Below are 72,089 nucleotides of genomic sequence, written 5' to 3' on the forward strand. Positions count from 1 at the left end.
TCGATTGGTGGAGACTCGACGTTCACAATCTAGGCTTTGAACCAAGGCTGATTTGGACCCCTACAACTGTTACACCACTGCTCCGTTGGTTATCAACCACGCGAACACAATTGACCTCGCCGAAAAGGCTTTCCTACAAGCGAATCGAGAACACAAGCAAGAACGGGATAAATGCAATCTAAAATTGCAAATAAATAAGAGGCTTATGATAATAAGAAGGAGTTCAAGTCTTTATTCAAAAGGACTAATCACCATAGGTGAACAAGATCTAGAACTAGGGCCCTGGTTCACAGCAAGCAGCCTTGGTGGTACAGTTGCAGCAAAACGATGTCTGTTTTATGAGGAAATAAAAAACTAAACAAAACCCAAACCCTAAGAAGAGCGGTGGCTGCTATTTATAGTCTTGGGCATCACCCCCTGGACGTGCCCCCTAATGGGCCCAAACAGATACATGGTCCAACGGACCAAAAGATGGTGTCGTAACACCCTGGCAGATTCTAGATGCTGACTTGTTTAGACGATTCCTGTTGATTCCGAAGGTATTTTAATGTGAGACCACATGGATTAGCTTTCTTATCAAATTAGCTTTCTAACCATATATAGATCATCGAAAACAGAGTCTGAATGCATTTTGGGTGACCAGTTTGAGGCAGACTGGTCCTAAAGGCCGAGGCAGACTCGAACTTGAGTTGCTTTGGGCCTCTACCTCGGGGATTCGAACCGAATTAGCCTCGGACCTCCTTCTTGACTTGGACACCCTTGCTGGCCTCCTACCCCTCCATACCATGCACCAAACATGGTCATATGCATGGGTGTTATGTCCTCATCAACCGGTCCCCTCAAACCGGGCAGCATCTCGCTTGGTGGCGACCAGACCACTCAACAGCGGAGAACCACGGTGCTCGAGTGGTCAGATGATGATAAAACTTTGGTCGCTCCTCCGCCGAGCACTGAAGCACCTCCACACAACACTCGCATGGAGGAACAAGCGAGGAGAGGTGAAGAAGTTCCCGAGCAGCAGGCAATGAGAGTCCCCAAGCAGTAGACAACGGGAGTCCCTGCACAACAGGCGGAGGGAGTCGTAGAGCGGCAGGCGGAATAGAGGCCAACAGTGGAGGAAATTGGACCTCCACCCCAGAGTATGGGAGTCAACCCCATGGCCATGCCTGGGTGCTCGAGTAGGTGTCGTCGGTTCAAGAAATTGTTCCGGCAGACCAAACAGTAAGTATACTTTCCTTGGAGTTACTTTGTTGTCATTTCTTAGCTTTTTTGCGCTTGACGAACTGATCTGATGTAGAGCAAAACATACAAAGGGTCTAACCCCACTAGTCTAGACTAACAAACCACTGAGGGCTGATCCCATAGTGGAAGCAACACCGGCAGCTACCGTCCCTGAATCCCCAAGTGGTCAGCAGCCGGAGGAGGAGTCAACCGCTGCTGCTGGCGATGTTGGCAATGACAAACGAGCAGCATTGGTGGTAGATGGATTGGTGGTAGTGCCTGAGGCAATGGTAGGAACCACCAGGTCATCGAGAGCAAAGGCTAGAGTTGCTTGCAATGTGTTGGAGTCTAGGGAGTAAAGCCGGTGGTGCTCGAGGGACAAACGGCGCCTCCTGAGGCATCATAGGGCATGGTCAGAGCTGCCATCCAGCCATGGAGCCCCCCAGTGGTGCCTCGAGCTAAGGCGGAAGAGGACAAGGTGGAGGAGATTGAGCATGCTGAACCTTGACCCCAAGTTGTCCAAATCCTCCGCAAGCGCCACAATGAAGTGGTGGTTATCGAGGAGGAAGATACCACCAGAGAGATGAGGAGATTGAAGACCACCCTCGCCGGAGTGATGAAACAAATCGAGGTCAGTACTGCATCTAGAGTGGTCATCTTTGATGTTGATGATCGAAGTTCATCATTATAATTGTGTATTTGCAAGGGATAACTCGGATTGCCAAGCAGCGGCATCAGCTGATAAAGAGGATGGAACCCCTTGCTAAAGAGAACAAAAAACTCAGAGAGGCGATGAACCTGATGGAGAGAAACATCCAGAGAGCCCAGCATGAGCGAGACCTTGCTGAGTCCAACGCGCGAGATCTAGAACACCAGAAGGGGGTCCTGGCCGAGCAGCTGGCGGTTGCATCTGAGCAGCTACGGTGCAAGTCTAAGGAGCTAGTGAGTGCCTCCACACAACTGGAATAGACTTCCGAGCAGCTCAGAAGCATATCCAAGAAGAAAGCAGGTACGGTATATCGACGAATGTGCTTTGTATTGCTAAATAGCTATATTTTTTGCAATGACTGTTGTGCTTGTAGAGCAAAACATAGAGCTCAGCTAGCTACGCTAAGCCCTCAAATAACTCTAAGAGGAAAAGGCAAAGGAGACAGGGCAAACAGATAAACTAGCTAAGGAATTGAACAGTAAGTATTCTCTGGTTAGAGTTAATGCTGAAGTAGTTTCCTTTCTTGATGAAACTGTGTAATGCTTGTAGACTACCATCAGAGGGTCAAAGCGCAATTCGATGTGCTGGAGCAAGACGCATGAACACAGAGGGACAAATTTGACGCCATAGTTGTTGGAGTCAAACCAATGCTCGACTGCGTCGACCTAGAGGTGGCTCCTCAAACCGATGGCAGGCTGCCGCACCCGGACATCATCATCGAAAGGTGCAAGATGGCGTGGGAGAGCTTCAAGAACTTCAATCGTGACACCGTTGTTACCGGCATTACTCATGCCCTTGTAGTAGTCTGGTCCCACTATCCATCCATTGACCTTCAGGCGATAGGGGGCGGATTCATCGAAGGGCCGAGCGAGGCGGAGACCCAGCAACTGGAGGATGAGGTGGAGGATGCAGAGAGAAAGCTGGCCGGCGACATTGATTTGTTTGGTGAGACGAGCGGCGATGGTGAAGCTCGGTGATATGCTCAGAGATGATCATCTGTAATTTCTGGACAATGTAGTAAGAATGCGTGATAGCGCAAAAACAGTTATGTATGTGATAAATGTTATAAGGTGCATGTGTATGCAGTTTGCTTGTAGTTTGGCGAAAAAATCTTCGCAGTTTTAACCATAACGCAATTATACGTTGTACATGTAGCGTCCAAGCAGTTGGTTTGCTACTGAACCCCATGGCCTTGTCTAGCCCATAGTCCATAACATCGAGCGTGGAGCCCGTGCATGTGTAGGAGGAATAGGCATGATCAAGGAACCATAGCCGACCATCTACAACGCAGAGCACGGAGCCCATGGCATGTGTAGGGAGGGATCGGAGACTGGGTCTTCTCCATAGAGAAAAGAGCGAAACGTGTGCTGCTCGGTGGTTATTGAAATAACTTAGAGATATAGGTAGTATAAGCAGCATCAAAGCAATTAGTTCTATGCTGAGCTCTCGGCCTTAGCTATCCCATAGTCCATAACATCGAGCGTGGAGTCCGTGGACATGTAGGAGGAACAGGCGTGATGAAGGAACCATAGCCGACCACCCATAACGCAGAGCGTAGAGCCCGTGGCACATGTAGGGAGAGATCGGGGACTAGGTCTTCTCCGAAGAGAACATAAAAGAAAGTATGCTGCTCACTAATCGACGAAATATCTTAGAGATTTGGAGTAAAGTGTTCGGCGATTTGGAGAAAACCGTTTGGCGATTTGGAGAAAACTTATTCGGCGATTTTGGGAGAAGACGTGCTCGGCGATTTAGAGAAATCGTTCAGCGATTTTGGCAAAAAGGTGTTCGGCGATAACGTTGGAGATTTAGAGAAACATGGTCGGCGCGGTTATGGCGATTTCAAATTGGAGTTTGCTATGGAGTAGCATAGAGCTTCGGCGACTGTAAGTGGGGGTTAAACCATAATGGAGAAAAAGTGGAGACAAGTTAAGGAGACCAAAACTTTATTCAATATAAAGTGGAGAGTACATATCTGTAGCGTTTCAAGGATAGAAATGTATAAGGTGCTCGATGTACCATAAATTGGGAACATTGATTCCGTCTAAGTCACATAGGCGATAAAACCCTGGTCCGGTGACCTCTTTGATGATATAAGGCCCTTCCCAAGGGGAGAAGGGCTTGTGCATCCTTTTAGTTTTTTGTTTTCTGTGGAGAACGAGGTCACCGATAGCAAATGAACGACCTTTAACGTTGCGGTTGTAGTACCTATGCAAGCCTTCTAGATATTGGGCTGTGCGGATGCAGGTGATTAGGTGTTCTTCCTCGGTCCTATTGATGTCCTCTGTCCGAACAGCTACGACCTGCTCTTCATCATAATTTTCCACCCTAGGTGCTCGGAAGGCAGTATCCACAAGTAGTATGGCTTCTGAGTCATAGACCAAGAAGTATGGAGACACACCGGTGCTACGACTAGCTTGAGTACGCAGTCCCTAGACTACAACTGGTAGCTCCTTGAGCCATCTGCCCGAGTGCTTTTCTTCTTTCTAATATAGTCTCTTTTTGATGGCATCAAGGATCATGCCATTCACCTATTTGACCTGGCCATTGTCTCTAGGATGAGCAACGGAGACGTATTTGATGGAGATGCAATGGTCTTCGTAGAAGTCCCAAAAGTGATGGCCAGTAAATGTAGTTCTAAGGTTGGTGATGATGCTGTTTGGGAGACTGAATCTATGGATGATGTCTTCAAAGAGCTGGACTGCTTTATTTGCAGTAGCCGAGACGAGCGATTTATACTCAATCCACTTGGAGAACTTATCAATAGCGACGTATACGTACTGAAAACCACCTGGCGCTGGCTTAAAAGGGCCAATCATGTCTAGTCCCCAGCATGCAAAGGGCTAGGAAGCTAGAATGGTCTACAGTTCTTGTGTCAGCACGTGTATTTGCTTGGTGAAAAATTGGCATCCTTCATAATGTTGGTCTTCTACATCAAAGATGGCCATAGGCCAGTAAAAACCAGCTCGAAAAGCTTTGTCGACCAGTGTTCTTGAAGCCTCGTGGTTGCCGCAGGAACTAGAGTGAATTTCGAGAAGTAACTTCACTCCGTCTTCTTAGATGATGCATTTTTGCAGAATCCCTTCCTTGGCACTTTTCCTCATCAAGTTGCCATCTACCAGCATGTAATGTTTGCTTCGATAGATTAGGCGTCCGGTTTCAGTCTTATCGGTGGGTACTTTGGCGCTGGTAAGGTACTTGATGAATTGTTCCCTCCAATCGGCGGCCGGTGAAGGTACCGCCAGTACTAGCTGCTCGGCGGGGGAAACTTCCTAAACTTCCTTATCTTCTTTAATGGATGGCGCCAGGAGATCTTGAATGAAGACCCCTGACATAATCGTGGCATGAGAAGAGCCCAACTTAGATAAATGGTTGGCAAGCTGATTCTGGTCGTGTACCATGTGGTGGTACTCAATGCCGTAGAATTTTCCTTCAAGCTTCCTGATTTTAGCGCAATATGCATCTATCTTCTCGCTGGAGCAAGACTAGTCTTTGTTAAGCTGGTTGATGACCAGCACGGAGTCCCTATATACCATGAGGCTTTTGACGCCGAGCTCAATGGCTATATGGAGTCCATGGAGACATGCTTCATATTTAGCGACGTTGTTGGAGGCCAAAAAGTGTATCCGGAGAACGTATCGGAGCTTATCCTTGGTCAGTATAATGAACAGAATGCCCACACCAGCACCATTGATGTTAAGGGCACCATCGAAGTACATCACCCAGTGCTCGGGGTAGGTGGCGGCGATGGGCTCTTGGATCTCGATCTACTTAGCGATGAAATCAACAAGTGCCTAAGACTTGATTGTAGGTCTGCTTCTGATTTCAATAGAGTAAGTGCCGAGCTTGATAGCCCACTTGATGATACGGCCATTGGTCTCTTTGTTGCGGAGGATGTCCCCTAGAGGGAACTCAGTGACCATAGCGATCTTGTAATACTCGAAGTAGTGGTGGAGCTTACGCGACGTGATCAGGACGGTGTATAGCAGCTTTTAGATCTAAGGATAATGAGTCTTAGGCTCGTTAAGAACCTCACTAATGAAATATACTGGACGTTGCACCTTATAAGTGTGCCTAGCTTCCTCACATTCGACCACAATTGTTGTGCTGATGACGTGAGAAGTAGCAGTGATATAGATCAAGAGAGTTTCGTCTGGCCATGGCGCTGTCATGGTCAAAGGCGTTGTTAGGAACAACTTAAGCTGCTCGAAAGCTGTGTTTGCCTCTCCTAACTAGGAAAAGCGCTCAGAGGCCTTGAGGAGTTTGAAGAAAGGTAGCCCTCTTTCACCGAGGCATGAGATGAAGCGGCTTAAGGCAGCCATGCAGCCTGTAAGCTTCTGTATATCCTTGACGCATGTTGTCCATTTCATGTTGGTGATGGTAGAGACCTTGTAAGGATTGGGTTCGATGCCACGAGCGCTGACAATGTAGCCCAGCAGTATTCCAGATGGAACTCCAAAGATGCACTTGAAGGGTTCAACTTCCATCGATACTTTTTTAGGTTGGCGAATGTTTCTTCGAGGTCAGCAATGAGATTGTCGACGGTTCTGGACTTGACGACCACATCATCGATGTAAGCTTCGATGTTGCGGCTGATTTGTTGATCATGGCACATCTAGATGGCCCTTTGATAGGTCGCCCCGGTGTTCTTGAGTCCAAAGGACATGGTGGTGTAGCAGTATGCATCGAAGGGCGTGATAAATGACATCTTGATCTGGTCTTCTTCCTTGAGAGAGATCTAGTGATAGCTGAAGTAACAGTCAAGGAAGGAGAGCAGTTCGTAGCCGGTGGTGGAGTCTACAACCTCGTCTATCCGAGGCAAACTAAAGGGGTCCTTAGGGCAGTGTTTGTTAAGATCAGTGTAATCAATGCATATTCTCCATTCTTTATTTTTTTGAATGAGAATAGGGTTTGCTAACCACTTAGGATGATATACTTCTTTTATAAATCCGGTAGCTAAGAGCCATTTTATTTCTATCCTAATAGTCTCCTTGTCTGGTGCGAATCAGCAAAGTTTCTGCTTGATTGGTTTGGTGGTTGGCGAGACATTCAAGGAGTGCTCGATCTTCTCTTATGGTACCCTCAGCATGTCTACAGGTTTCCAAGCAAACACGCCGACATTAGCATGTAGGAAGGAGAGGAGCATGCTTTCCTATTTGGGGTCAAGGTGAGCCCCAATCTTCATGGTCTTGGAGGGGTCTTTGAGGCCGAGGCTGACCTCCTTTATTTCCTTGGACTTGGCGAAGGCACGGGAGGCTCTAGCTCTGGGATCTCCATGTTGTCGGCGGACAACGCCTTGGCTTTGGTGACCACGTTGGCCATCTCGATGGAGAGGTCAGTGGCTTCGGCAAGGGCGAGACTCTCTATCTCACAGGCGTAGGGGATGGAAAGTTTGGCCCGTAGGGATAGAACTCCTATAGGCGAAGGCATCTTCAGCACCAGATACACATACTACAGTACAACCATGAACTTGACCAGAGCTAGTCAACCAAGTATGGGGTGGTAGGCGGTGTTGAAATCGGCGACGTATAAGTTGATGAGCTCGACGCGGTAGTTGCTTGCCATGCCGAACTGTACTGGTAGGGTGATCTCTCCAAGTGGTTTAGAGGCCCTATCAGGTACCACACCCCAAAAGGAGGAGTCGGAGGGTGTGAGATCTGCTAATCCGAGGCCCAGCTCCTTTAGGGCTCCGACGAAGAGAAGATTCAGAGCACTCCCACCGTCGACGAGCACTTTTCTAAAGAGCACCTTCTGGATGGTTGCATCGAGGACGAGGGGGAAACGCCCTGTGTAGGGAATGTCTACTCACTGGTCAGCCCTACTAAAGGTGATGGGGACTTCGGACCATGGGTGATAGCTGGGGTTAGCGACAGCGCCCTCCGTAGTGACGCTGGGCACCCACCGTGTGGTGAGCTTCTGCTCTCTTTTGCTCTCGGTGGAGGTAAGGCCCCCGATGATGGTGGCAACCACCTTGTCGTGGTCCTGGAAGGCATTGTCATTGCCTCTAGGTGGTTGGTGACCTCTAGCTCTGTCGTTGGCGTCGTCGTCCAACTTTTTATCCTAGAACTCCTTAGCCAAACTAAGGCAATTCTTCATCTTGTGCTTGGCGTTCTTATGGAGAGGGCACAAGCCATCGAGGATCTTCTTGTACTGTTTGTCATAGTTGCGCTTGGCATGAGGTTCATTGATGGCAGTGATGATGTGGTCTGGCCAGCGGCGATGATTCTGACCAATCTTGGGTCCTTTTGGTCGATCATGGCCGCTGTCACGATGATAATTGCGGTCATCATGGCGGCGGCCGTTGTGGCGGTGGTCATCGTAGCGGCGTGCTAGGCGATGAGTGCTCGCATCCTTAATGAAGCACATCTCGGCTTCCTCGATGTCCGCGTACTGGTTGGCGGTTGTGATCATTTTGTCGATCCCCGTGGGTGGCTTACGGTTGAACTTAGAGCGAAGCTCACGGTGATGGAGCCCTCGGATGAAGGCGGTGATGACCTTGGCTTCTATGATGTTTGGAATAGAATTCCTCATCTCAAAAAAGCATCAGATGTAGCTACGAAGGAGCTCAGATGGCTTCTGGTTGATGCGGTTGAGATCATGCTTAGTTCCTGATTGTGTACACGTAGCCATATAGTTGTTGGCGAAGACTTTTTTAGCTCATCCCAGGATCCAATGGATTCCGGGGCAAGGCTAGTAAACCAGTTCATGACGGTTGGTGTGAGCATGACAGGAAGATAGTTCACCATGACACTGGTGTCTCCCCCAACAGTGCGAACAGCAGTGGCGTAAGCCTACAACCACTGTGTTGGATTCATTCTCCCCTCGTAGGGCTCGACCCCAGTGATTTTGAAATCATAGGGCCACTGAAGTGTTCGGAGCGCCCTTGTGAATGCCAGGGGCCCCTCAGGGTTGTCGGCGCTATCATCTACAGCATTGCTACCAGTGATTGGCTCGAGGGCTAAGTCTTGGTTGCCGTACTCTTGCTCGTACTCCTGGCGGCGGCGTACTTTGTCCTCACGGCGATCGAAACGGTGTTCGTCGATACGTCGATGTGCATCTCAGATATTGTTGAGGTGCACTCGGATGTCCTGGTCGACCTCCTGGTCATGTTGATAGTGATGTTCGGCACGGTTGCCATAGCTCTACCCTAGAGGGGTTGCCTGTTGTCGCGGTGCTGGTCGATGAAGCGACTTTGGCGGCAATCGATTCTTGTGGCGACTGACCGACGAATCGAAGTCGTGAAGTATGAAGGTCTCTGATCTTGTTGAATCTCATTAACCTGGTAGTATGCCGCTTTAAGCCTAGCGACGACCTAGCAAGCTCGGGCGTCTATGGGAGGCGGGCGAGCTCATTGGCGGCCACTGCCAGATTGGCGCTTGGAGTCTTGAAGACATCGTGACTGTCAACGCGGAGAAACTCTTCATCAAGGTTGCGCTGGAGTGGCCTTCCTTGTGAGTCAAGCTACTGCTCGGCCATCACGAGGGCATTCTCATTTGCTCGGTGTTGTGCGTGGTTGACGTTTCAGTTCTCATGAGCGACACGTTCCTCCTCGGTTTTGCCATTTTGAGGAGGGCTGTCAATGCTAACGTTGAAGATCGCGCCTAAAACAACCCCAATTTCTGCGAAGGGAAATCCACATAGTTGAAGTGTAATAAGACCGTGGTAGATCATATTACCCAAATTCCAATCGAATATCACATCCATACAACGATAATATCAGAGTACAAATAGTGCGGAATTATATAAATTATTACATCGCCGCATTGGCGGAATCAAAAGTAGCATTCATTTAGAATAGCTTGATGATAAGATCGCCAAACTCGAGCGTAGGTATGAACCCCTCAACCGTCAAACTCCTCAGAGCTATACTCCTCAGCAGAACCTGTATGCCAAAATTTATCAGTATGATTTGTACTAGCCACTCCCAACCCTATGAGCATTGCTTTGTGGAAATTGGATGCAAGTTGGATATAGTCAAAAGGAACCTATAAGGCTGGGGTTTCCTATGTATTTTAGCATATCAAGTATATAATAGTATAGTCAAGTTTTAACACCATTCCTACACATATTCCACCCATTCCCTTTTTAGTGCCAGGTTTCGATCCTAGGATCGATATACCACCATCTCCACACCATCACCATACCATCGCTCAGTTGACAGGCCAACTCCCTCTCGGCACTGTCTCAAGGCCTGTAGCCCCTGGCTACGACCGAACACTCTCTTCCAGGGGGAGAAAAGAATGACTCATCTCATTATCTAGTTTAAGCAAAACCTAAGAAAGGTCCATAGCCGACAAGTCGGCACATGTATCGATCAATCAACCATACACTCTACAGAGATTTTACATAACCACAAGATCTATCTTCCTCGCTGACCATCATCAACTAGGCTGATTTCGGCCGCTTGCTAGCCTAGGATAATGCCACTCTATCATTCAGCCTTAGTACACCCCAAGTCTAATCTGGGGTGGTTGAAATAGTGAGTCATGAGCCAGGTCCACAAGGTCTCCATGAAGTCTCGGAAGGGTGTGGGGGAAATCCTCCGCACCCCGTACCTCCCTCGCACTATCTGCTATCAACCTAGCAGTAGTGGCAATATCCTACCAAGTAGTCCGGCCGTCCCGCACCATATAGGGCAAGTGGTACGTAAGGCTTCCCGGTGAATCTGAGTACAAGTAAGTCCTTAGGGTTGACCAAGCTAGAATGTCTTTATCAGGGTTTCCATTTACCGTGCCACTACAACACCTCCATCCCGGGCTCCTCCCATCATAGGTTCACACCTAGGACCACCTCATATACCATTTACCCACCATAGGTATCCATTCCAGGGGTGCCCAGGTAGCACCCCACGGCAAGACTTGCCCCAGGCTCATCGTATACTCCAACTTGGTCGACACAACCCTCACCCTTCACACACCCAAGTCACACATGCAGCACTCTCCCCGTAGTCCAGAATACACCATGCATTAATGTAGTATAAGCATAGTAGAAGTACAAGCAAAGGAAATATAGCAGTAAGTGTGTGTCTAACCTAATAACAGGGTATGTAGGGGTAAGGTTGTGCCAAGGTAAGGCCATCAAGAAAGCATACTACCATGCAAGTCCTATCATAGTATGATTATACCAGTAAAGTAAAGCAATAGCAGTTCTACATTAACCATGCGTAATAGGTGCTACGAGATTGGGTGGGATGTGGCACCTTCAGTGTAGTCATCTTCGTACTCCTCACGGTACTCATGATCCTCGTCGGTTTGGTGCTCTTCCGAGTCTACAAACGATCGCATTATAGTCGCGTTAGCGACATCTATAGAATAGCACAAAGGAGCAATGAAAATTCAAAAGAGCCAAATGCACTCAAACATGGGTTCATTGCGTAGGGCTCGATTTAAGATGAATTTTGGTCCTGGTTTCATATTTTTCTGAGGTCATATGAATTAGTTATGAATTTCCGAAGTTTAAATCTATTTCTGAAAATGGAAAAAGGCTAAATTAATCCGGGGCTGACACGTGTCATGCTGTGGTTGGTCCACGTGGCTTGCTGACATCAGCATGACATCAGCATCATGGTTTCGAGCTAACAGGTGGGGCCCAGCTGATGTCAGCATGATGTCAGCGTGACGTCATCAACATCAACCACACCGATGGGCGGGGCTAAGGTTATTGGGTCACTGACAGGTGGGTCCGGTCAAAGTCAACATTAGTCAACGTCAGTCAATGGTCAACAGTCTAGGTCACTGACATGTGGGGCCTAGGCTGCTGACGTCAGCAGCTGATGTCAGCGTGACATCAGCATGACGTCACCTCGGCTGCGCTAGCTTCTGACATGTGGGTCCCACGTGACGTCATCATGACGTCAGCATCTGACGTGTGGGTCTAGAGTGTCCGTGTCACTGACGTGTGGGCCAGGTCAATGGTCAACATGACCGGTCAATGGTCAATACGGGCCAGGTTCAAACTGGGCCTAGATTGGGCTGGATTTGGGCCGGTCTGGGCTGGGCCAGGCCGAACACATGGCAAGCTGTGGCGTTGCCACGTCACGTCCATGGGCTCTTACTGGGCCTCATGTTCAGGCTGTGGGCATGAGCGCAGCTCATGGTGGACCCATGTTCACGGTCCATGGACCGCAGACTGGTCTATGGTGGACCGAGTCCACCCTTCATCTCTTAGGCGTGGTCCATGTACATCGGGTGCACTCGCGGGTGACCGGCGAGGGAGAGGTCCCCTGTTTCTCCCGCGGCGGTGCTCTTGCTAGTAGTGAGCTTGCTGTGAGTCACTGCGGTGGTGCTGGTGTCCGATTGGGGAGGGGAAAAACTTCCCTGAGCCACAGCGACTGCGTCGGTGGGGTCAAAGTGGTGGCCAGAGCTCCCCAAGGTGCTAGCCACGGTGAGCGGCGGCTCGAGCTCCACCGGCGTGCGGGAATTGCGTGGGGCTGCGGCATAGGCCGGTTCTATGGTGCACGTGGGTGACACAACGCACCAGCGGGCATGTTGGGCAGGTCGAGGGGTCCTCCAGGGCCTCTGGTGGCTTTGGCCACGGTGGCGCCCTTCTGAGCACAACGGCGGCGTTGGTGAGGTGGCTACGGTCATGGTGAAACGTCTTGGCAGGGCGTGTATGCTTCTACGGATGCGTGGGGACACAGCGGGGATGTCCAGGCTCAAGGCGAGGCTATGGGTTCTCCTGTGGCTAGTAGGGGCTTCCCGACAGCCACGACGAACGGTGACGACGACGAGGCGCGCGGGTCACTACGGGGCTCCAGTGAGGTGGTCACGGTGTGGTCATGGGGTGTGCATGGGTGCATGTGTTCCTAGTAGCCGAAGACAAGGCGCTGGCCTATGCGCTCTCGGGGTGGAGCGCCATGGCCGACGGTGAGGTTCGGCGGCAGAGAGAGACCAGAAGGGGGGCTCACCGTGGGTGGCGTGGAAGAATGGATGGTGGTGCCGTGTTGATTCGAGGCCGTGAAGCTCTAGTAGCCGTGCAGTGCCGTGCTGAACTACGTCGATGACAAAACGTCGGCGTCGTCTTCGGCTCTGATGACCTCCTCCTCCACGACGGCTTTGGCGTTTTCTCCCCTTCCCCTTTCTTCCCCTTCTCCCCCTTCTCTCTTGGTTCGGATGTGCTGTGGACGGCCACCAAGTGGCGGTGGGCAACAGGACGAGTGCTAGGGCAACCGAGGGCCGAGCTTTATAGCCAAGCTCTGAGCTCCGCTAACAGACAGCAATCGAGCGGTGGTGGTGTGATCAGTGGCATCCAAGGGCTCGTGTGCGGTGGCGTAGGCGCAGTGCAAGGGTCGCGTGGGTGCGGCGCCAAGGAGACAGCGTCATGCCCCGGGCGTGACCCCCTGGCCCGCACTGTCGCCTTGGTTGGTCTCCGGTCATGCGGGCGTGGGTGAGGTAGAAGACGCTACTGTGCTGGTGAGTGGCTGTCGTGCGGGGTCTAGTGGGCAGCGGCTACGGGCAAAACAAAAAGGGGACGCGCGGGTGAGCAGCGCGCAGCTGACGCATGGGGCTAATGTGGCAGCGACTGCTGGTGGGGCTGACGGGTGCGCGGGCGTGGGCGGCCTAGTGGGTCGGCTTGCTGGGCCGCGTGCGGGCGCACACTGAGGCTGGCTGGCCGGCGCGGGCAGAGCAGGCCGAGCCTGTGAGGCCTTCTTCTTCCCTTTTTCTTTTCTTTTCTGTTTTCTATTTTCCTTTTCCTCTCCTTTGTTCGAATTCAAATTTTGGTTTTTGAAATGTTTGAGTTCAAGGCTAGTGTACCTCATCCATTGGATTATTAGGTGTGTGGTCCACAACACATTTATTTATATATATTAGGAACTCTATTTACTATTTTGTATACAATTATTCTTGGTCTTGACTAATAATTACTTTAAGGTTTACTTCTTTAAAGGTGTTGTTAGACATTACATAAAACAAATGGAAATCCAAATCTCTATTTAAGTTGACAATGTATGCTATGTTCCATTAATCAGTAAATAATCATGATAACAATGGCATGTCATGCTCATGAAATTGTCTAGTTGGGTTACTTCTGATGCAACACTTAGGGTTGGCTCCTACAATGTCACTCATCATCACATGGGGGTTTTTAACAAAACTTTTGTAGTTGTGATTTTTGGTGTGTGGATTTTTAGGTTGTTACAGTCCTACCCCCTTAACAGAATCTCATCCTCGAGATTAAAGCATAACGTACTCTTCGAAGAGGTAAGGATATCGTAGCCGGAGGTCAGACTCTTTCTCCCATGTTGCTTCTCTCTCAGTGTGATTGCTCCATTAGATCTTGCACATAGGAATAGTCTTGCTATGGGTCTCTTTGGTATCTCTGCCCAAAATTCTAATAGGATGTTCTTTATACTCAAGTGTATCTTGAATGTCAAGTATACCAGTTGGGACTACTGCATCGGGTACTCTTAAACACTTGCGTAGCTGTGAGACATGGAATACGGGATGTACACCCATCAATTCCTCAGGTAGCTCAAGTTCATAGTCGAGCTTTCCAATCCTCTTGCAAATCTTGTATGGGCCAACAAATCTAGGGGCAAGCTTTCCTTTCACATGGAATCTGACTGTTCCACGTAGCGGGGATACCTTGAGATAGACGAAGTCCCCCACATTGAACTCAAGTTCTCTTCTTCTTTTGTCAGCATAGCTCTTGTACCGACTTTGAGCAATTCTCAAGTTCTCCTTCACTTGAGCAACTCCTTCTTCGGCATCTTGAATCTTGGCAGAGTCAAAGAATGATCTTTCTCCCGGTTGGGACCACATCAGAGGTGTCTTACATGGTTTGCCATACAGAGCTTCAAATGGTGACATCTTAATACTGGCTTGGTAGCTGTTGTTGTAGGAGAACTCAGCATAGGGTAGGCATTTCTCCCAATCAGAGCCATAGTTCAGTACACTAACACAAAGCATGTCTTCTAAGATCTGATTTACTTGTTCTGTCTGTCCATCTGTCTGTGGGTGGTAAGCGGTGCTGAAATCAAGTTTGGTTCCAATGGACTTGTGCAGAGCTTCCCAAAATCGAGACACAAATTGAGGACCACGATCAGATATAATACTAGAGGGAGCTCCCTGTAGTCTAAGAATATGCTCAATATATAGATCTACCAATTTTTCAGCATTGGTCTTGGTCTTTACTGGTATAAAGTGAGCAATCTTGGTCAAGTGATCAATAATCACCCAGATGGAATCATTGCCTTTCTGTGAACGGGGCAATCCAACTATGAAATCCATGGCTATGCTCTCCCACTTCCACTCGGGGACGTCAAGAGGCTTTAGCAAACCTATAGGCCTTTGATGTTTAGCCTTAACTCTATTACAGGTGTCACATCGTGCCACATGTCCTGCAATGTTTGTCTTCATGTCTTTCCACCAAAAGTGTTTCTTCAAATCTTGATACATTTTTGAACCTCCAGGGTGGATACAGTACTTATAATCGTGAGCTTCTGACAAAATTTCCTCTCGTAGCACTGGGTCAGATGGAACACAGATTCTGTTCTTGAACTAGATGGTTCCTTGTTCATCTTCATGGTGGTTGGTCTTATAGCCTAGTTTCATCAGACCACGGAGATATTCGATCTCTTCACAATCTTTCTGAGCTTGACGGATGCGTTCTATGAGATCATACTGTATGCGGAGCTCATTCAACAAGCCGTGCGGTAGTATCTCAAGTTGGAAATCATCAATCTCTTCCTTGAGCTTAGGTGGTACAGATTCAGTGATCAAAGTGTGACAGTAGCTCTTGCGACTGAGAGCATCTGCGACTCCATTAGCTTTTCCCGGATGATAGTGAATTTCCAGGTCATAGTCCTTGATCAACTCTAGCCAACGGTGTTGCCTCATATTCAAATCTTCTTGAGTGAAAAGTACTTCAAGCTCTTGTGATCCGTATAGATATCACACTTATTGCCTATCAAGTAGTGTCTCTAGATCTTCAGGGATGCACCACTGCTGCTAACTCAAGATCATGAGTAGGGTAACGGTTCTTGTGTTCTTTCAATTGTCGAGACGCGTATGCTATTACTCTTCCATCTTGCATCAATACACAACCAAGTCCTTGATGGGATGCATCACAATAGACTACGAAATTTTTGCCAATATCAGGCAATGCTAGCACAGGAGTTGTGGTAAGCTTCTGTTTCAATTCCTAGAAGCTTTGTTTGCACTTGGGCGTCCATTCGAACTCCTTGGTCTTCTTTAGAAGATTGGTCATTGGACGGGCTATCTTGGAGAAGTTTTCGATGAATCGGCGATAATATCCAGCCAATCCCAAGAAACTTCTGACTTCTGTCACATTACAGGGTTGATCCCACTCTTTCATAGCTTCAATTTTGGCTGGGTCAACTGTGACACCTTCAGCTGATAGTACATGGCCTAGGAAGGCAACTTCCTGTAGCCAAAACTCACATTTGCTAAACTTTGCGTAGAGCTAATGTTTGGCTAATTTCTCGAGCACAGTTCTCATATGATGTTCATGTTCTTCAGCGGTGGGTGAATAGACAAGGATGTCATCAATGAATACCACCACAAACTTATCTAGTTCATCCATGAAAACCTTATTCATTATGTTCATGAAGTATGCGGGAGCATTCATGAGCCCAAAGGACACCACAGTGAACTCAAACTGCCCATACCTAGTCATAAAAGCTATCTTCAGAATATCACTTTCTCGAATCTTTATCTGATGATAGCCAGATCTAAGATCAATCTTGGAGAAATACTTGGCACCTCGAAGATGATCAAGCAGATCATCAATTCTTGGCAGGGGATACTTGTTCTTGATGGTGACTGCGTTCAAGTTCCGGTAATCAATGCACATTCTCATTGAACCATCCTTCTTCTTGACAAACAGAACGGGAGATCCCCAGGGTGAGGCACTGGGTCTGATATATCCCTTTGAGATGAGCTCATCAAGCTATTTCTTAAGCTTAGCCAGTTCATCAACTAACATACGATAGGGTCTCTTGGCAATGGGTCCCATTCCCGGCAACAGATCAATGATGAACTCTACATCATGGTCTGGTGGCATACCCAGTAATTCTTCAGGGAATACATCGGGATAGTCTCTGACTATAGGCACATCATGAACTATCTTTTCCTCTTTCTATGATTCTAAACTCGCTTTAAGGGCACACAAGATAGAGGTGGACTTTCTAGACTGGGGTTCACATCTAATGACTTGGCCTGATGGGTGGGTCGCTTGGACATATCTTGGTGAACATGATATGATACCTCGGTGAATGGTTAACCAATCCATACCTAAGATGACATCTAGGTTCGTGGAAGGTAACAGGGTTAGGTCGGCTTTGAAGATAAGACCCTCAATGGTAAGACTCACTCCCTTGCAGATATGGGTGCAGTTTAGGTTTCCTAAAGGTGAGCTGATAATGATAGGCTTTTCACATGGGTTTACAGGCAGGTCATGCTCTTGTGCAAATTTGGATGATATGTATGAACAAGTTGCTCTAGAGTCAAATAGAACTAATGCAGTATTGCCATTAACTAAAAACATACCGTACACAACGTCAAGGGCAGCTTGTGCTTCCTCGGCGTCTAGATGGTTGAGACGCCCACGAGTAGCAGATCCCTTGAACTGAGATTTCTGAGTAGCTGAGTTCTGTGGGCATTCAGCGGCTTTGTGACCTGGTTGGCCACAAGCGAAGCAGGTGAAAGGCGTACCGCCTGTAGGGGTTGGCGCGGTTGCCTTCTAGTTTCCAGTGCTTGGTGCGGAGCGGTTCTGTGCTGGGCATTCATTCGCTGAGCAGGGATAGTTGAAACGATCCTGATTGTTGTGGTCCTATGCATAACGGTCCCGGGTGTAACGATCCTAAGTAGGGCGGGAGTATTTGGCGGTGTAGCCTCCACTTCCCCTACTCAATCCAAGGTTGTCATCCCTATTATGGCGAGAGCATTCCCTGGATGGTGCATCTCTACGGAACCTCTTGTGATCACAACCTCGAAGAGACTCCTTAGGCTTACGTTTCCTCTCCCTGTACTCTTCTCCAGCTTCAGTACAGTCCTTCTCAATCTGGATGCAACGATCCACCAGAGCACGCAATGTGTTGCTCTCAATACTACCAAACTTCAGCTTGATGTGCGGGTTAAGTCCCTTGCGGTAATAGTACAGCTTCTCCTTCTCAGAGTTCACAACATAGGAAGGTGCATAGCAAAGAAGATTGGTGAAATGGGTAGTGTACTCCATCACCCTTTCCTTTCCCATCTTGATGTTGCAGAACTCCTCCACTTTGGCCTCCATGATACTCTTGGGAATGTGATACTCAGTGAATGCTTCAGCGAACTCATCCCACGAGATGTGGGCAGGGTCCTCATGGGAATCACTAAAACTATCCCACCAGGCGCGTGCTGCACCTATGAGCTAGTGTGTGGCAGCTCCAACACACTCATCATCGGTGAAAGTAGTGAGGTCAAGCTTCTTCTCCATTTCCTTGAGCCAGTCATCGGCTACAAGCGGGTCAGGGTCAGTACCATCATAGGTAGGTGGCCTTAGCTTCAGGAATCCCTCCAGCTTTCTTTGGAAGTCATTCTACTGACCTCCCTGGCGATGGTTTGCTCCTTAACAAGAGCCGCAAGAAGCTGGGTCTGTTGTGCCATTACTTCTGCCAGGTTTGGTGGTGGTGGTGGTGGAATGTTCTCCTCAGGTGGTGGGGTATTCTCCAGGTGGAAGGGTATCCCTCCACATCCACAGCCACGGCCATGGCCATGGTTGTTGCCACCACATCCCCCATTTGGTTCAACTGGTTTAGGGGTGGGCACACGTCCATGGTTCATTAGGCGGTTAGATCGGCAGTTCGGCATCTACAACACAGATCATAGGGATTTTAGTGCTTGTGCCGAAAGTGCTTATAATTCAAGATGATTACATGATTTTTGACGATTTAAAGAAAATCATTTACACTATCCAACACTCATCACAAAGAAGCAATAAGATCCATAAGATGCAATAAGATCCAAAACATTCATTACATGGGTTTTATTACATAGCATCATCTCCAGTAGCTACACTTAAAGATGTGCGAGAATCGTACTATGCATAACATCTCATAATACATCTCATAAGGGGTACATCATGGGGTACAACTTACAGAAGCTACTGACATGACTCATGACCACGCAGGGTCATTCTACTCTAACTCGTATACCGTAGCTAGGATACGACTGTTCTTGATCTCGATCTCCTCGTCAGACTTGTGAAGTCAGGACACGTACTTTAAGGCCTTGATGAGCTCCTTAGTAGGCTTGGCTCCGGGTAGGGTAGGGCAGGCATCTAGGTTTAGGTGAGTCAGGGCTAACTCAAACTCCTCTATCCTAGGCTTCGTCTTGCTGTGAATCTCCTTGGGTAGCTGATCCCACATACCCTTCATCTCTCTAAGGTGCTTCCTATCAGACTTCTGCCAGGCCTGTCGAGTCCTCTCACACTTGTCCTGTAGGTACTCGGTCTGCCTGAGTGCCTCGATTAGGTGACCCTAGTTGCGAACGGCCTTCTTCCTAAACTCCTCTAGCTCCTGAGTCAGGGTCTTGTTCTGAGATTAGATCTTCAGCATATCAATCCCCTCCCCTATGGTTGAACTCGGCCTTCTTGTCATCCAACTCACTCTGTAACTCCAAGACCTTGTTGTCAAGGTAGCAGTTCCTGTTGCCTAGGTCGGCCGCTTTGTCCTGTAAGTCAGCGACCTTGGCTCTATGGATTTCTTCACGACGGTTGAGCTCATCCTATAGCTTGGCAATTGTCTCCAGTAGACTAGCTTGCTCCTGTGCTCCCTACGAGTCTCACTCCTGGTACTCCCACTAAAGGGCCTGGTCCTGACGTCTCCTCTACTCCAACTGGGTCATGTACCTGTCCTGCTCTAGTAGGTGAATAGCTGAGACATGAAGGCATCCATCCTCCTCGGCAAGGATAACTCTGCCTGCTATGAAACTCTGCTCACTGGGGGTAAGGCTGAGGTCAAGGGCCTAGGGAAGTAGACAAAACTCTGTCGTCTTTAGGTGCTTGTAGTGGTCCCTCATCACTCTGCGAAGTGCCTTGTGTGAGATAGCTCACAATCCCTCCTTGACTGTGTCCTCTATAGTCAACTCGGTGGAAGCTGGGACAGAAGGTAAGGTAGTGCTAGCTAGGAACTCGGCTGAGGTGACGACTGGTCCTTCAATTCCTCCTCCCTGAGCTAGCTTTCTGGTGCAGGTGACCTTGACAAGCTCGTCGAGGACACCTAATGTGATGAGAACTCGGCAGAGGGTCTATGCAAAACCCCCGAGCTCACATAGGTCAAAGGCAAGCTTGGCGTGGTCTAGAGGTAGCGGTCCTAGAGGCGGGCAGTCGATGTTCGTTGCCATCTGCATGTTTCAAGGGGACAGGTGTTAGCAGGTCAATAAATAGATAAGCCTTGCATAAAAGTAAATGTAGGGTCGGTATATAACCAAAAGAAGGGTTGTCCATGTCCTATTCTATCGTCCATCTCTGAGGGTTTCGTCCTATGGTCAAGTATGGCTCTGATACCAACTGAAACAACCCCAATTTCCATGAAGGGAAATCCATAGAGTTGAAGTGTAATAAGACCGTGGTAGATCATATTACCCAAATTCCAGTCGAATATCACATCCATACAACGATAATATCAGAGTACAAATAGTGCGGAATTATATAAATTATTACATCGCCGCATTGGCGGAATCAAAAGTAGCATTCATTTAGAACAGCTTGATGATAAGATCACCAAACTCGAGCATAGGCACGAACCCCTCAACCCTCAAACTCCTCGGAGCTATACTCCTCAGCAGAACCTGTATGCCAAAATTTATCAGTACGATTTGTACTGGCCACTCCCAACCCTATGAGCATTGCTTTGTGGAAATTAGATGCAAGTTGGATATAGTCAAAAGGAACCTATAAGGCTGGGGTTTCCTATGTATTTTAGCATATCAAGTATATAACAATATAGTCAAGTTTTAACACCATTCCCACACATATTCCACCCATTCCCTTTCCAGTGCCAGGTTTCGATCCTAGGATTGATATACCACCATCTCCACACCATCACCATACCATAACCATACCATCCCTCAGTCGATAGGCCAACTCCCTCTCGGCACTGTCTCAAGGCCCGTAGCCCCTGGCTACGACCAAACACTCTCTTCCAGGGGAAGAAAAGAATGACTCATCTCATTATCTAGTTTAAGCGAAACCTAGGAAAGGTCCATAGCCGACAAGTTGGCACATGTATCGATCGATCAACCATACACTCTACAGAGGTTTTACATAACCATAAGATCCACCTTCCTCGCTGACCGTCGTCAACTGGGATGATTCCGGCCGCTTGCTAGCCTAGGATAATGCCACTCTACCATTCAGCCCTAGTACACCCCAAGTCTAATTTGGGGTGGCTGAAACTGTGAGTCATGAGCCAGGTCCACAAGGTCTCCATGAAGTCTCGAAAGGGTGTGGGGGAAATCCTCTGCACCCCGTACCTCCCTCGCACTGTCTGCTATCAACCTAGCAGTAGTGGCAATATCCTACCAAGTAGTCCGGCCATCCCACACCATATAGGGCGAGTGATACGTAAGGCTTCCCGGTGAATCTGGGTACTAGTAAGTCCTTAGGGTTGACCAAGCTAGAATGTCTTCATCAGGGTTTCCATTTACCGTGCCACTACAGCACTTCTATCCCGGGCTCCTCCTATCATAGGTTCACACCCAGGACCACATCATATACCATTTACCCACCACAGGTATCCATTCCAGGGGTGCCTAGGTAGCACCCCATGGCAAGACTTACCCTAGGCTCGTCGTATACTCCAACTTGGTCGACACAACCCTCACCCTTCACACACCCAAGTCACACACATAGCACTCTCCCCGTAGTCTAGAATACACCACGCATTAATGTAGTATAAGCATAGTAGAAGTACAAGCAAAGGAAATATAGTAGTAAGCGTGTATCTAACCTAATAGCAGGGTATGCAGGGGTAAGGTTGTGCCAAGGTAAAGGCCATCAAAAAAGCATACTACCATATAAGTCCTATCATAGTATGATTATACCAGTAAAATAAAGCAATAGCAGTTCTACATTAGCCATGCGTAATAGGTGCTACGAGATTGGGTGGGATGTGGCACCTTTAGTGTAGTCATCTCCGTACTCCTCACGGTACTCACGATCCTCATCGGTCTGGTGCTCTTCTGAGTCTGCAAACGATCGCATTATAATCGCGTTAGCGATGTCTATAGAATAGCACAAAGGAGCAATGAAAATTCAAAAGAGCTAAATGCACTCAAACATGGGTTCATTGCGTAGGGCTCGATTTTAGATGAATTTTGGTCCTGGTTTCGTATTTTTCTAAGGTCATATGAATTAGTTATGAATTTCTAAAGTTTAAATCTATTTCTGAAAATGGAAAAAGGCTTAATTAATCTGGGGCTGACACGTGTCATGCTGTGGTTGGTCCATGTGGCTTGCTGACGTCAGCATCATGGTTCTGAGCTGATAGGTGGGGCCCAGCTGACGTCAGCATGACATCATCAACGTCGTCCACACCGACGGGTGGGGCCAAGGTTATTGGGTCACTGACAGGTGGGTTCGGTCAAAGTCAACGTCAGTCAACGGTCAATGGTCAACAGTTAGGGTCACTGACATGTGGGGCCTGGGCTGCTGACATCAGCAGCTGATGTCACCGTGACGTCAGCATGACGTCACCTCGGCTGCGCTGGCTTCTGACATGTGGGTCCCGCGTGACGTCATCATGACGTCAGCATCTGACGTGTGGGTCCAGAGTGTCCATGTCACTAACGTGTGGGCTAGGTCAACGATCAACATGACCAGTCAACGGTCAATACGGGTCGGGTTCAAACTAGGCCTGGATTGGGCTGGATTTGGGCCAATCTAGGCCGGGCCAGGCCAGACACGTGGCAAGCTGTGGCGTTGCCACGTCACATCCATGGGCTCTTACTAGGCCTCATGTTCAGGCTGTGGGCATGAGCACGGCTCATGGTGGACCCATGTTCATGGTCCATGGACCACAGACTGGTCTATGGTGGACCAAGTCCACCCTTCATCTCTTAGGCGCGATCCATGTACATCGGGTGCACTCGCGGGTGACCGGCGAGAGAGAGGTCCCCTGTTTCTCCCACGACGGTGCTCCTGCCAGCGACGAGCTCGCTGTGAGTCCCTGCGGTGGCGCTGGTGTCCGATTGGGGAGGGGAAAAACTTCCCCGGGCCACGGCGACTACGTCGGTGGGGTCAAAGTGGTGGCCAGAGCTTCCCCATGTGCTGGCCACGGCGAGCGGCGGCTCGAGCTCCACCGGTGTGCGGGAATGGCGCGGGGCTATAGCATAGGCCGGTTCTATGGTGCGTGTGGGTGACACAACGCACCAGCGGGCATGTTGGGCAGGTCGAGGGGTCCTCTAGGGCCTCCGGTGGCTTTGGCCACGGTGGCGCCCTTCCGAGCACAACGACGGCGTCGGTGAGGTGGCTACGGTCATGGTGAAACGTCTCGGCGGGGCGTGTATGCTTCTACGGATGTGTGGGGATGTAACGGGGACGTCTAGGCTCAAGGCGAGGCTATGAGTTCTCCTGTGGTCGGTAGGGGCTTCCCAGCAGCCACGGCGAACGGTGATGACAGCGAGGCACGCGAGTCACTACGGGGCTCCAGCGAGGTGGTCACGGCGTGTGTTGACACCGTTTTTTGCACGTGTCAAAATGATCAGAGTGGGCTAATCGGCAGGAGGAAAGTTACTGTATATGCTGACAGTCGATGAAAATTAGCTTGTAAAGATGGTTGCCGATGAATGGTGGTGATCCATGGAAAGGTTGATTTAGACTCGGGTGTTGCCGATAAGGTTGGAGATATTATTGTCGATGTCGATGAAGGAAGGCTTGAAAACTACTGCCGATGAAACAGGAAGTATGCCGATGGAAAGGAGGTCGGTGAGAATTCCATCGTAATTGAGGTGGACAGGGAAATAGATAGGAGTTGATTTCCTTTTCTATATTTGTTAGAGTATGATTCATGTAAGAGTCACGTGTTTCCTTAGATATGGACTTGGTGTCCTAGTCGTATTTGGTTATGTCTCTTTAGATCAAGGTATAAATATAGATTGAGGGGCAATGTAATAAAAAAAATATCAATCAATATCAAAAACCAATTTTTACTCCTATTTGCATCTACTTACTTTTCGGCAACTTCGTCAATTTGCATATTTTTTTTCCTTTTTACGAGTTCTCATTGATTCGGCGAGTTGCATCGCTTCAGTGCGACCTTTGGTAATTCTCGAGTTCCACGTGAGTACCTCTTGGCCGTGACTTCCGAGCGTATCGCTGTTGTCAGGACCAAAGTGCTCGTATCTTCATCCTTATCGATTAACAGGTCAAATCGACTGGCACGCTTTGGATATCGATTCGGGTATTAGCCCTTTGTGTTTGCAGATCCACTTTTGCATCAACACATCTTTTGGCACGCCTAGTGGGACAAATCAATCCAATCAATATGTTCAATCCTGAGATCGATTCAGGGAACATTATCGTGGTATCAGAAGATCTTAAGGAAGAGCAGAGGCAGGCTATGGAAAAGGCTATAGAAGAATATAGGCAGCTTTGTCTGAAATCGTTTAGCCTGAACAAGAGTGGACAAGTCATCCAGAAGCAAGATTTGCCGTTGCCTCGGCAGGTTACCTTTGACTCCAATCCAGGTAAACTTCAAGAGATGGTTAATTCTGCAGTAAATCATGCTTTGATTAATCATTCCAATGTGCTGTCCAATACAATTCATAATGCTGTGGTTCGAACTCTCAAAGAAGGACAAGCATCACCGCATTACGTTGGGCCTGCCTATCACCAACCAGAGCTGGCATCTGTCAATACTCCATCGGCTCCCTCGGCCGTTGTGGGTACATAAGTTACTTCTCCTCCAGTATCGATAGGCTTACCTAATATTCAATCTACACCGATATGATCAGATCCGGTACTACTAGGAGGATGAGTTCAGCTTAATACAGATCTATCGGCATCAGCTATGTCAAGCCCTATGTCTCAGAATAGCCAGATTCTTGCTAATTGGTGGGGATATGGTATGCCTCCGGAGTCATCTGCTTTCAATCCTGGGTTACCTCAAGTGTTTGATGTAGTAGGAAAAGCTCCTATACCATCGGCTGTTTCACCGATGGCTCAAGTGCCTCAATATGCCACAGCAACTACTGTGCAACCAACTCCAGGAGGTTTCCAGATGCCTTTGGTTCAAACACCCAATTCAAGTCCATCGGCAAGCTTATTGCCGATGCAGCAGAAAGCCCCTGCTATGAGTCAAACTGGGGTTCAGTTTATGCCTCAAGCTGGTTATAATTATCCAACAATGTCAGCAAATTACCAGCCATCGGTTTTGTACCGATGAGTTCTAATAATGGTTGGTCAGGACAGTTACCTGTTCAACATACAGTTCAGCAAAATCAGTAGGTTGCAGGGATTCAATAAGGTCATATGCAAGCTGGTTTCCAGAATCAAGCATCGGCAGCTCAGCCGATGAATCCTTTCCAACAGGTTAATGGACCACAAGTAACGGCAAATATGCTGATTGCTGGAGATCGTGGGCCACAAAGATATGTGGAGGGATATCAGCAGACACCTCCTGTAGAAATTCAGCCAATTCATCAGCAGGAGGCTGATGCTTTTTGGGCCAATAAGATAGCAGAAATTATGAAGGATCAGTTTAGGATAAAGCCCAAGGTCAATACTTATTCTTATCGGACTCCATACCCTCCTGCATATGATTTAATTCCTCTTCCAAATCGGTACAAGGTACCAGATTTCACTAAATTCTCTGAGCAAGATGATACATCAACAATGGAACACGTCAATCGCTTTATTATTCAATGTGGAGAGGCAGCTAGCAGAGATGAATTAAGAGTTCGATTATTTTCATCATCTTTGTCTGGATCGGCATTTACATGGTTCATTTCATTACCACCAAATTCTATTATTACTTGGGTTGATCTAGAAAAACAATTTCATAAGTATTTCTTTGCTGGAATCCATGAAAAGAAGCTTACCGATTTAGTAAAATTGAGACAGCGTAATGATGAATCGGTAGAAAGCTTTGTGCAAAGGCTACGAGATGTAAAAAAATAAGTGCTATAGCCTGGTGCTGGATGATCGGCAGCTTGCCGATCTGGCTTTCCAAGGGTTATTGCCACATCTTAAAGACAGATATGCTTCTCAGGAGTTTGAAAGCCTCAGTCATCTTGTGCAAAGGATCTCTGACCAAGATACTAGGGTTTTTGAACCTAAAAAGAATTGGAGTAAAAAAGTATCATTTATTGAAGAAGTAGGAGATTCTGATTCTGATGAAGAACCAGTTATTGGCTTAGCTGAGTGGGTTAAGAATAAAAAGCTGATATCTTGTCCCTTTGGTCAGAAAGAGCCAGAAAAGTTTATCTTTGATATCACCAAGGCCGACAAGATATTTGATCTTCTGCTTCAAGAGGGCCAAATTAAGCTGTCACCTAATCATGTGATCCCATCGATAGAAGAGTTGAAGAAGATCTTGTACTGCAAATGGCACAATGCAACTTCACACAGTACAAATGAGTGTAAGGTGTTCAGGCAATAGTTACAATCGGCTATTGAATCTGGGAGAATTAAGTTTGGTACTTCCAAGGTCTAGAAGCCGATGAAAATTGATCAACACCCTTTTCCAGCAAATATGTTGGAGGCCAAAGGAAAGACCAAGGTATTGACGTCAGAGGCTGCTGAGAAAAACGCATCAGTGAATCCCCAACATCGGATAACTACCGATGATGCAAAAAGTAAGGGTTTGCTGGGAGAAAGCAGTAGTTCCAAAAACCCTCCTCGACCTGGCATTGTGATTACCCATCGAAGGCAGCAGGAGGGTTGGCGTCAGCGTAAGGACCGATATCGACAACAATAAGAAGAGAGACATTGGGAAGAATGGTATCGGCATAAAGATCATTGGAGGTGCCCATTTTTCATCCATTACTGGGAAGAAGGTATTAAATTGCCAACTGTTGAAAATTGCCCTGAGTGCAATGGTTATTATGGGGTCAATCGGTCAGAAAGGAGGTTTCAACCTGGCAATCAGGGTTTATTTATCAATGAGCCGATTAGAGGCACAGCATCAGTGCATGATCGGCTGGGGGGTAGACTTAGTGTACATGAAAGGCTTGGTAAACGCGCTGGATATTTTCTAAGGAATCAAGAGGAGCTTGAGGAGATGGCAAACGCAAGAGTTCCCGATGAAGAAATATTCTACAGGGACCCTAATATACGCCATGTAGAATCAACTGGGACCTGTTATAAGCCGGTTTAGAAAACCAAGTTTCCTCAATGGTGCCCAGAGGGTCTGACAAAGACACAAAAAAGGAGGATGCAACATGAGCATTAGGGGGATTTATACCGAGAGGAAAATTCCTCCAATGAGAGGTTCGGTCATCAGCAGTGGCAGGTAAAACACAAAAATAAGGGTCCATCGGCAGATGTTAATATGGTATTCATGTTGCCAATGGAGTTTTTGGCACTATCTGATAATGAGGAAGAAGTTGTTCTCTCTGATCAAATAGCTCAGTTGACACTAGATCTAATGATGGCTGTTTTTGAGAAACCTACCGATGACAAGAGACAGCATCTTAAGGCTTTGTTTGTGAAAGGCAGAGTTGATGGGCAGCCTGTATCTAAGATACTTATCGACGAAGGGGCTGCGATTAATATTATGCCTTATGTGATGTATCAGAAACTTAGTAAGGGAGATCAAGACTTGACCAAAACCGATATAATGCTGAAGGATTTTGAAGGCAATGTGTCACCGGCTAAAGGGGCAGTATGTGTTGAATTGACCATCGGCAGCAAAACCTTGCCGACGACGTTCTTTGTTATTAATGGCAAGGGTGCATATAATCTGCTTCTAGGGAGGGATTGGATTCATGCTAATTGTTGTGTTCCTTCTATAATGTATCAATGCCTCATACAGTGGATTGGGGATAAGATTAAGTTTGTCCCTGGTGATTCTTCTTATATCATCGCATCGGCAGAATTAGATACTTATGAGCGAACTAAATGCATATCAGGAGAAGTTTGGGAAAAAGAGTTCCTTAGAGTTGCTGATTATGAAATTCCACCGATCCAAGCAGTCAGTTCTGAAGAAGAGTTTTAATAGATAGGTTTGCCGATGATGGAAAATTAGGTCAAGGGTTCACATCGGCAGATAATTTAGTAGAAGTAGATATTGGTGATGGCGATAGGCCAAGACCTACTTTTATTAGTGCTAAGTTAGATTCCAAGTGTAAGCAGCAAATAACTGATTTGTTAAAAGAGTATAAAGATTGTTTTGCTTGAGATTATACTGAGATGCCTAGATTAGACCGATCGATAGTTGAACATCGATTACCTATCAAATCTGGATTTTGGCCACATCAGCAGCCAGCGCGCCGATGCAACCCTAATATACTTCCTGACATTAAGGCTAAAATAACTAAATTAATTGAGGCAAAGTTTATTCGGCAGTGTCGATATGCAGAGTGGATCTCTAATGTGGTTCCTGTTTATAAGAAAAATAAAAAACTTCGTGTTTGTATTGATTTCAGGAATCTCAACAAAGCCACACCGATGGATGGCTATCTAATGCCGATTGCTGATTTGTTGATTGATGCTGCAGCCGAACATCAAATTATCAACTTCATGAATGGTAATGCAGGTTACAATCAAATATTCATGGCTGAAGAAGATATTCCCAAGACTGCTTTCAGATGTCTAGGTCATGTAGGGTTGTTTGAGTGGATAGTCATGACGTTTGGTTTGAAAAATGCCGGCGCTACTTATCAAAGAGCTATGAACTTTATTTTTCATGAATACATCGGCACATTAGTGGAGATCTACATTGATGATATAGTGATTAAGTCTGGAGATATCACAAAACATCTAGCCGATCTACGAAAGATACTGGAGTGCACAAGGAAGCATGGATTGAAGATAAATCCTAATAAATGTGCATTTGGTGTATCGGCAGGTCAATTCTTGGGTTTTATGGTGCATCAGCAGGGCATCGAAATCAGTGGGAAGTCTATTGATGCAATTAACAAGGTGGTTGCTCCTGCCAATAAAACTGAATTGCAATCTTTGATCGGTAAGATTAATTTCATTAGAAGATTCATATCTAATCTGTCGGATAAGATCAAGGCTTTTAGTCCATTACTTAAATTGAAAGTCGATCAGGAATTTATATGGGGAGCTGAGCAGCAGTTAGCCCTAGATGAAATTAAGAAATATTTAACAAATCCTCTAGTGCTAGTTCCACCTCAACACAGGAAACCTTTTAGGTTGTATTTGTCAACTGATGATACTGTTATCGGTTCAGCTCTTATTCAAGAATTTGAAGGGAAAGAACATGTTATTTATTATTTGAGCAGAAGATTAGTGGATGCTGAGACAAGGGTATCAGCCTATTCAGGAAGTGCTAACATCGACAGTCGATACCGATGACTGGAGAAAGGAGATTGTCGATTATTTAAAGGATCCATATAAAAAGGTTGAAAGACGTATAAGGTTCCAAGCTACCAAGTATGTGCTCCTCGATGATAAATTATATTATTGAACTATAGATGGAGTTTTACTTAGATGTGTTAGCAGTGATGAATCGAAAAGCTTGATGGGTGAAATTCATAAAGGAGTGTGTGGAGCGCATCAATCAGCTTTCAAGATGAAGTGGATGATCAGAAGGAATGGATACTATTGGCTGACTATTCTTGAAGATTGTTTTAAATATTATAAAGGATATCAGGGGTGTCAAAAGTTTGGTAATATTCAAAGAGCGCCTGCATCGGCTATGAACCCTATAATTAAACCTTGGCTATTCCGGGGATGGGCTATCGATCTCATTGGTCAGATTTATCCGCCATCGAGCAAAGGACATAAATTTATTCTGGTTGCTACCGATTATTTCACAAAATGGGTTGAGGCAATTCCTTTAAAAAAGGTGACATCGGCTAATATGATCGATTTTGTGAAAGAGCATATTGTTTACCGATTTGGTATTCCTCAAACTATCACTACCGATCAGGGTACTATGTTTATATCGGGAGAATTTGATGAGTTTGCTGTAGGTATGGGAATTAAAGTTTTAAATTCTTCTCCATATTATGCTCAAGCTAATGGTCAGGCTGAGGCTTCTAATAAAGGGATCATCAAACTCATTAAGCGCAAAATTAAAGAAAATCCTAAGAGGTGGCATATAGTATTAAATGAAGCCTTGTGGTCATATTGGATGTCATGTCATGGTGCAACCAAAGTAACGCCCTATCAGTTAGTATATGGACACGACGCAGTATTGCCTTGGGAAATTAATACTGGCTCTAGGCGAATATGTTCTCAAAATCAGCTGGCAGCCGATGATTATGATACTCTTATGAAGGATGAGTTGGAAGATATGGCGGGTCATCGGTTAAGGGCTTTAGTTAGCATCACAGAAAATAAGAAAAGAGTAGCAAGATGGTATGACAAGAAGGTGAAGGTAAAGGAGTTTACCGATGGAGATCTGGTCTGGAAATTGATTTTACCGATTGGGACTAAAAGTTCAAAGTTTGGAAAGTGGTCTCCTAATTGGGAAGTTCCATATCGGATAAATCAGTCTGTTCCTGGTAACACATATATTCTAGAAACCCTCGAAGGGGTTGTGTTTCCCAGAGCATTAAATGGAAAATATTTAAAGAAATATTACCCTAGTATCTGGATGGATGCATAAAAGTATAAGTGCCGATAACAGTCCTATCGGCTAGAATTATACAAGGATGTCAATGTCTCATAAAGTACCGATGCAATAGACAAGATTTATAAGTTTAACAAGGATTGGATAGCCAATATCGCACGTAGGCGAATCTGGTCGGCTTCCTTCATTTCTTTGATGTCTTCATCGGCAGCACCCTCCACAGGCTTGAGTTTTTTCTTCATGGCCAAGGCTTTGCGAGCCTGGATGTCTCTTTCTTGCTGAAGGGCCTTGATGGCATCGGGTAGCTGGCTTTCTTCTTGTTGGGCATGAGTTAAGGCTGCCTCGACTTCTTTCAATTCAGCTAATAGAGCCATCCTCTTTGCCGATAAATCTAAGATTTTCTGCTTAAGTTCAGCGCCCGAAGTCTGCAAGTTGCCAATACCCTTGTGTTTCTCATCGGCAATCTGTTTCAGTTGTAGCATCTCTTCTTTGAGTTGAGCCTGAGCTGCTCTATCGGCAATGCGTTGAGCAGCCCGTTGATATTGCAGTTGGCGGCTTTCTAAATGGGTTGCTGGGAAGAGTGCTTCTTCAACATCGGCAGGGACCTGGCCACGGATTGTTTTGAAAATTGCCTTTGCGGGGTCCGAGTCATCTACCAGTTGGGCGGTATCCTGCTGTAACAAGTCCAGGAGAGCTTCCAACTTGGACTTAATTTCTACCGATATTGTTCCTAGTGCAAGGGAAGAACTTGCTTCCTCTCCATCATCATCAGAAAACGTCAATGGCAAAGGAAAATAGGCTGTTTGGGGAGTCTTGTTCCTAAGAAAAAGAAAAAGAGGTCAGTTAAGGATAAGTATGAATATTATAAATCGACTAGGTCAATCGGCTTACCTGTTTCAAGGCAATTTCCTGTACTTGGCTGGAGGAAGCAGCCTGGAGTATGCCGTGTGGAGGATCGGCTGAGCTTGCCGATGGGATATCCTCTGTGGCCTCATCGGTGGTAGGCCCTTGGGGTATGATGACCGATGGTATGTCCTGTATAGGAGGATTAACTGCTTGCTCAGTTGCATCGATTGATTCTTGCCGGCTTGCAGACGTTGGGGCAGATGTGGGGATCGGCATGGACTTCTATCGTTTTGGCTGTGCCTCGGCATTTGTTAAGGCTTTGCGCTTTGCTTGGGCCTCAGCAACGGTTGGCTAGGGGGCATCGGCACTTGTTGGTTGTGGAGCTTGAACATCTGGTACGCTTATCGATGTACCCATTTGTTGCTGTAAAACAAGTGTAAGGTATGATATTTAACAGATAAAATGTAAAATCAAAGGAATACCTCTGAAGGTTTGTCAGAAGTAGTGGTGCTTGATGTCGGAGGAATTGCCGATGATGATCCAGCAACGGCTCTTACACCCTGATGATTAATGTTAATACAGTCTGTGATCGGCATGAGTAGAAATAAACAGGGTTGTTACCTTGAATGCCTTGATCAGGGTTGTAGCAGCAGCCAATGGAGTGGCCCTAGCTATAGCCAATTTGGACTTGGAGGTGATGGTCTTGGCACGGGTCTTCTGGTGAGTCAAAGCAGCTAAGGTGGGGGCGTTGTAGCCGATCGATGATATCGGGGAAATAGGCCAAAGATCGAAGGGTTTCCCACTTTTGCTCATAGATGGTGCTGGGTTGTTAACCTGTCACGAGAAAGTTAGTTACCGATATATGAAAGGAAAAAGCAGAAGGGAGTTAAAAGAAACTTACTGTGTCATCGGGAATGGCGTATTCAGGGTCGATCATGTGCCGATATGTGTGAGCAGATGTTGCAAACAGTTGTTCCCTCCACTCTCGCCACCATTGCTTATATGATTCGGTGATGAAAGATGCTGGCATCCAGATGGATAGATCGACATCTGTAGTACCGGCATTGGGGGAGAGTCGCACTACCCTGCTCCAATCTATTCCGCAGGTGATTGTTTCTCTAGGTTTGATCACATCGACAAAACAAAGTTTGATTGGCAGTTGCCCAAAAGCCAATTGATGGGATACTGCTGATGGATTGTAAAATTCATACGTGATATTGGTGTTTTTTTTCGCTACCGAATGTGTTTACTGGGATTGCCCTAGGAGTAATGATGGCCATCATGAGTTCATTATCCTGATTCAGAGTGTCATCGGCAAAGTTGAAAAGAAGGGGGAATCTATTTTCTTCGTCAATATAAGGTACCCAGGCTCTATAATCACGAGAAAGACCATTGTAGAAGCTTTGGAAGAATCTGCCGATCTGGTCTTTATTGGCCTCTGTTCCAGGGAGGACAATTATGGCTTCACCAAAATTGAGGGGTGAGCATGTTGCCGATTCCTCATCCCCAAGCACATGAACTTTAGCAATTTCTCATGAGAATTGTTGGGCAAAGAAGTCCCATTGCAAACGTTTGTGCATATGGGCATTCAGCCACATGTTGATAAACCACCATGGGCCTCCTAAGTTGCCGATGGGTTCGCCAAGCAAAAGTTTCTGAGACACTTGATGAAGAAGATGATAAGTGGAGCTCAGAAGGTATCGGCCAAGAGGGAACCTTACACCATTGGCCAAGAGTTCAGTCGCTGGAAAGAGAGAATGCCAAAGATTAGAGTCTGAGGGTAGAAGACGAGCGTTCTGGAGAAATCTATTTATAAGCTGCTTGGAGTAGGGATATTCTGGACTTATCTCTATGCCGCGCGCATGTGGGTCGAGGTGGTTCAGATGGACATGGTAACTGTTCGCACGATAATCAAGGGATTGTACAGATGATTTGATGTCAAGTAATCATGACTTGGAAGAGATCTCGGTACAGGATATTTTAATTCTGAAAATGGCGGCATTATTATGTTAGGATCTTGCCGATGGATTATTGTTTCAGTATCTTAACCATAATCAGGGCAAGAGTGGTTGGAAATTGTGCGATATTTACTGAGGTGCATGAATCAGGACTAGATTTGATTAGATTTGATAGCAGATCAAGTTTTGGCTTGGAGGATGAGTTACGGTAATTGGGCGAAGGCAAACGTTATCTGGAGTAAATTTTGGAGCATTAATGGTTTTATACTCCGAAATTGGGGGCATGTGTTGACACCGTTTTTTGCACGTGTCAAAATGATCAGAGTGGGCTAATCGACAGGAGGAAAGTTACTGTATACGCTGACAATCGATGAAAATCAGCTTGTAAAGATGGTTGCCGATGAATGGTGGTGATCGATGGAAAGGTTGATTTAGACTCGGGCGTTGCCGATAAGATTGGAGATGTTATTGTCGATGCCGATGAAGGAAGGCTTGGAAACTACTGCCGATGAAACAGGAAGTATGCTGATGGAAAGGAGGTCAGTGAGAATTCTATCGTAATTGAGGTGGACAGGGAAATAGATAGGAGTTAATTTCCTTTTCTATATTTGTTAGAGTATGATTCATGTAAGAGTCACGTGTTTCCTTAGATATGGACTTGGTGTCCTAGTCGTATTTGGTTATGTCTCTTTAGATCAGGGTATAAATATAGATTGAGGGGCAATGTAATAAAAAAATATCAATCAATATCAAAAACTAATTTTTACTCCTATTTGCATCTACTTACTTTTTGGCGACTTCGTCAATTTGCATATTTTTTCCTTTTTACGAGTTCTCATTGATTCGGCGAGTTGCATCGCTTCAGTGCAACCTTCGGCGATTCTCGAGTTCCGTGTGAGTACCTCTTGGCCGTGACTTCCGGGCGTATCGCTGTTGTCAGGACCAAAGTGCTCGTATCTTCATCCTTGTCGATTAACAGGTCAAATCGACTGTCATGCTTTGGATATCGATTCGGGTATTAGCCCTTTATGTTTGCAGATCCACTTTTGCATCAATAGCGTGGTCGCGGGGTGTGCGTGGGTGCGTGTGTTCCTAGTAGCCGGAGGCAAGGCGCTGGCCTACGCGCTCTCGGGGTGGAGCGCCATGGCTGACGGTGAGGTTCGGCGGCAGAGAGAGACTAGAAGGGGGGGGGCTCACTGTGGGTGGCGTGGAAGAATGGATGGTGGTGCCGTGTCGATTCGAGGCCATGAAGCTCCAGTAGTCGTGCAGTGCCGTGCCAAACCACGTCGGTGACAAAACTCCGGCATCATCTTCGGCTCCAACGACCTCCTCCTCCTTGACGGCTTTGGCATTTTCTCCCCTTCCCCTTTCTTCCCCTTCTCCCCCTTCTCTCTTGGTTCGGATGTGCTGTGGACGGCCACCAAGTGGTGGCGAGCGACGGGACAAGTGCTAGGGCAACCGAGGGCCGAGCTTTATAGCCGAGCTCTGAGCTCCGCTGGCGGACGACAATCGAGCGGTGGTGGCGTGATCAGTGGCATCCAAGGGCTCGCGTGCGGTGGCGTAGGCACGACGCAAGGGTCGCGTGGGTGCGGCGCCAAGGAGACAGGGTCATGCCCCGGGCATGACCCCCTAGCCCGCACTATCGCCTTGGTCAGTCTTCGGTCGCGCGGGCGTGGGCGAGGTAGAAGACGCTACTATGCTGGTGAGTGGCTGGCGTGCGGGGTCCAGTGGGCAGCGGCTGCAGGCGAAACAAAAAGGGGACGTGCGGGTGAGCAGCGCGCGGCTGACGCGCGGGGCCAATGTGGCAGCGACTGCTGGCGGGGCTGACGGGTGCGCGGGCGTGGGCGGCCTACTGGGCTGGCTTGCTGGGCCGCGTGCGCACGCGCTGAGGCTGGCTGGCCGGCGCGGGCCGAGCAGGCCGAGCCTGTGAGGCCTTCTTCTTCCCTTTTTCTTTTCTTTTCTGTTTTCTATTTTCCTTTTCCTCTCCTTTGTTCGAATTCAAATTTTGGTTTTTGAAATGTTTGAGTTCAAGGCTAGTGTACCTCATCCATTGGATTATTAGGTGTGTGGTCCACAACACATTTATTTATATATATTAGGAACTCTATTTACTATTTTGTATACAATTATTCTTGGTCTTGACTAATAATTACTTTAAGGTTTACTTCTTTAAAGGTGTTGTTAGACATTACATAAAACAAATGGAAATTCAAATCTCTATTTAAGTTGACAATGTATGCTATGTTCCATTAATCAGTAAATAATCATGATAACAATGGCATGTCATGCTCATGAAATTGTCTAGTTGGGTTACTTCTGATGCAACACTTAGGGTTGGCTCCTACAATGTCACTCATCATCACATGGGGGTTTTTAACAAAAATTTTGTAGTTGTGATTTTTGGTGTGTAGATTTTTGGGTTGTTACAGCGCCACCCTAGAAGGGTGGGAGAAGGAGTTGCTCAGTGAAGGTTTCGACGAGGGTCTTCGTTGAGCCCTAAGACTCAGTGCTCGGATTTTCCTCCGGGATAGTCTGGAGGGACGCTCCGGGCACCGGCCTATGTGTAGCATGTTGACGGCTGGCAAAGGCTGGACGGTGAGCTGGTCGGCAAGTGGATAGGCGTCTCCCACCTGGTCGGCGAACTTTCCCCTCAGGGCATCTTGGTAAGTAGTGGCGATGTTGGTAAGCCTGAAGGGCAGAGCCGCAACTCCTAGAGTTTTTCGAGCAGCCTCCGATAGATTTAGATCAGAGGGTGGTCGGCACTGAACCAAAGTGTCTAGGGTCGATTCGGCGATGGAGAGGCAATCGATAAGCTTCAGACCGACCCGATCGATAGACTCGATCAGATCATCGTCGTTGATCTGCCTCTTCTGGTAGCGAGGTAGCGGGCAGCGAGTTGCTGATGAAGGCGACCTTGGAGGTGGTTCCGAGATCGGATATGTAGTCGCATGTGCGGGGATGATCGACGCAGAAACGATCTGTGCCGGCTCGAGGAGCTCTCTGACTCCATCAGCGTTGATGATCCAGGAGATCAATCCAACCGTGAAGATCTGGCCAGGCTGCAGGAGGGACGAAGAGCCTGTGGGAAAATCCATCTTGTTCGACAAGGAAACAACACGCAAGCCCCTACCTGGTGCGTCAACTATCGACAAAATATCGTCAGCAGTCCTCCGAGAGGTATCCTACGAAGGTAGATTGATCGGCAGAGGAGCGTGAGATCAAGAACAAGAAGGCAACAGAGACACACGAGTTAGACAAGTTCAGACCGTCGGTATGACGTAATACCCTACTCCTATGGTCTGTTGGTTTGTATTAGCTATCGTATGATATTACGTAAGTTTGGAGGGGGTTCCTGCCCGCCTTATATAGTCCGGGGAGCATGGTTATAAGTCGGTTAGATCTTAGAGATGACCGGAAAGTAATAACTGATTACAGAAATCTTGGGATCATACATATCCTAACAGATCTCGTAGTATCTTCAGATATCTTTTAGATGTCTTGTGGAAGGCGTCAATCAGAGTCGTGCCCAGCAAAACTGTCTTATAGGCTGGACTGCCCCTGAGAACGCAGCCCATATAGTCTGTCGAGGGTATTCAGAGTCATACCCCATATTCACAAACTTTGCTTTTTTATTAACCATAACTTTAACAATAATATTTAATTTTTACATATTTTATCGTGCTATTATGTTTTTAATATATAGCTATCCCGTATCGACGTACGACCACGCTAAAGTAGTTAAAAAGAGAAGCTGGATCAGTGTGACCGCCGCTTTTACTCTGTGTGGAGATTACCGGGGCCTTGGTCGCCCTGCCCGTCGCGCTTTCTCCTCGTGCGGCTACTGGGTGACCGCCGCCACTGCCGCCCTACACCAGGTTCCCAGGTCTTCGTCGAATCATTCGCGGCGACGAGCACCCACCAGGTACCGGCACCCCTTCTCTTCCCTTCCTGCTATGCGGAACCGAGCACCCGAACCCTAACTTAACCTGTTTGTATTCGGATCTGATCTGAGTACGAGTTTATACGTGCCCAGTTTATACGTGTCACTAACTTCGATTTTTATGCAATTTTTTTGGGTTGTACATGAGTACACTCATGTCCTTTTACTTGGTCCGCCCCTGACCGTAGCTTCTACCGTAGATCTCGCTTTAGCTGCGAAAGTTCCAAATTTCTGCCATCTTTTTTCTGTTTTTTCTATTGTTCGTGTACTGAATTTCTGTCTTGTTGTAGAAATCCTAGCTGCTTTGAGATGGAGGTGCTATTTGGAAGCAACAACCATGGCGGAGACAAGGCCGCTGATTTGGCCTCGCCTATAATTGCCCAGGGTGCCTTGGAGGTGCCAAGGTTACTTGGGTTCCTTGCCATGGTAAAAGTTTCTTCTTTTCTCATGCCTTACAAGAAATCTTGTTAAACTGTTACAGTAAATCTCTGTGCAGCAGCTGTGTTGCTGTATTCTGTAAGTCAGTAGATCTTGATATGTGAGGGGCATTTTTTTTCCATGCGGGGGTTTGTGTGTGTGCGCGTGTGCATGCCGGGGGGGGGGGGAGGGGTTGCGGGGGAGGGGGGGTGCGTAGCTAGGTTGGTTTGGTGGATCTAGTACGGGTTTTTTTTTTCACCATAAGATTAAGATCTAACAACCTCCATCCTTCTTCTACCTTAAGACAATCACAATATCACAAATCACATATCACAGAAAACAATTTTTTTTATGGAAGGACAAAATACAGAGGTGCTGCTGGTGCACTGTGTCGCGTTATGTACAGAGGGGTTGGTTCCACTTGGTGCTGCCGCCGTCGCGTGCCGCATGCGCTGCTGGTGCTGCGCTGCCCACACGACAGTCGAGGCGCAGAAAGCAAAAGCGCGCTGCTGGTGCTGCGCTGCCGCGTGCGTTTCTTTGTGCAAAAAATTCATGTGTTTTTTCTTGCTAAAACACGTGTGTTGTAAAGCATTTCTGGGTTTTTTTTTATTATGTATGATTATTCCCTGGTTGTGCTAGGGAATCTGGTATCTTTTGTTTCCCGTAATTATCTTTTGTATGCTCGCACCATCGATGCAGCACGGATATGGATACTTGTACTGCTATGGCATTTTTCCAAACAAAACTGATACGAGGCAGCCGCCAGAGGATGTAGGAGGCCTAGACATGGCCTCTGCGAAGCAACTGACCCCATGCCATGGCCGGCGCTTGTGGTAGCAACTGAGCTGGGCCCCCACTATGGTCATCTCGCGCCATGGCCGCCTAGCATGAGCACAACTGTTACCCCCCCCCCCATGTTCTGCAGTACCATGATGTGTCATTACTCGGTCACGAGGATCTTGCCGGCCTTGCCTCCACAGGAACTGCAGTGGGGTGGAGGACCTTGCCGCTGCCTTCACTCGGCAATGGAGGAGCTCTCACGTGCGGGTGTAGGGGGTGTTGTGGTGGCTGTGGCCTGTGTAGGGTTATGGGAGAAGGGAGGCAGCAGACGTGGGGAGTCTGGAAGTTATCCAACAAGCTGTTGGTGGGCTGGGACGTATCGGACCGGCGTATCAGACGAGCCCAACATATCAGTAAAGTGTATCCGAATTCTCGTTGATTTATGTTTTTACAGATACGTTGTGGATACGTATCCACTGTGTATCCATATCGGATATGTACCAATACAGGATACGGCCCTATCCTGGCATATCGGGGTAATGTAGCGCACCATCACAAAATAAGCTGATGCAAGCCATGAGTTCGTGTGTTGCTTGGATAACAGACTATGTTTTAGGGTTACTCAGGTTAGATATGAATCTGTACTATTTTGATGTGCTCCTCTGAGGCATAAATAACCACTGAGCCTCTTTTGCCGTAAGTTCAATAAAAGCAGGGTTGTCGGAGGTCTTTGGCAGTTTGGTCTAAAAATGCAATGTGTTTTCTTGCCCAAAGACCTTGATGTTTACGACTTACCTAGTGGTGTTTGTATCAAGCCAAATAATATGACGTCTTTGAATATCTTTCGTGCTAATGATGGAATTGCAAAGGATCTACCATTTATTTTCTTCCTCAGATGTGTCTTATGTCCTACAAAGCCCATGAAAAAACATTGAGCTAGTCTTGGAGATTTGCAAGTCATGTACCTAACTTCACTTTTCTGATGTTAACAGACATTGGGTGACCTGCTTCTATGTTTGTTGCTGATATTTTGGCCAAGCTTTTGAGATCTGTACTATCTGTGTTTTAGTTGTTCAGTACTATAGTTGTTTCCATCATCCAAATGACTGCATTAGTATGTAGCCCAGTCGTTATTTGGAAAGGAGAGCACCATACATGCTTTGAGATCAGTTTTGTTACGATAAATATTAGTAGCAGTATTAATTTGCTTGAGGGGATTTTACTAAAAAGGAAAGTGGTTGCAATTGGTGCCTTTACTGACTTCGAATTTTGTTGACTGTTCGGCGTTAAGATGTTGTCATTTATGTCTTTTCCATTCCAAAGAAAACATCTTGCATTGTTTGTGCATTTTAAATTGGGAATATACCTCGTTTTAGCTAATACTTTGTGTACTGTTTTGATTTTGTTGTCCAGATTCTGCATAATGAAATCTTTACATCTGGTGGAGATCAGAATTTGATTAATAGGTACGCCCCATCTGGTGCATAATGCCAAAACATGTAGCACATTATTATTGCCATGGTCATTTCTTGTTGTCTTCCAAAGCTGAGGATTGTTTGTCTCCTTTTCCCCAAGGATTCTGAGCAAAAGCAAAAATGAAACTGATCCTGAGAACAAAGATGATGGTGAATCTGATGATGATAATGATGATGAGGGAGATGATGAGGATGCTGAAAACCAAGAAGAAGATGATGGTGGTGACGAGGGATCAGATGACAATGGGAATGAGGAAGATGACGATGATGATGATGATGACGATCCTGAAGCCAATGGTGAAGAGGGAAGCGATGATGATGATGATGGTGGAGAGGATGAAGAGGATGATGACGACGACAATGATGGGGACGGTGACAATGACGAAGATGAGGAGGAGGAAGAAGAGGACGAGGCGGATGACGATGACGTCCCCCAACCACCTACTAAGAAGAGGAAATGATCGATGGCTGCGAGTGGTTGCTTACATGCAGGAAAGCTGCCTGTTCGCCCCTGCGCAGCAGTCTACTGTTTAGTGGGTAGGAGTTTTTAGCTTGGTCGTGGACAATTCATAGCCTAGTTTGGAAACAAAAAAGAAACATTTAATTGTGCATGTACTATTAAACCATTCCTTTAATCATGTATCTCAGATTGCTATCTATCCCTGTGATACTCCGAATGGTTTCTAAATTGTTTGCTTCAGTTTTGTATTGCAATTTGACAATGTTCTTGTCCAACCTGATGGTTGAGGCATGTTATGCCTGGTTGCAAGGACTGCAGAGGCCCCGTTCGCTTGGATGAATTTGGAGGAATTTGTTTGAGGAAAATACCGTTCCGGATGAAAAAAAAGCGGATAAGTCGGGCTTAAGGGCACGCGAACTTTTATTGTGGGAGCGAATCTGTCAAAGTATTCTTGGTTGATGTGAGGATTGGTCCTTCGGAGAGAACTTTTATTGTGTTTTCTTTCTTTATTAATCCATGGCTTCGCGTTTTTTTCATGCGTTCACTATATGACAAGGTTTTCAGCGTGCCAGGCATGACCGCAGCAGAGGCTAAAAAAACTACGTGTTTGAAGTTCCGCATAATCAGTTCAAAAAAAAAAAAATCGACCGGGTGTGGACCGTCCCCGTAGCATTACAAATAAAAAGGACCTTCTCACCTGTCCGAGAAAATCCTCGAATCCCAGCCCCCCTCCCCCCCCCCCCCCCCCACCCCACACACACACACCCACCCACCCTTATACGGTGGCTTTCTGTCGTCCAAGCGAGAATTAGACCAGTGTCCCCCAGTGCTTTGGTTATGGAGACAGATGAGGAATTTTTTTTTAACCTCAGTCTAAAATTCGCTCCCACGAGGAGTCAAACTCAGTACCTGAGAAGTGTCGCTGGGTCACCTAACTGTTGTTTGAGCTAGACGCCCTTTGGGCCACATAATCAGTTCACCTAAGAGCATCTTTAAAAATCTTTATAAAATTTACTTTCTAAATCATTATTTAAAAAATTATTTAAGCAAAAATTATTTTCTATATCTTCGTACCTTTTCTATATCTTAATGCGAATTTTAGACATCCTCGCTCTTTGTCTTTAGCGAGCGAGAAAACTAGAATAGAGGCTGATGGAAAGTTTTTTTTTTTTCACCAAAGTCTCTTCTTAAAAATTAGGGAAGATATAAAGAATCTCTCGGAATTGCTCTAAATGGTCGTCAGTAAACCAAACTTTGTCAAAAGCCAATTCTTGCTATCGCATTTAAACAACAGTTTCGAAGAACATCACTTCCTTTTTGATTGCGTATTGTTTTGAAACGGCAGTTCCAAAAAATATCACTTCCATTTTGCATGCATAACGTTTTGAAAAGAGAACAAAAATTCAAGCAAAGACCATGTTAATTACTGTCAAGAAGGAAAAAAAAATGCTGAGACCATGATAATGGCTCGAAGTCATTTGAAGGTGGTATAAAACTACGGCCTTTATCCTGCGACTCTTGCTGGCTTAGAGCCATTTGAAGAGAATGCCACCATGGGCGGCGAAGAACGGAGCGAAGACAAGGGATTCAACCGCCATTAGCTTGATGAGGATGTTGAGGGAGGGGCCAGACGTGTCCTTGAGTGGATCTCCAATGGTATCACCAATGACAGCCGCCTTGTGAGGGTCAGAACCTTTTGGGCCAAGGGTCCTGGCATGCTCTGAAGCTCCAGCCTGAGCAAACCAAAGATCAAAATGTCATATAAATAAAGGCGTTTTTTCCTTCAAAAATAGCTTTTTAGAGAAGGTGTCATGCAAGTTCAGGCAGGGGAAAAAAAGGCCCAGTAAAGTCTGCGTGTAACTTTACCTCAATGTACTTCTTGGCATTGTCCCAGGCACCACCAGTGTTGGATGCAGAAATGGCAATCTGAAAGTGGTGAAATGGATTAAGGAAAAACTCAGATGCAACTATCATACCGAAATTTGAGAGGAACTCCCACCAACCTGAACACCTGAGACAAGGGCACCAGCAAGGACTCCAGAGAGGGTCTCAACCCCAAACAAAATCCCAACGATCAGTGGTGTGAGCATAACAAGAGCACCTGGGGGGATCATCTCCTTGATGGATGCATCCGTTGAGATCTTGACACAAGTTGCATAGTCAGGCTTTGTGGTGCCCTCCATGAGCCCAGGGATGGTGTTGAACTGCCGTCGGACTTCCTCCACCATCTTGAGTGCAGCACTGCCTACACTCTTCATGGTCATTGCTGAGAACCAGTATGGAAGCATAGCACCGACAATAAGCCCGATGAATACTTTAGGAGTCAGAACATCAACAGTGGAGATAGAAGCCCGGCTTACAAAGGCACCGAAGAGTGCAAGGGACACCAAGGCTGCAGAGCCAATGGCAAAACCCTGCAAATACAAAACCATGAGAGAACTTTTCTAGCAAAACCAATTGCATTGAAGGTGGTATAAAATGATCTAAATAGAAAATATTGAAGTTTCTAGGGGCGTCCAAGCTCTTAAATGAAAGCACATGCAAGATTTCAACTATGTATGGACCCTAACTAGCATTTGCCAATGGAAAAAACAGGAAAACTGAAAAACCTTTAGTTTGCTCTGCAATCAAATGAAACTCTGATAAGACAAGCACATGTCTACCTTTCCAATTGCAGCAGTGGTGTTTCCTGCAGAATCTAGAGCATCAGTTCTCTCACGAATCCTGTGGCTCATCCCAGCCATTTCAGCTATTCCTCCAGCATTATCACTGATAGGGCCATAGGCATCAATAGCAAGGCCTGTGGCAATGGTACTCAGCATTCCAAGAGCAGCCACAGCAACACCATACATGGCAGCAAGGCTGAAGCTGAGGAAGATACTAAACGCAATAGCAAAAATTGGGATAATGACTGATTTGTAACCCAAAGCAAGCCCAAAAATGACATTAGTGGCAGCTCCAGTTCTGCAGGAATCAGCAACATCTTGTACAGGGCTGGAACACAAAACAACAAATACGTCATACATTGGAAGCAAACAAGAAATTCTACCATCATACTCGCTGGCAAGAAAAGATTCTAGATACCTGTAGGCATTGCTTGTGTAGTACTCAGTAACAAAACCAATGACTAGGCCAGCCCAGAGACCAACGGCCACACACAAGAACAATTGCCTGATAAATTTAAATTAGAATGGGATTAAAATATAAATTACTTGGTAACAAAACCAACAATTAGCCAGCACAAAGACCAACTGCAACACATAAGAACAGTTGCCTGATAAATTTAACGCAAAGAAAGATTGTAATATGAACTTTATACTAAAAACTTCAATGGCCAATCAAATTTTTTTCATACCAGCTTTGCACTGTCTTCTGGGCTCCAAAGTTATAAATGGTGAAAGTGTATGGAAGACCAAGCCAACTGATGAGCGCAATGCCAATAGTCATCACAACAGTGGATATTATAAGTTGTTTCTTGAGAGCAGGCTCTATTTCATTCACAACCTTTATCTCGAAGAAATCAGTTGCAAACAGCGTTGTTATGAGACATGCTATAATACCAACAGAGCTGACAAGAAGGGGGTACACCATCGGGGTAAATTCATGGTTGATTCCAAAAGACGAGATCGAGGCCACAACAAGAGCAGCACATGACGATTCAGCATACGAGCCAAAGAGATCTGACCCCATTCCAGCAATATCTCCAACATTATCACCAACATTGTCAGCAATGACCTGCAAGTACATCAAGAGATCATTCTTACACCACGGTGCAGACACCAGTCCAAGCAGAATGCTAGCTATAAGCTATGAACGAAACCAAGTATGAACACTATGCAATTGCAGTGTAGCAAGATAGCACTTAAGAACTGGAAGTTTTCACAATTCAAGTGAATGAATTCTTACAGCTGGGTTTCTTGGATCGTCCTCAGGAATGTTTCTTTCTACCTTCCCCACAAGGTCAGCACCAACATCAGCAGCCTTGGTATAAATACCACCACCAACGCGGCCGAAAAGAGCCATAGAAGAACCACCAAGGCCATAACCAGTAATAGCCTCAAAAAGACCTTCCCAGTCATCACCGTAATAAATTCCAAATAAATTGATAGCAATGTAAAGAACCAAAAGACCGCTGGCAGCAAGCAGGAAGCCCATAACTGCACCAGATCGGAAGGCAGTAATAAATGCCTTCCCGACACCCTTTCTGGCCTCTAAAGTTGTCCGGGCATTCGCATAAGTTGCGATCTTCATTCCAAGAAAGCCAGAAACCAGTGAGGTGACTGCACCAAGCACAAAAGCTATAGTACTGAAGATGGCATTAGCAAGTGCAGGCTTGCAAGTCTTGCCCTTGCTATAGTGGCAAGGTTGACTCTTCGTGCTGAATCCCTCGACAGACCCAAGGAAGAGGAATATAAGGATTGCAAAGATGCCCATGAATAATCCAACATACTTGTACTCAGTGAAAAGGAAAGATGTAGCTCCTGTTCACAACAAAGTAAGGAAAAGGATGGCAAAGTGAGTTCAGTAGTTACAGACAGTGTATTAAGGCTTGCTAAATAAAAAATTGAAATGAGCAAAGCATGCCACAGAACAACATCAACTCTGAAGTAACAGAAAAAATCGAGGCTGATGCAATTGAATCCCAAACAACTCTAAAATATGGTAAGTTTGAGGATTTGCCACCCCATTCTGGCGCTTGAGGATTGCCACTCATTCACCACGTCAGTGATACAATGGAGCGAAAAATCATGGAATGGCAAACCCTCTACTTCTATGTGCATGACTATATTCACTCATGAAAGAATTGCTACGCCAACTATAAAATAGACCCAAATGGGAACAGCTCTTTGATCCTATATGAGGAAGATAAATTTTATACAATAAAGTTCTGTCATAAAGGCGCAGTTATCATTTATCAAGATACAACAATTTTTTCCCTATTTTTAACACACAGAAATTTCATCGCAGTCCCTTCACTTGCATGCATGGCTTTGATCAATCAAACCCATCTTAGGTAGACTTTAGGCTGCGTGTAAGTTGCTCAATTTATGTACCTTTGTTAGGCATCCTGAAAAAACAAGCCAAAATAAGATTCTAGTGATACCTACTACCAGTTTTCCGCTTTTAATGTTGTCACAGTCAGAGACAGCACAGGGACATGAGTCAACATCAAACCAACTGGAACAGAGAACTACAGACAAAGGGTAAATAGTGACAGACTGATGGCTGCCTTAAGAGCAAATTAGTTCAGTGCTAATTTAAATGAAAACCACGAGGTCCAATGAAAACTTATCCATCAAGACTAATCCAGCAACTACAACATGATGTAGGCAACTGGTGCTGCAATGGGAAATTGGGAACCAACCAAATCTAATCCACCAAACTTTAAAAATGCCCATATTAAGTCAGCTTACTTTAAAGGAACTCTTAGCAAATTAGGCAGCAAGTAGTGAATGTCAAAATAGTTCAGTAATTAGAGAAACAATTGCTCAGCAAGTTTCATTGCAATAGCTACAGAAACTACATGACCTGTCTCTGGTCCGTTGTGTAAACAGTAAAACCAAACACACAATCATCTTCACAGAAAAGGTCACATTTGACTGACATATACGATTATTACTCCCAGATATCATCAGCGATAAATATGGAATATCATCCTATTCTTAATTCAGAAAGATAGTTACCACATATTTATTGTTATCTTCATATTATTAGATAAGCACTACCACGACTACATCAACAAATAGCTCTGAAATGTTACTGGAACACAATACAAAAATGCAACGGTTCTTTCCACGGATGCCTTAAGAGTAACATGCCGAGCCAATGTGCAATTGTTCATCTGCATCAGTACTTCCCCGCACATGTGCACATGCAAGGATTTCAATGAATTATGAAATTACCAAAGCAGCAGGATGTGGACCATGTGGTTCCCACAAGATGAAGAAGTCTGGACCGACTACAGTTAATATCAGCTGCACTGAAGAATGAGTAGCTTGGACCACGTGCTGCGAGTATCTGCAACCCCACTCCTGGACTTCTCAGACTGCTAGAACTTATCCCTTCATCTGTTACCCCACAGGCAGCTTCTGACCAATTCGACTAAATTATTACGACCAATTTTGACCACGCCCACACATTCCCAAAAGATACCTCCAAAAGGATATCTAGGTGGACTAGAATTAGCTGTGCCTCCAAGTATTAGGGCTTAATTAACTAAAGCTTACTGTAATATCTCCTGCGTAAAGTAGCAACAACAGATAGTTTAATGCCTTGTCTGCATCCAACTAGCATGGAACATTAATGCAATATTACAACCATCCATACATGGCCCCCCACCCCCCACCTCCCCCACCCCAACCCCACACACACCCCACCCCCAAAAAAATCTACAATTAACTTCAACAAAAAAAATGGGCCGTGAAAAGAGCAACGCCTTTACTTGTCGTCTGCAAAACAAGCAGTCTCCTTCTCTATTAAAGCTAGCAATTGATTAAAAGTCTCCTGTCTAACTCTAAGCAACTTGCGTACGCACGATGCTCTCACATCACCGAGCAAGACAACACATAAGCCGCACTAAATGATTGTTTCCTCCAACCGTCTCGTCACATAGCAAGCAAACTAAAATCAAAGTTCGTTCAATAACAGAGGTGATTGGGAGATCATCGTTAAATAGAATCATCTATTTTTTTTAAAAAAAATATACATATATGTTATATATAAGAACAGAAAGGGTTTTCCCACGATCCTTTTGCTCGAAAATCAAATCCAGAGCATCATCGTGCGGTCGTGCGCCTAAGCCAATAAGCAAAGCACGCAAGGTTTCGATCATTTCCAACAGCATCCAACTCAAACAAGGCTAAGATCTTATTCGAAGCATCCAGCAAACCCCCCGCGTGCCAACTTCAAACGAAGAGTAAAGGGAAAACGCGCGCGAGTATATGCAATCAATCAGCCAAAAACAGAGCCAGCGCTCGGTTTCTCACCTTCGGAGATGGCGTTCTGGATCTCGGCGCACTTGACGACGATGTTGTGGTCGTTGAGCCCCTCCTCCTCCTCGATGAGGTAGTCGCTGGGCCCGCTCTTCGCGGCTCCGCCGCCGTCCGCGTGGCGCTCCGGGGTGAGCCGCACCTTGGACACCAGCACCCACTGCACCACCGCGAACGCGATGCCCACGGCCGCCGCGACCGGGATGAGCACCTGCGTCGCCAGCTCCGGCAGGATCGCCGCCGCAGCCATCGCCGGAGACTACTCCCCACAGCGTTAGGGTTTCCTTTCTCGAAGCTTCGGCCCTCCCACGAACCGGAGAGAAACGGGGAGAGTGGTACGGTACGGGAAGGGAGGAGAGACGAGTGGAGCCGCGGCCGGTCCTTATAAAGGATGGAAAGGAAGACGAGCAGCAGCGAGGTGTGCAGAGGTGAGTGACTGCGTTGGTGGTAGTTGGTAGGGGAGAAGGGTATTATCGGGCTTTCAGTTTCTCAAATATTTTGTTACAGTTTTTCAAAACTTTGAGGGCGTTCGGCTGGTACGGTCTTGGATTGTTTTAACTTGTTTCAGCTTATTCTTTCTCACAGAATATTATTTAATTATCCAAAATCAGTTGAGCTACAGTGCTCCTATCTACCAGCTGAACGCCCTGTTTCTTTGTTAAGGAAAAGTTTCTCAGATTTCCATTATTATTGTACGCAAAAACACCCGTGGTATTTTTTTCGTATTTCTCGACTATAATACGGCATGACAAGACATTTGTAACTTATGATACATATATATTTTTTTCTTAATTAAAAGGTATAGCTCTTGCCGTGGATAACATAAATTTCACTTTATGAGTGGTAGGTGGATCGACAAATAGATGATACCAAGATAGGATAAGGATGACACGATCATAATAAAACCATGACAAGGCAAAATAAATATTTCACTTTTCTATGGGTGGTGGCGAACCGACAAATAGATGACACTAAGATAGAATAGAGCGAGCGAGAAGCCAGGCCAGTACAATGGTAATCGGTCTGACAAATTCGATAGCATAGAGATCTACATATGGTGAAATTGGTTTGGACAAGAGGCAAAGATGTGGTAAAAAACAAAAAACGATAAGTTAAAATCACGGAAGAATATATGACATGTACTCGTCGATGTTATAGAAGGTCGTTTGCCAAGATAGTACTTGAACAGTGAAGTACTTCTGCTTAAAACCCTACAACCGCTCGTTGAAATGCAAATTGGCCTAAGACTATCTCCAACAACAACACCTAAAATACAAGACATATTTATCCTTTGGGTAGCGCTACAGACAAAAGGTTCGATACCTATTCGGCATCTTCCCCAACAACAAGACCCAAAAGAGAATCATTTCTGCAAATGAGTTTTCAGGAGAGAGGATACTCATATTTGGGTTGTGCCTCTCAGGCAACCCAAAATAGATCTCCCGTATAAGTACTCTGTTGGAGACTGATTTTAGCTCTCTTGCTACCCATTTTGGGTTTGTGTCTCCTTATTGAAGACAGTCTAAGGAGCGTGGGATATCTATATACTCTTTTAAAGCTAAACTTTACTAAATAATTTTTCTCTTCATGTAAAGTGTCCACATCATTTCTTATTAAGTAATCTATTAGATGTTCTCTTTTTCATGCAAGGTGTCCACATCATTCACCACTAAGTCCAAGCTAAACCCCACTAGATGATTTTTCTCTTCATGCAAGGTGTCCACATCATTCTCCACTAAGTGATCCACTAGATGTTCTATCTCTTCATGTAAGGTGTCTACATCATTTCCCACTAAGTACATATCATAATAAAAAATATACACGTTATCTCTATCATGTGAAATAGTTTTATTCTTTAATTAATTAATCTATTAACATAGAAGCCATCTACTACGCTATTTGTTTCATCATCTATTCTTTTATAATGTAATAAAATATTATATCAGTTCTTCTTCTATTAGCTTATCGATTTTTTATCAGATATGATACAATAAAATAACATGCAAGTAATGCTATGTATATAACGAATTTATTCTTAAGAAAATTATGTGGCAACGTGCGGGGTATGCTTCTAGTTAAAATAGTCACGACGGTAGAATCGCCAGATCTATTTTACCTAGGTGGTGTTTAAATCCAGAAAGTAAAGTTTAGGAATGTCACATCGAGTGTCACATCGAGGTGTTACATGGGAGTGTTCGGATAGTAATAATAAAATAAATTACAGAAGTCCTCAGTAATCCACGAGACAAATTTATTAAGCCTTATTAATCCGTTATTAGCATATGTTTACTACAGCACCTGTTGACATCAAAATTTGGTAAGCTTATCCTAGAAAGGAATAATATCAAAAGCAAGAAAGTTTACTAATTAAAGGATATTTATGAGCCGACTAGAAAATATTATTTAATTAATTTGAGAGAGACATGACGTCCAAGTGCATATTAGGATGAAAGAAACAAAGACACGTATCAAACAAGGAAGCTTCATCAGCAAAGATTCTACATAAGGGAAATTAGAGTCCATGTATCTTGATATTTCTTTTTATCTAGTCATGTTCGTTTATGACTCTTATCAGCCCAGGGTATAAATATAAACCCTCGGCTATTATATCAAACACACAATCAATCTAATACAAGTTATTTACTTTTTTTTTGGCTCCGGCCACCCCTTAGGAGTAGGAGTAGAGTAGATCTCGGCGAGTTCTTCAGCAAGTACGGCTGCATCAATCCGATCGATCTCCACTGCTTGTCTGTAAGTACCGTCATGGCTTATACCTCTATTCGTACGGCTGCATCGATCCAGTCGACCTCCACTGTAACTCTGGTATAAGTTAGTTATCGACTCTTGTCTAGTTCAGGTACGGCTGCATCGATCCGGTTGACCTCCACTGCTCAAACTAGATCAAGATCAAGTTATCAGCTCTATCTAAGGGTGGCGTTCCTTCAGATAGATTCAAATGCATATTTGGGGTAGATGATATAGAGATCATAAGTGTAGATGGCTCTAACTTAATCTTCAAAGGCTTTAGATATAAGAATCTATACTTGGTTGATTTCAATGCTAATGAAGCTCAATTGTCAATATGCTTGTTCACTAAGTCTAGTATGGTTTAGTTATGGTATAGAAGGCTTGGTCATGTTGGAATAAAACAATTGAATAAATTAGTTAAGCATGACTGTGTTAAAGGCTTGAAAGATATTGTGTTTGAGAAAGATAAGCTTTGTAGCTCTTGTCAAGCCGACAAACAAGTTGGAAACACCCATCCTAAGAAAAGCATAATGAGCACTAGCAATGCATTTGAGTTATTACACCTAGATTTATTTGGACCAACACAATATACTAGCATCGGTAGAAACAAATATGGCTTTGTGATAGTAGATAACTATACAAGATACATTTGGACATTCTTTCTAGTGTACAAGAGTGATGTGTTTGCAACATTAAAATCATTTGTCAAGGGCATTTACAATGAGTTTGAAATAACCATCAAGAGAGTTAGAAGTGATAATGCTAGTGAGTTCAAGAACACTAAAATTGATGAGTTGTGCGATGAATTTAGAATTAGACATCAATTCTCGACCAAATACACTCTACAATTAAATAGCCTTATTGAGAGAAAGAATAGAACCTTGATTGACATGGCAAGATCATTATTGAGTGAGTACAATATGAGTCAATCCTTTTAGGCCGAAGCTATCAACATGGCTTGCTATTGTAGCAACCGCTTATATTGTCACCTATTGAAAGAGAAGACACCATATAAGCTCTTGAATGGTAGAAAGCCCAACATTACATATTTTTTGGTCTTTGATTGTAAATGTTATATCTTGAAGAAAGGCACTAGATTGGGTAAGTTTGAGAAGAAGTGTGATGAAGGATTCCTACTTGGTTACTCCACTATAAGCAAAGCATATAGAGTTTAGAATTTGGAAAGTGGTGCTCTTGAGGAGGTACATGATGTTGAATTTGATGAAACAAGGGTTCACAAGATGAGAATGAGAACTTAGAAGATGTTAGAGGTATTCAACTTTTAAATGCCATGAAAAATATGGATGTTGGTAAATTGAGGCCGAGGCAAGTGATTGATGAAGAAAATGATCAAGTGCAAGTGCTTCCTAACTCAAATGTGCAAGTTGACACTAATTAAGCAAGTACAAGTGGCTCTCATAATAATGTGCAAGATCAAGTGGCTAGTACATCATCTCAACCTAATGAGCAAGCAAGTGCAAGCAATCAAGTTTTAATACCCCAACCAACCAATATTGCAAGATATCATCCATTGGACACTATAATTGATGATATTTTTAGAGGTGTGCAAACTATATCAAGATTGTCCTCTTTTGGGAGCATTTCTCATTTGTGTCATCCATTGAACCAAAGAAGATAGATGAAGCATTGAAGGATATTGATTGGATGAATGTTATGCATGAAGAATTGAACAACTTCACTAGAAAATTAAGTATGAGAACTAGTTGAGAGACCAAAGAGACACAATCTGATTGGAACTAAATAGGTCTATTAAAATAAGCAAGATCAAGATAGGATAATTGTGAGGAATAAAGCAAGATTGGTAGCACAAGGTTACACTCAAGTAGAGGGTCTTGACTTTGGAGAAACATTTGCCTCGGTTGCTAGATTGAAAGCAATTAGAATCTTGCTAGTCTTGCTTGTGCCCATAACATCAAGCTCTATCAAATGGATGTCAAGAGTGCATATCTTAATGGCTACATCAACGGAAAAGTTTATGTTGAACAACCTCCCGGTTTTGAAGATGACAAGAAGCCTGATCATGTATACAAGTTGAAGAAGGCATTGTATGGCTGCATGACTTTGGAATCAAATTCAAAAAAGTGTCATTGTTATTGGACAATGAGAGTGCAATCATGCTCACCAACAATCGGTTCAACATACAAGAACAAAGCACATTGATATCCGCCACCATTTCATAAGAGATCATCAACAAAAGGGGGACATTTGCATTGAGAGTGTGGGCACCGAAGATCAACTTGCCAATATATTCACCAAGACACTTGACGAGAAGAGGTTTTGTAAGCTAAGGAATGAGTTGAACATATTGGATTTCTCAAATATGTGTTGATCCACCCTCACTTATATGACTTGCATCTCTGAAAGCTCTAGTTTGGTTTTGGTGAATTGATGAAACCCTAAGTGCTAACCTACTTTATCAAAGTGATTATGAGATAGGTAGCACCACTCCAAGTGTTTAAGCAAATGAAGATCATGACATGATGATGGTGATGGCATAGTGATGATAAAATGCTTGGACTTGGAAAAAGGAGAAAGAAAAATAAAAAGCTCAAGGTAAAGGTTAAACTTGATAGGAGCTTTTTTTGTTTTGGTGATTAAGACACTTAGTGAGTGTGATCATATTTAGGATCGATAGTCGTACTATTAAGAGGGGTAAAACTCATATTGAAATATGGTTATCAAAGTACCACTAGATACTCTAACTCATTGCATATGCATTTATGATCTAGTGGAGTACTAACACCCTTGAAAATATTTGTGAAAATATGCTAACACATGTGCACAAGGTGATACACTTGGTGCTTGGCATATTTGAGCAAGAGTAAAGAAGATAGAGTTGAAAATGAGTTAGTCGCGTTGGTCACAGAGTGACTAGACACGTCTGGTATGTCTACCAGACGTGTCCGGTATTTTATCTAGACTTTGGGCAGTCAGACTAGAGTGACCGGACGCGTCCGGTGTGGCTACCAAATGTGTCCAATATTTGGACCCGAGGTGAAGCAACTAAGTGAAAGTGACCAGACTCTGGCTCAGTAGAGTGACCGGACGCTGACGAGCTACTGTTCAGCGTCAGGTCAAAGTGATGTAGGTCGATACTAGATTGCAGAGAGCGACCGGACGCGTCCGGTCGCCACACTGAACGTGTTCGGCGTAAACCAACGACTCTCGGGTGTTCAACACATTAATTGATCGAATGTTGAGTCTCCCAAGTCTGGTCCAGTATGACTGGACGCATCCGGTCAGCTAAGAGCGACTCTGGGAGCTCTCTAGATTTGATCGGACGCTGCCCCTCTTGCATTTGGTCGGCACACCAGACACGTCTGATCATAGTTGGTGGCAATGACTACTTTGTTTAAAAAGGGACACATGGCACTCAGGCTATGACTGGACGTGTCTGGTTGCCACACCGGATGCATCCGGTGCACACGACCTACGCATTCGGTCGTCCCGTAGTCAACCCAATAATTGAGCCAACAACTCTATTATTTGGGGGTGTCTATAAATACGTTTGGCCGTCTCTAGCTCACTCTCTTGGCCATTTGCATTGACATAGTAGCCTTATGAGCTTAGCCAAAGCCCTCCCACTCATCTTCATCATTGATTCATCATCTTTGTGAGATTGGGAGAGAATCCAAGTGCATTGCTTGAGTGATTGCATCTAGAGGCACTTGATGTTCGTGTTTTGCAGCGGGATTTGTTTGGTGCTCTTGGTGGTTGCCGCCACATATATGACTTGGAGCAGCGAAGGAGGATTGGTGCGAGTTGGTGATTGTTAGTAGCCATCTCCTGGTGATTATGAGGGGTCTTGTGCCTTCCTCGGCGAAGCGCTGAAAGTTAACTCTAGTGGATTGCTCATGTCATTGAGTTACCTCACTTGTGGGTAGGTTCTTGCAGTGTCCAATTGTGTGGATGAGGTTCGTGCAACACCTCTTAGCCATTGAACCTCCAAGTGTTGGTCGACACAACGGGGACTAGCATGCTGGCAAGCACGTGAACCTCAGGAGAAAAATTGGTTGTTTCTTGCCCTTTGGTATTCTCCCGGTGATTGAATTAGTATTCATCTTGTGATTGGTTCACTCCTCTACATGGTGGTATAATCACCTTACTTACTCATTTACATTCCCGCAAACTAGTTGTACCAAGCTCTTTAGTATAGCTAGAATTGAGAGCTTGCTTTGTAGCTTAAGTTCATCTAGTGGAGCTCTTTAGAGTAGCAAGTGTGAGAGCTCTTAGTGAATAGTGACTTAGTAAATTGTGTGTCTAGTGATCATAGTAACTAGAATCATTGGATAGGTGGCTTGCAACCATTGTAGAGCTAGAGTAAGTTTGCTTTTCACTATTTGTCATACTAATCAAATTGCTCTAGTTGGTTTGTAGATTTTTAAATAGCCTATTCACCCCCTGTAGCCATAATAGGACCTTTCAAGTGGTATCTAAGCCGTGGTCACCGTTTAATTGAAGGCTTAACAACCTCGGTGTCAAATCATGGCTCAAGTTGTGTTCAACCATGTGAGGGGCAAACCACCGTTCTTTAATGGCACAAGCTATGATTATTGGAAAAGAAAGATGAGGATGTATCTTGGTTCAATCAATGATCAAGTATGGGATGTGATCGAGAGTGACTATGCTATCATTGATCCTGACAATCTCACCAACCAAGACAAGACCAACAAGCAATGCAATACAATAGCTCTCAACACCATATACAATGCCATTGATTCCAAGGCGTTTGAGCAAATCAAGGATTGTGAGAGAGCTAATGAGGTATGAAAGAGATTGGATGAAACATATGAGGGCACACTGGCAGTGAAGAGTGCCAAGTTGTATATTCTCAAGGATAAGTTGATAAGCTTCAAGATGAAAGAAGATGAGAGCATTTTAGAGATGTTCCATCGATTGTAAGTGCTTGTCAATGACTTAAAGGCTCTGGGAGAGAAGATCAATGATTATGATGTCTCTCAGCGGTTCTTGATGTGCTTACCTCCAAAATTTGAGATGTTGAGATTTCTTATCATAAGAGGAGGATTCAAGGAGATTACCCCTAACCAAGTACTAGGTGATGTCATGACACAAGAGACATACCATGTGGAAAGGAAAGGGGTTGACAAGGATGATAAGAAGGAAGATGAAGACAAGAAGAAGAAGAGTGTAGCATTCAAGGCTAGCTCATTATTCAAGAACAAGGGCAAGTCTAAGAAAGAATCAAGTGATGATGATGATCTTAGTGACATTGATGATGAAGCCATGGCTCCATTTATGCGCAAGATGGGCAAATTCATGAAGAAGGGCTATGGTGCAAGAAAGAGAAGAGATCATACCAAAAGCAAAGAATATATGAGAAGATGCTACAATTGCAAGAGCCCCGATCACATTGTAGCGGATTGTCCCTACAATAGTGACAATGATGAGGATAAGAAGAAGAAGAACAAGAAGGAGAAGAAGATGACCTTCCAAAAGAAGAAGGGTGGAGGCTATGTGGTCACTTGGGATAGTGATGGCTCTTTAGATAGTGATGGCTCTAGTGATGATGGTAAGAAATCTATCAAGAAAGCACTAGCAAGCATCACCATCAACAAGCCCTCCATCTTCGACACTCCATCGACATGCCTCATGGTAAAGCCTACCAAGGTAAAATATTATGTGAGCGATGATGATGAATGTGAAAGTGATGCTTGTAGGAGTGATGATGATGATAATGAGTACACCAAGGAGGATCTCATGGACATGTGTGAGCAAGTGCACACTTGCTTTGAGATGAAGAGAAATGAGTGCAAAGAATTGAGCAAGAAAGTCAAATTTCTTGAGCAATCATTTGATGAGCGAAATGCCACTCATGAGAGGCTAATAGAAGCCCATGAGAAGCTTGGCAAAGCTCACTCTAAGCTTAAAAAGGCTCACTCCTCTCTCATTGAGCAAGTCAAAATGAAGGAAGCCAAGAAGGAGCAAGGGATTGTGTTTTGTGATGTGGGACTAACATGTGATATTATTGATGAATCTTTTTATAAGCCTATTGTAGTTGCTCCCAATAACCCTTCTTGTAGCACTTCTACTTCAACTTCACCTTTGAGTGATGGTTTTACTAGTGATGCCTCACTAATGGTGGAAAATGAGACCCTCAAGAAAGAGGTGAATGAGCTCACTCGTGCCTTAGGCAATGCCTATGGTGGAGATGCCCGCTTGCTAAAATGCTTAGGTAGCCAAAGGTTTTCTCTCAATAAAGAGGGATTAGGCTATATCCCCAAGAAAGGCAAGGCAGCCTTTGTCACTCCTAAAGCTAGCTTTGTGAAGGGCAATGGTTGGTTTTGCAATAGATGCAAGCAAGTTAGGCATATAAAGCAATATTGTAAGACTAACAAGAACAAGCAACCTTATGTATCCTTAATTAAATTTGATTCTTGTTATATGCTTGTTAAGGGTGCCAATGGTGTGAATGCTAAGTTCATTGGTACACCAATTGTAGTCCCAAAGAAGAAGGCCATTTAGGTACCAAAGACCTTGCTCACTAACCTTCAAGGACCCAAGCAAGTTTGAGTACCTAAAAAGAATTGATCATCTTTTGTAGGTTAATTATAAAGCCGGAGGAAGGCATTGGGTGCTTGATAGTGGGTGCACACAACACATGACCGGTGATCCAAGAATGTTTAATTCAATCAATGAAAATAAGAGAAATGGGATTGATATTATCACATTTTGTGACAATGGCAAAGGCAAGGTCAAAGGTCTTGGTAAGATTGCAATATCCAATGACTTTGAGCATTTCCAATGTGCTACTAGTAGAGAGCTTGAACTTCAACCTATTATCGATAGCTCAATTGTGTGATCTTGGTTTTAAGTGCATATTTGGTGTGGATGATGTAGAGATTATAAGTGTAGATGGCTCTATCTTGATATTCAAAGTATTTAGATATGAGAATCTATACTTGGTTGATTTCAATGGTAGAGAAGCTCAATTGTCAACATGTTTGATCACTAAGTCTAGCATGAGTTGGTTATGGCATAGAAGGCTTGGTCACATTGGAATGAAATAATTGAACAAGTTGATCAAGCATGACTTAGTTAGACGCTTGAAAGATGTCACATTTGAGAATAATAAGCTATATAGTGCATGTCAAGCTGGAAAGCAAGTTGGTAACACTCATCCTAACAAGAGCATGATGAGCACATCTAAGATATTTGAGTTGGTGCACATAGACTTATTTGGACCAACCACTTACACTAGCATTGGTGGAAACAAATATAGATTTGTGATTATAGATGATTTCACTAGATACACATGGATGTTCTTTCTAGTGGACAAAAGTGATGTGTTTGCAATATTCAAATCATTTGTAAAGAGCATTCACAATGAGTTTAAAACAACCATCAAGAAAGTTAGAAGTGACAATGGTAGTGAGTTCAAGAACACTAGAATTGATGAGATGTGTGATGAATTTGGAATTAGACATCAATTCTTAGCCAAGTACACTCCATAATCAAATAGTCTTATTGAGAGGAAGAATAGAACAATCATTGACATGGCAAGATCAATGTTGAGTGAGTACAATATGAGTTATTCATTTTGTGCCAAAGCAATCAACACGACTTGCTATTATAGCAACCAAATCTATTATCACCCCATTATGGAGAAGACACCTTATGAGCTATTGAATTGATGAAAGCCCAACATAGCATACTTTTGGGTTTTTGGTTGTAAATGCTACATAATGAAGAAAGGTACTAGATTAAGCAAGTTTGAAAAGAAATGTGATGACGGTTTCTTGCTTGGTTACTCCACTACTAGCAAGGCATATAGGGCTTAGAATTTGGCTAGTGGTACTCTTGAGGAGGTTCATGATGTAGAATTTGATGAAACAAATGGTTTTCAAAAGGGAGATGAGAATCAAGATAATGTGAGAGGCACTTAATTAGTCAATGCAGTGAAGAACATGGACATTGGTGATATAAGACCTAGAGAAGTGATTGATGTTGAAGATGACAAGAATCAAGTGCTCTCTAACTCAAATGAGCAAGCTAGTGGTTCCCAAGATCAAAGTCAAGCAAGTGCTAGTGTTGACAAAGTGCAAGATCAACAACAATTGGCTAGTTCATCATCTCAATCAAATGCAAGTGCTTCAACCAACCAATGCCGCAAGAGATCATCCTTTGGACTCTATAATTGGTGATATTTCTAGAGGTGTACAAACAAGATCTAAATTGGCATTATTTTATGAATATTTCTTATTTGTGTCATCCATTAAACCAAAGAAGATAGATGAAGCATTGAAGGATGTTGATTGGGTAAATGCTATGCATGAAAAATTGAATAACTTCACAAGAAATCAAGTATAGGAATTAGTGGAGACACCTATGGATCATAATATAATTGGAACCAAGTGGGTCTTTTGGAACAAGTAAGATCAAGATGGCATAGTAATAAGGAACAAAGCAAGATTAGTGGCTCAAGGTTACACTCAAGCTGAAGGTCTTGATTTTGGAGAAACATATGCCTCGGTTGCAAGATTGGAAGCAATTAGGATCTTGTTAGCCTATGCTTGTGCCCACAACATCAAGTTGTATCAAATGGATGTGAAGAGTGTATTTCTCAATGGGTACATCAATGAGCTTGTGTATGTTGAGCAACCTCTTGGTTTTAAAGATGAAAAAAAAACCCAACCATGTTTACAAGTTGAGAAAGGTTTTGTATGGATTACAGCAAGCACCAAGAGCATGAGAGATTGAGGGATTTCCTACTCTCTAAGGGATTCAAGATGGGAAAAGTCGACTCCACTCTCTTCACCAAGAATCTTGAAAATGACTTGTTTGTATTGCAAATCTATGTTGATGATATCATATTTGGGTCAACAAATCAAGATTTTTGTGAGGAGTTTGGCAAGATGAGGTCAAGTGAGTTTAAGATGTCCATGATTGGAGAGCTTAGTTACTTCCTTGGTCTTCAAATCAACCAAATAAAGAATGGTACATTTGTGAATCAAGGCAAGTATATCAAGGACATAATCAAGAATAGTACACCAATGGGGACAAATGGTATCTTGGATAGTGATGCAAAAGGCAATATGGTGGATCAAAAATTGTATTAGTCTATGATTGGAAGCCTACTCTATGTGACCGCATCAAGGCCGGATGTCATGTTTAGTGTATGCATGTGTGCAAGATTTCAAGCCTCACCAAGAGAAAGTCATTTGAAGGCTACAAAGAGAATATTGAGGTACTTGAAGCATACACAAAATGTTGGATTGTGGTATCCCAAGGGAGCAAGATTTGAGTTGATTGGATATTCAGATTCTGATTATGCGGGATGCAAAGTTGAGAGAAAGAGCACATCGGGCACATGTCAACTATTGGGAAGATCACTTGTGTCTTGGTCATCAAAGAAGCAAAATAGTGTAGCACTTTCAACCGCTGAAGCAGAGTACATTTTGGTAGGTAGTTGTTGTGCTCAATTACTTTGGATGAAGGCTACTTTGAGTGACTTTGGAATCAAGTTCAAGAATGTGCCATTGCTATGTGACAATGAGAGTGCAATCAAGTTAACCAACAACCCGATTCAACGTGCAAGAACTAAGCACATTGATGTCCGCCACCATTTCATAAGAGATCACCAACAAAAAGGAGATATTTGCATTGAGAGTGTGGGCATCGAAGATCAACTTGCCGATATATTCACCAAGCCATTAGCCGAGAAAAGGTTTTGCAAGCTAAGAAATGAGTTGAACATATTGAATTTCTCAAATTTGTGTTGATGCAACCCCATTATATGACATGCCTCTCCTTCGAGCAAAGGGACACAATGTGATTGGAACCAAATGGGTCTATTAAAACAAGCAAGATCAAGATAGGATAATTGTGAGGAATAAAGCAAGATTGGTAGCACAAGGTTACACTCAAGTTGAGGGTCTTGACTTTCGAGAAATATATACCTCGGTTGCTAGATTGAAAGCAATTTGAATCTTGCTAGCCTATGCTTGTGCCCATAACATCAAGCTCTATCAAATGGATGTCAAGAGTGCATTTCTCAATGGCTACATCAATGAAAAAGTTTATATTGAGCAACCTCCTGGTTTTGAATATGACAAGAAGCCCGACCATGTGTACAAGTTGAAGAAGGCATTGTATGGCTTCAAGCAAGCATCTAGAGCACGGTATGAGAGGTTGAGGGATTTTCTACTCTCTAAAGGGTTTATGATGGGCAAGGTTGACACCACTCTTTTCATCAAGAAGATTGGTAAGGACTTATATATGTTGCAAATCTATGTTGATGACATCATTTTTGGATCAACCAATCAGGACTTTTATGAAGAGTTTGGGAAGATGATGGCTAATGAGTTTGAGATGTCCATGATTGGAGAGTTAAGTTACTTCTTTGGTCTCCAAATCAAGCAATTAAAGAATGGTACATTTGTGAGTCAAGAAAAGTACATCAAAGATATGCTCAAGATGTTTGGCATGAATAAAAGCAAAGCCATTAGTACACCAATGGGAACAAATGACAATTTGGATAGTGATGCAAGTGGCAACATATTAGATCAAAAGTTGTATCGGTCTATGATTGGAAGCCTACTCTATATGACCGCACCAAGGCCAGATACCATGTTTAGTGTATGCATGTGTGCAAGATTCTAAGCCTCACCAAGAGAAAGTTATTTGAAGGCTGTAAAGAGGATATTGAGTTACTTGAAGCATACACAAAATATTGATTTGTGGTATCCCAAAGGAGCAAAGTTTGAGCTAGTTGGTTACTCTGATTCGGATTATGTGGGATGCAAGGTTGAAAGGAAGAGCACATCAGGCACATGTCAATTGTTGGGAAGATCACTTATTTCATGGTCATCAAAGAAGCAAAATAGTGTTGCATTATCAACCGCCAAAGCTGAATACATATCCACCGGTAATTGTTGTGCACAAATACTTTGAATGAAGGCCACCTTGAATGACTTTGGAATCAAGTTCAAGAAAGTGTCATTGCTATGTGACAATAAGAGTGCAATCAAGCTCACCAACAATCCAATTCAACATGGAAGAACAAAGTACATTGATGTCCGCCACCATTTCATAAGAGATCATCAACAAAAAGGGGACATTTGCATTGAGAGTGTGGGTACCGAAGATCAACTTGTCGATATATTCACCAAGACACTTGACGAGAAGAGGTTTTGTAAGCAAAGAAATGAGTTGAACACATTGGATTTCTCAAATATGTGTTCATCCACCCCCACTTATATGACATGCCTCTCTGAAAGCTCTAGTTTGGTTTTGGTGAATTGATGAAACCCTAAGTGCTAACGTAGTTTATCAAAGTGATTATGAGATAGGTAGCACTACTCCAAGTGTTTAAGCAAATGAAGATCATAACATGATGATGGTAATGGCATGGTGATGATAAAATGCTTGGACTTGGAAAAAGGAGAAAGAAAAATAAAAAGCTCAAGGCAAAGGTGAAACTTGATAGGAGCTTTTTTATTTTGGTGATCGAGACACTTAGTGAGTGTGATCACATTTAGGATCAATAGCCATACTATTAAGAGGGGTGAAACTCGTATTGAAATACGGTTATCAAAGTGCCGCTAGATGCTCTAACTCATTGCATATGCATTTAGGATCTAGTGGAGTACTAACACCCTTAAAAATATTTGTGAAAATATGCTAACACATGTGCACAAGGTGATATACTTGGTGGTTGGCATATTTAAGCAAGGGTAAAGAAGATAGAGTTGAAAAGGAGTTAGTCGTGCTGGTCACAGAGTGACCGTGTGATAGAACCGCCCAATTTATACAAGATCAAGTACGGCTGTCCCCACTAACACATTGACACGCGTATACTTTCACTTATATAAACTCGGTAGTACGCCGAGTGTCATGAAGGACCTCGGTAAATTAACATCACAACCAAGATCGCGTGATTAAGCAAACACACATCACATACACAGAGTTGCAGCAGAAATAATATTACAAATGAGTTCCCAATTAATAGTACAAGTTTGTGGTTTCAAAATCAATTAGTGAAAACAACATAGCTTTCAAATGATTACATTAATATAAGTTTCAAATACATTGCTAACATAAGTGACATCCTCAGATAAAAGCATATAGATGAGAGATAACATAGAGTTACCGAGCCCACCGGTGGTTAGCCACCATCTTCAGCAGGCCGAAACCCCACCTGCAACATGGTGGGATAAACCCTGAGTACTCGAATATACTCAGCTAGACTTACCCGTCATAAACCAGAAATAAAATTGACTCTAAGGAGTATGCAAGGCTTTATAAGTGGAGGTAGCTTGACAACATTTTGCATAAAAAGCAATTGACTCAGTTATACAATTATAATTATGTCATCAAGTTAATTATAACTATCCATCTCTAGATTAGCAACTATCCTATGCAAAACGTGTGGTATATCTTTTTAGAGCATACAATAGTAACTATAGCAGGTATAGTAATTTCATGTTTATTCGAACCATTATATTCCATAATGACCATTACTACGATGTTGGTGCTAGCCAAGTTTCTCACTATCCGGGAGAGACGACGATTCGAATCGATTTCAATCAGCTAGGAATTTATTCCTAACACAAACCCAGACATACATACACCAAGGTAGTCTTAGGTCACCTTTGGTACAACTCAAGTACACATTTCATGGGTTCGCCTAGCGCCGCACAATCAGGGACAACCAAATGCCAAGACGTTTAGGCCCAGCCTACCCTTAGGCTCAGTTTGGCTCCCCGCACATCCCTACTACCATCCAGAGTGCACACTTATAGAGCAGGGCCCGACCTGAGTTGAGCTACTTGGCTTCATGGTCGGAACGAGTTATCCAGCCAGCTAAGTGATAGGCATGTGTTCAATCTTGTCAGAAGGGCCAACAATGGTACGGTCCTTAATCGGCATAGATGGAATCACATGAGTCAACCTACCATAGACTCTACCTGGCCTTGATTTACATTACCCCTATGGTTCTTTTCCACGATAGCAAATATAGTCAATCGTGCTTCGGTATCCACCTATTTCTCACAGGTGATAGGAAATCACCTAACTTCTACCGGTCTAAGCAGGGCTAAGCATATATTCGATCCTGGACCTACATAGGGTTAAGGTGTATATATCTGGACAAGGTAGTTCCATGCATCAAGTGTTTCCAGACAACTCCTATAACCTAATGCATCAATCATAAAGGATTCAAATATTATTTTGTAAAACACTGGGAGACTTAGAATGCTCCGGGGCTTGCCTGGGATCCGACACAAGTTAGTTCAGTTAGCTTGCACCATCTTGGTGACATCTTCGGTCCTAGCACTTGCTTAGTCCTTCCATCTTCAGGATAGATCCACCAAACCCAATCTTCGAGTTTGGCTCCACATCACATCCTTCATGTGGTTCATCTAGCGTACCAAAATGAGATGCAAGATGCATGTGTATGAATAGTAACACAAGATGCATCACATAAGCATTCAAGACAAACACAAGATTATACAAGACATAGACACCAATAGCTATTTAACTAACATCACACAACTAACTATAGAGAGCAAGCACATCAAGCATGACACAAGTTTAACAAGGTCACAAGTATCATAACTTGACCATCAACAAGGGCATAAGCCACACTTAGCAACACATGGAGTAAACAACCACAACTAGCATATGTCTATTTCTGGACTGGAAACAACAGCTTCATGTTGGGATCATAACTAGAGTTATACAAATCCAATAGCCATGCAACAAGACATTCTAGAAAGCATATGAAATTTTCTACAATTCATCTTTAATCATCTTAGCATGATTCTCAAGTTAACTAAGTCAAATATACCCATTTACAGAAACTGATCCACAATTGACAGAGAGCAGCCATTTCTGAAACCCAACTTTAAATAGGCATAACTCACAAACCACAAGGTCAAATACCACTAAATTTTAACAGTAGCTAGATACATGAATTATCTACAACTTTGTTATTAACAAGTTTTTCGGAAAACATCATTATCATGATGTAATCCAAATAGTTCCAAAAACTGTCCCGAAACAACAATTGCAAGAAAATAATTATTAACTCATGTTTCAAACATGCACCTGAGTAAAACTATTGCCACCAACATGTTCCATATATCAAATGAACACCAGAAAACACAGTGTCCACTACCAACTAAATTCTTTCAATACATTTCTTAATTTATCTGAATAATAAGTAGAATTAAAGAACATATAACAAAAGTGCACAGTAAACTCTACAAAAATTACAGTAGCTTCCACATACTATCAATAGACTACTGTACAAATTTTAGGCCATTTGAACACGTATAGCAACCTCTATGGAAAAATACCAAATGCTAATGCAAGAAATCATGTGAGAGCAAGATAAACCAATAACTCACTAATATAACAACCAATGACCATGAAATTTTTATCACACATCAAACATCACATGAGTTGCATGCCATAAAAAATTCACTTCATTTGGAGCCCTACATCTATAGTTATGAAAAAGGACAAATACAACTAGCATTAAAACCCTAACTGCACAAATCCATTTTTATAGCTAAAACTTTAAACTAAAACATGCCATAATATAGATCTATTGTATAGGAAATTTCACAAGGATTCCAAAAAGTCCTCATTTGTTATTTTACAATTTTTCTATGATTTTGTACGAATTATCAAAGTTCAGCCAATTTCAAAGCAAACAGGTCCAAAAGGCACTATTCACATGAGTCTGCGGTTCACAGAAAGGCCCCTCCCTATTCTCGAATTCGAAGCCAAGGTCCCTGATCGTGATTTTGAAGGGGCTGCGCAGGAGGTCGCTATTTGCCGGTCGAAGGAGGCTCGTCGGCGGCGGGGGAAGTGGCGGCGGAGCACGACCAGGGCCGCGCGCACTCGCTAGTGGCCTCGGCTCGGCCCGAGGTGGAGCGTGGAGCCCCAGCTCAACTCGTGGTGGCCCGAGGTCGGCTAGCCATGGAGGCGGGCGGTGGCCAGCTCGACCAACAATGGCGGCGATGGTCGCGCCCGCAAGCAGTAGCAACGCGAGAGGGAAAGTGAAAGGGAGGGCCAGAGCGAGTGAAGGGGGACGTGCTCAGCTCTTCGCATCGATGCAGGGGCACAGGGATGCGTGGCAGCAAGGTGGGGTGCTCAACTCGGGCATGGAGGACACATCCAGGACACACGTCACCCTATGAGGCAAAACTCCGAACAGGTGGCAGGTGACGGTGAGGGTGAGGTGGGGAGCCGATTCGTGCAGCTTCCGGGCCAAATCAGAAATTGGGCCAAAAACAAAGTTTGTTCACCTTGGCATGCTCTATATTTCTTATTTAAGTTGCCAAGGCATTAGAGCTCTGGATCAGTAGATAATTAGTGTCCAATTAGCAAGTGTCAACGCATTGACAGCGATTACCAAACTCCAAAAATTGATGGTCAAGACAAGGTCCCACGAGTGCCCTCTTTTTGCACGCTCTTCTTCCCAATGTATGCTCCAACTTTTATTTTGGGATCAAGTCAAGTTGCTTAACGAAATTTGGAGAACGCGAGACGCCAATGCCGATGTCGATGAATTTCTAGACTTAGAATATTTCTAAGTGCTGAAATCAGTAGCAGGTTCCAACTTTGAGCCACTGCTAGACTTGGTTTCGAGCCGATCCATGGTATACTCCAAAAACAAAGTTTCTTCTACATAACATGAGCTTCAACTTTTATTTAATGTCCAACTTTGAAATAGGTGCAGAAGCTATAGTTCTACTTTGACCAAAGTAGGATCACGATAAAGCTTAAATTATCCTTTGTGATCCATTGGAGCATTTTCTTGGCATTTGCTCAACGTGAACCTTTCATGACTTTTGTTATAGAGTTCATCTAGAGTTATTTGGAAAAGGTAGCAAGGTTTGGTTGATGACATATGTTCTCATTCACTTAATAAGGCCATTCCAACAAGGATATAACTTATCATTTCAGGTGACTTTTTGATTCCAAACTTCATGAAACTTTTCCAGTGACCCATATAGATGGGTATTGATGTGAGACATATGAAGATATTCCAATAACACCAGCCAAGCATATATCTTGAAAAGGGCCTATATGTAAAGCAAGGGTGCAATATCCAAGTTTAGGTTGGGGCTTATTTCTATAGGTTTGACCTTGACATCTTCATCATCACTTAATCTGTCATATTTGAGCTCAAACCCACTGCTTAACTAGGGACAAACACCTAGGGGTGTTACAGACCGAACATGTCCGGTATGTCTACTAGATGCGCCCGGTATTTTATCTGGACTTTGGGCAGTTAGACTGTTGTGACTGGACGCATCCGGTGTGGCTATCGGATGCGTCCAATATTTGGACCCGAGGTGAAGTGACTGAGTGAAAGTGATAAAACTCTGGCTCAGTGGAGTGACTAGATGCTAATGAGTTACTGTTCAGCGTTAGGTCAAAGTGATGTAGGTCGATACTGGATTGCAGAGAGCAACCGGACGCGTCCGGTCACCACACCGGATGCGTCCGGTGTAAACCAATGAGTCTTGGGTGTTCATCGCATCAATTGATCAGACATCAAGTCTCCTGTGTCCAGTCCGATATGACCAAACGTGTTCGATGGGCTCAGAGTGGCTCTGGGAGCTCTCTGGACTCGACCGGACACTGCCCCTCCTACGTCCGATCGATACACCGGACACGTCTGATCAGAGTTGGTGGCAATGGCTACTTCATTTAAAAAGGAACACGTGGCACTTAGGATACGACCGGACGTGTTCGGTCGCCACATCGATCACGTCTGGTGCACATGACCTGTGTGTTCAGTAGTCCCACAGTTAGCCCAATAATTGAGCCAACAACTCTATTATTTGGGGGTGTCTATAAATACCGTTTGGCTAGCTCTAGCTCACTCTCTTGGCCATTTGCATTGACATAGCAACCTTGTGAGCTTAGCTAAAGCCCTCCCACTCATCTCCATCATTGATTCATCATCTTTGTAAGATTGGGAGAGAATCCAAGTGCATTGCTTGAGTGATTGCATCTAGAGGCACTTGGTGTTCGTGTTTTGCTGTAGGATTTGCTTGTTGCTCTTGGTGGTTGCTACCACCTAGATGGCTTGGAGCAGCTATCGATGTTTGACCACTGATAGCCTGCCACGGGGGTACCCGAGGCAGTATGTTCGAGCTTCAGCGTATGCAGAACTCGACGGTAAACGCAAGAGACAGTCGATTTATCCTAGTTTGGGCCCTCAATCTCTGATCGAGTAATAGCCCTATGTCCAGTCGGTGTTAGCCTTTGCATTAGATTGATTGTAAAGTGTCGTACAGTTGTTCTCTCTGACTCCCGATCTAAGGAGCCCTGCCCTCCTTTATATAGTCAGGAGGCTAAAGTCCTAGTCGGTTTACAATGTAGGGTCCTAGTAGGATTATAGGGTAGTATTACTACTAGGATTACATGGGAAGAATCCTAGTTAGACTAGATCTTCTCTCTTCCTTGCGGGGTATCCTATGGGTCCCGCATCGATAAGCCCCCGAGCACTTCATGGTTGAAATTTGGAAGCCTCGTCTTGTTCTTCTTGTCGAGTAGGAACTAGGGTCGTTCGAGTGCTTTCTTGAGTGAAACCATGTAGCGCTTCTTTGGATCTTCGAGTGGTGTGTGCTTTTTTGAAAAAAAGTTCATCCATCTAGGTGTAGCCCCCGAGCCTCTTGCTATTTGGAATAAGGAGCTGGATGATCTTGTCTTGATCTGTTTCTTCGTTGAAGGTCAAAAAGAACTCGGATATGGCTCGGTCCAGGTTCTTTTTGTCATAAGGTCTTGATTTGGTCTGCCTTGAAGAAGTCTTTTCTGTGATGTGTGCTTTTTTGAAGAAAAAGTGCACTCACTGAGTGTAGCCCCCAAGCCTCTTGCTATTTGGAACAAAAAGTTAAAGGGTCCTGAATCTTTATGTTGTTTGAAAATTCCTGTTCTGAAGAAGTCTTCTGAGTGATGTGCGCTTTTTTTGAAGAAGAAGTGCACTCACTGAGTGTAGCCCTTGAGCCTCTTACTATTTGGAACAAAAAGTTGGAGGGTCTTGATTCTGGGTTGTTTGAAGAATTGAAAACCTTTCCTGTTGTAGCCCCAGAGCACATTTCCAGGTTCTTTTATTCAAAAAGAACTCGAATACAGGGTCTTGGCATATTCTCTGGTAGTTTGCTATTTGTCAGGTATAGTTGCATGGTGGTAGTTGAGTATAAATGTTATTTGTTCATGAGTTGCACAGTGTTGGTATATTCTTCTGAATATACTCGTTTTCGAGTACTGTTCCTTCACTTCTGAGTCCTCCATTATTGAGTTCTATCTTTTCACTGTGTCCTTTGTTAGGCTTGTTTTGTTGGTGCTCCTGGTCCATGTGCACTGCTTCTTCGGTCTATAAATACCCTCTTGGAGTGCTGTTTTGATTCATTGAGCATTTTGTTGCTTGTTCTGAAGTCTCTGTAGTCATGAATATGGTAGTTTGTGAAGTAGAGTAGCCCCTGAGCATATTTTGTAGTTCTTGTATATCTTGTCATAGCTAGAGGAAGTCTTGTGATAGGGATTAGAGGTAGACTAATCCCGCAGCAGCAATGTACCAGGATGTATATGGCGGTAGTTGGAGGAAGTCTTGTGATGTGGGCTTCATTCCTTTATCTGGCAGTTCTGGGTTGATCCTCGTCACCTGCCCTGAGACTGTCTGGTGCAGATCAACACCATATCCAGCATCACATCAGACTTGGGTAGATAGATGCTTGCCAGCCTTCTCTGCTCCATGTTCTCCTGTCGTGCTGCTGATCTCTGCCTTGGATGCACTACGTCCATTCTTTGAAGAAAACAGTGTAGCCAAGTGCGGTTTGTTCTACTAAGTAGCAATTTGGAACACGTAGTCGTTCTAGAGCCTAGCTGTGTCTGGGTTCCTCTTTGCTACCTTGCTTGTCATAGTATCGAGTTCATTGGGTCTTGTAAGATGTGTAATCTTCTATTTTTTGAAACCATTTATAATGGAAAAAATCTTATCTTCTGAGTTGTCATTCTTTATTCTGCTGATGTCCCGGTTGTTTGTGAGATTCCTGAGTTCTTTCTATAAGATTCGAGTTATTGCGTTCCTTGTTGGTAACCCTTCGTTGCTTCATGGTTGATGAGTTCTTTTCGTAGCAATATGATAACTCCGCCGTGGTGCTAGATGGATAAGTCTGAAATCTGCCCATTGAACTATACCGTTGTGTGGATTTGTCCTGTCCATCATTTTAGCTATGTCAGTAAATGGACCATTGCGTCCTCATGTCGTGTTAAAACGGGCCTGGTGGGCCGCATTTTTACTGGTGTAAAATATATTTAAGGGCCTTTCTCCTCCTTTTCTTTGGTACCCTGCCTTTGCCTTGAAACCCTAGCCTTCGAAACTCCGCCATCGCCATTGCCGCCGTCATCTGAGCGCTATTGTCTTAGCCTTCTCGATTCTTAGTGCCCCATTGCTTTTGCTAGTATATGGGTAGGAAGAAGTCGGCGAGTAAGTCCCAGGCGACCTTTGTCGATGAGGAAGCATCACTCTCCGTTATTGAAAATCAAGAATTCATGGCCATGAGGGCCGCTTAGAAGATCTGGCCGGCTCCGACTACGACTGAGGACCAGTTGCGTGAGCTCGTGAGTGATGGTCTGCTCTAGAGCAAGGAGTTTGCTGATTGGAGAGCTCTAGGCAAGCATCGGGTCCCTACTCTAGGTCCTAGTGAGATTATTCTTTTCATCTCCTTTATCCGTGCCGGACTCTGCCTTCCTGCTTTTGCTTTTCTTCACCAATTTCTCAACTATTTTGGGATTAGCCTGAACCATCTTGCTCCCAATGTTGTCCTTCATCTTTCTATTTTTGTTCATCTTTGTGAAACTTTCCTTGGAATTCCTCCTTCTCTCTCTCTCTTTTGTTACTTCTTTCGTCTAAAGCCGTAACCCCACCGTGATGACACCAATATTCTTGGTGGCTGTGGGATTCAGTTTTGCTAGGGTCTTAAGAGCAAATTCTTTGACTATGACCTAGTTGATTCTGTGAGGGATTGGCGTGCCGACTGGTTTTATGCCACCAATTTGATTCCTCCTCTTTCCGTTCATTCTGGATCTGGTCCCTTGGTTAATGACCGATGGGAAAAGAATCCTATGACGACGGCTGAGCTACAGGCGATCAAGCTATTTCTTGAGAGGATTTGTACTCCGAAACAGCAAGGCTTGACCGACTTTGGGATTATTTCTAGTTTTCTTTGCCGCTGAGTTCAACCTCTGAAGGAGCAAGAAAATTATGATTTTGAGTACTCTAGGGTGGAGGACCCTTCTCGTATGGTCCCTGTCCTTAAGTTGACTGATGAGGAGGTGCTCGAGCATCTTTAGAAGATGCTAAAAGGAGTAAGCGTCATCCCGCTTGCTGTCCTTGAGTATAGTGCTAACAACTCGCCCCCTGCTGTGAGTTGTTTTTTTCTTATGCGGGTACTGTTTTTTGTGTCTTTTGTTGTATCCACTTTTGCTTAATCTTCTTTGTCTTGTTGTTTTACTCTTTTATAGGAATTGGGGCATAATTTCGCTGATCCGATTCCCCTTGATGATTGCCCTACAAATGTGGAGGCTAGGGGTAGTCTTGCTAGGGCGTCCTTGACTAGTAAGTTTCAAACCACCACAATATTTTCTAGCGTTTCTTCCGCATTTTCTAACATATATGAAGAATATGTTCCTCGTCTAGTTCCCCGAGCTCCTCATAGTGGCAGAAAAAGGGGACGGGTGGATTGTTCTTCCTCTAGTTTGCCTACTTCCAAGAAATCTCACCAGCCGAGTACTCATCCAGGTACTCTAGTTATAGGTAGCGTGCTCCTAGGTGAGCATATAATCATGTTTTGTCTTTTTGTTGTTTGTTTGTGCCTTTGACTGAGTACTTTCCTCCTTTTTTAGATGGCGCTGTGGCTGCCTTGTTGGAGACTGAGGAAGATGAGGCTGATGATGCACCTCTTGTCGTGCATCGATGAGTTGTTTCCTTATTTTTCTATTTTTGAACACCTCTTTTTGTTCTAACTTTGGGCTTGTTGTCTTGTAGTAAGTGGTCGTCGAGCTTGAGTTCTTCTGGGGTTCCAGTGCCGACCATGCTACTCCCGTCGTAGGGTGGTGGTGATGTTTTTTCTGCTGTGGTTCCCCCTGCGAGGTCCTCTGTTGGTCTTCTGAAGAAGAAGATAGCTGAGTGAGTGAATTCTGGTTTTATTTCTTTGCTTCTGTTCTCCTTTTTTCTTATTCTTATTGGTGAGTTTCCTTATCAACTTTTAGGCCTTTGTCTTCCCTGAACCCTCAGTTGACTTCTTGTCAGACCTCTGGTGTGCCCTTATGTACTGAGCCTCAGGACTCGGAACGCACGGTCACCGAGGTGGCTATGAGGGAGACAGTGTACGCAGCCGTAGATTTGCTGACTCTTGAGGTGACCGTGGCCATGGTGGTGGATCCATCTGAGGGGTTGGCCGTGGCTTCCTAGGAGATTGCCCTAGCTGTGCCTTCTTTGCATCGGCCGGCTTCTCCCTCTCCTCTTCTAGCTTCTGGTGGTCCACCTTTGGATGATGACGTGGTGCAGCAATTTGATGCCACTCATTGATTGTCGGAGCTGACCACCGCCTAGGGGACCTTGGTGACCTTTACGACTTCTTTTGGGGAAAAGCTCTAGGTAAGTTTTTCTGAAGTTCTTTCTTTGGATGTTCGTCTTTCTTCTGTCATTATGTCTTGTTTTTCTCTCTCTCTTTTTGCTCAGTCTTTTTCTCATGATCATACCAGCTTCTTTTTCTCATCTAAAACCGAGAAAAAGTTGTCTTCTAAGGTGAGTGCCCTAAAGGCAGAGCTTGAC

The 72,089-nt window shown here is 44.5% G+C and overlaps 2 protein-coding genes across 2 annotated transcripts; one reads left to right on the forward strand and one right to left on the reverse strand.

The window, feature by feature from the left end:
* The first annotated feature begins 37,186 nt into the window (after positions 1 to 37,186).
* On the forward strand, positions 37,187 to 40,708 carry LOC136462848 (uncharacterized). Its single transcript, XM_066461897.1, has 4 exons — positions 37,187 to 37,361; positions 37,670 to 37,805; positions 39,990 to 40,042; positions 40,152 to 40,708. Exons 2-4 carry the CDS (start codon positions 37,689 to 37,691, stop codon positions 40,510 to 40,512), a joined length of 531 nt encoding a protein of 176 aa, XP_066317994.1. The 5' UTR covers positions 37,187 to 37,361; positions 37,670 to 37,688; the 3' UTR covers positions 40,513 to 40,708.
* A 1,097-nt stretch (positions 40,709 to 41,805) lies between these two features.
* On the reverse strand, positions 41,806 to 47,935 carry LOC136466727 (pyrophosphate-energized vacuolar membrane proton pump). Its single transcript, XM_066465236.1, has 8 exons — positions 47,498 to 47,935; positions 44,418 to 44,992; positions 43,867 to 44,246; positions 43,596 to 43,682; positions 43,175 to 43,505; positions 42,515 to 42,925; positions 42,378 to 42,437; positions 41,806 to 42,244 (listed from the first exon to the last, which is right to left on the reverse strand). The coding sequence occupies exons 1-8, from the start codon at positions 47,748 to 47,750 to the stop codon at positions 42,038 to 42,040; spliced, it is 2,304 nt and encodes a 767-aa protein (XP_066321333.1). The 5' UTR covers positions 47,751 to 47,935; the 3' UTR covers positions 41,806 to 42,037.
* Positions 47,936 to 72,089: the final 24,154 nt, after the last annotated feature.

This window comes from Miscanthus floridulus, chromosome 7, assembly GCF_019320115.1.
Source record: "Miscanthus floridulus cultivar M001 chromosome 7, ASM1932011v1, whole genome shotgun sequence".
Classification (NCBI taxonomy): Eukaryota; Viridiplantae; Streptophyta; class Magnoliopsida; order Poales; family Poaceae; genus Miscanthus; species Miscanthus floridulus.

Coding starts and splice junctions, on each gene's coding strand:
- LOC136466727 (XM_066465236.1), bottom strand. CDS start 47,750: ATGGCTGCGGCGGCGATCCTGCCGGAGCTGGCGACGCAGGTGCTCATC. Junction 42,438..42,514: donor CCCTTGTCTCAGGTGTTCAG/GTTGGTGGGAGT, acceptor CACCACTTTCAG/ATTGCCATTTCTGCATCCAA. Junction 42,245..42,377: donor ATGCCAAGAAGTACATTGAG/GTAAAGTTACAC, acceptor TGGTTTGCTCAG/GCTGGAGCTTCAGAGCATGC.
- LOC136462848 (XM_066461897.1), top strand. CDS start 37,689: ATGGAGGTGCTATTTGGAAGCAACAACCATGGCGGAGACAAGGCCGCT. Junction 37,806..39,989: donor TACTTGGGTTCCTTGCCATG/GTAAAAGTTTCT, acceptor TTTGTTGTCCAG/ATTCTGCATAATGAAATCTT. Junction 40,043..40,151: donor GATCAGAATTTGATTAATAG/GTACGCCCCATC, acceptor CTTTTCCCCAAG/GATTCTGAGCAAAAGCAAAA.